Source organism: Loxodonta africana, chromosome 3 (assembly GCF_030014295.1).
Source record: "Loxodonta africana isolate mLoxAfr1 chromosome 3, mLoxAfr1.hap2, whole genome shotgun sequence".
Classification (NCBI taxonomy): Eukaryota; Metazoa; Chordata; class Mammalia; order Proboscidea; family Elephantidae; genus Loxodonta; species Loxodonta africana.
In genome coordinates this window covers 53,479,715-53,540,662 of record NC_087344.1, presented here as the reverse complement: position 1 = coordinate 53,540,662, position 60,948 = coordinate 53,479,715, and the positions used below count along the sequence as shown (strand labels likewise).

The window sequence follows — 60,948 nt, the reverse complement described above, 5'->3', positions numbered from 1 at the left end:
GCTGCTCAGGGGCTGCCCACCTCTCAGATCTTCCCTGGGGAGGCCCTGCCTGCTCCCTGACCCACCCCAGTTAGGCTTTCAGAGGCCCAATCATATCCTAGAGCAGGGAGTACTGGTAGGAAAGAGCCAGAGGGAGAAACAGAGATGGAGAAGCAAATGGAGACACTGGCATGTGGGCAGATAGAGAGGGACCGGAGGGTGGGGTGGAGGGAGAAGAGCTGGTGCAGCCCCTCTTCTACCTCCCCACCACCGTCCCTGGGGTCAGACCGCTCTTGGGGGCTCCCAAAGCAGAAGTGAGGAGGAAAAAAGCTCAGGGCTGCCCTCTCCCTCCTAAAGCAAGTGTGGCCAGTTCCTTCTCTCGAGCACCACATGAGGACCATGCACATGCACCGGGAAAGCAGATGCCAAGGCAAGCAGGTGACTCCTCCCCCGCCCGTCATTTCCATGGCATGCCCCTGTCTTTGCCTCGCCCACACACTTTGCGTAGGCCTGTCACGGCAATCTGTGGCCACACAGGTGTGAATGCGGGACCTGGGGCCCTGGGCCAGGCCTCAAGGGCAACAGCTGTGTTGGGTCTGAACCACCCTGGGGCACACGTTGTGTGCACAGCCCTGCTCTCGGCACTAAAGGGAGTCAATCACACAGTGTTCCTGGGCATTTGTCCTCAGGGGTTAGGGTTTCAACATGTGTTTTGGGAGGACACAATTGAATACATACCGCTCCTGGGAGATGTCAGGGCCTGAGGGGACTTTGGAGATGACCCAGCCCAGGGGCTGGGGACGAGCCTCCAGGGCTTGTGACCCCCCTGGGTTTGGGTGCGCACCTGCATTTTTTGAGGTGGGGTTAGTGTCCAGGGCTTTCACCAGAATCTCAGAAGGAGCCTTGCCCCTACCCAGAAATGTTAGAAAATGCGACGTCCAACCCTGTTATTTCATAGATGGAAAGGCTGAGCCCCAGAACAAGGGAAGGAAGTGATTTGCTCTGCAAGCTGGGGCCAAGCTGGGTGAGAAGCCAGGACTTCGGACTCCCCATTCAGTGCTCCTGCAGCTCCTGAACTTCAGACATCACGTTTCCCATCCTGACACCCACACTGAGAGGCTCCCGTGTCACCCAGGACCCCACTATTCCCTCCTCGTCAGAGCCCCTTGGTCACCACCATCCCCATGAGCTCCCGTCAGGGCCTCAGGTTGCTCCCATCCACATCCTGGTTAGGTGGCTTTGAATAAGTCACTGCCTTCACTGAACCTCAGTCTCTTCATCTGCAAAATGGGAAAATAATACTGCTACCTCAAAAGATTGTGAGCGTAACATAGATGCCAGCAAGGTGTGAGTTTGGCACAGTGCCTGGCAGGTAGTAAGCGCTCACAACGAGAATAGCATGTGCTGGTTCTTACCAGTATTCTCTCCATGGGAACTCTTGGCTGCAGGGCCTTACCCCTTAACCCATCTCAGCACCCAGCACCGCAAGGGCATTGGAGAAGTCCCAACATGCTTTTGGTTGACTTCATTGGAGCCAAGGGGAAATCAACCTGCTTTTCTGGACTTTGAATGACTGCTCCTCTCTGGGCTTCAGTTTGCCTGTCTGTGTAATGGATGGGTTTGTGGATCTCTGGTGCCCCCTCACGATATGCCACACTATGAATGGCTCCTGGCATCTTCCAGCATATGCTGCCTTCACTAGGGCCTTGCCTCCAGACAGTAAATTGCATCCCTTGGGTAGCCCCGGCTGTGTCTCTTGAGCCACAGCCAGCTTTGCCATGTGGTAGGTGCTCAGTCACCACCCAATGGATTAATAGCTTTCTTAGTTACTCTTGCTCTCCACCCCCCTGCACCTGGGGTTGGGACCACACCTTGGGGCTTCTGATTAATTAAATGCTCTATCTCTGCCATTGTTCGGCTGCTAACCGAGAGGTTGGCAGTTTGAACCCACCAGCCGCTCCATGGGAGAAAGATGTGGCAGCCTGCTTCTGTAAAGATTTCAGCCTTGGAAACCCTGTGGGGCAGTTCTCTGTCTTATAGGGCCGCTATGAGTGGGAATCAACTCGACGGCAACAGTTCAGTTTTGGTTTATCTCTGCCATGCCTTTACTCCACCAGTTGCCATCAAGTCAGTTCTGACTCATGGCAACCCCATGTATGTCAGAGTAAAACTGTGCTCCATAGGGTTTTCAATGGCTCATTTTTCAGAAGTAGTCCCCAGGCCTTCTTTCTGAGGTGCCTCAGGGTGATTTCGAACTGCTAATCTTTCAGTTAGTAGCTGAATACTTAACTGTTAGCATGATCCAGGGACTCCTCCCTCAAACTTTGCTAAATGACCTAGGTTTGCCAGAAGTCTCCAGAACATCCCAGGGTCTCTGAGCTCCCAGCATCTGGATCTTCTTCAGGACGGACATATGCGGTCATGTACCCCCTTGTTTCTCTGCCCAGGAACTGATCCTTCCCCAGCACCTTGCCTTGAGGTGGAAGCTGTATCAAGCAGCAGGCAGCACCACCCCACCCCCAATCATGGGACTAACAGCGACAACTCCTGTAAGCAAAGCACAGCAAAGACATACAGAACAGGCATTAAGAGCTTGGGCACCTGGGCCTAAATGCTGGCTTCACTACCTGTTAGCTGTGTGACTTCCAGCAAGTTGCTTAATCTATCTAAGCGCAGTTTCTTCCTCTGTAAAATGGGAATAAAAATGGCTACTTTGCGGAATTTTGTTGTTCTTAGGTGCTGTCAAGTTTGTTCTGACTCATAGTGACCCCATATACCACAGAATGAAATACTGCCCAGTCCTGTGCCATGCTCCCAATCGTCGTTATGCTTGAGCCCATTGTTGCAGCCACTGTGTCAACCTACCTTGTTGAGGGTCTTTCTCTTTTCTACTAACCCTCTATTTTACCAAGCATGATGTTCTTTTCCAGGGATTCATCCCTCCTGACAACATGTCCAAAGTATGTAAGATGCGGTCTCGCCTCCTTGCTTCTAAGGAGCATTCTGGTTGTACTTCTTCCAGGACAGATTTGTTTGTTCTTTTGGCAGTCCATGGTATATTCAGGATTCTTCACCAACACCACAATTCAAAGGTGTTCATTCTTCTTCGGTCTTCCTTATTCATTGTCCAGCTTTCACAGGCATATGATACAAATGAAAATACCACGGCTTAGGTCAGGCACAGCTTAGCCTTCAACGTGACATCTTTGCTTTTCAGCACTTTAAAGAGGTTTTTTGCAGCAGATTTGTCCAATGGATCCATCTTTTGATTTCTTGACTGCTGCTATCCATGGGTGTTGAATGTGGATCCAAGTAAAACGAAATCCTTGACAACCTCAGTGTTTTCTCTGTTTATCATGAGGTGGCTTACTGGTCCACTTGCGAGGACTTTTGTTTTATGTTGACCTGTAATCCATACTGAAGGCTGTGGTCTTTGATCTTCATCAGTAAGTGCTTCCAGTCCTCTTGACTTTCAGCAATCAAGGTTGTGTTATCTGCATAATGCAGGTTGTTGATGAGTCTTCCTCCTATCCTGATGCCCTGTTCTTCTTCATATAGTCCAGCTTCTCCAATTGTTTGCTCAGCATACAGATTGAATAGGTACGGTGAAAGGATACAACTCTGACACACACCTTTCCTGACTTTAAAACATGCAGTACCCCCTTGTTCTGCCTGAACAATTGCCTCTTGATCTATATACATGGTTCCTCGTGAGCATAATTAAGTGTTCCAGAATTCCCATTCCTTGCAATATTATCCATAATTCGTTATGAGCCACACAGCCGAATGCCTTTGCATAGTCAATAAAACACAGGTAAACATCCTTCTGGTATTCTCTGCTTTCAGCCAGGATCCATCTGACATCGGCAATGATATCCCTGGTTACACGTCCTCTTCTGAATCTGGCCTGAATTCCTGGCAGTTCCCTGTCGATATACTGCTGCAGCCGTTTTTGAATGATCTTCAGCAAAATTTTGCTTGCGTGTGATATTAATGATATTGTTCTATAATTTCCACGTTAGGTTGGACCACCTTTCTTGGGAATAGGCATAAATATGTATCTCTTTCAGTCGGTTGGCCAAGTAACTATCTTTCAAATTTCTTGGCATAGATGAGTGAGCACTTCCAGTGCTACATCCCTTTGTTGAAACATCTCAGTTGATATTCCATCAATTCTTGGAGCCCTGTTATTCACCAATGCCTTCAGTGCAGGTTGGACATCTTCCCTCAGTACCATCAGTTCCTGATCATATGCCACCTCTTGAAATGGTTGAACAGTTGACCAATTCTTTTTGGTATAATAACTCTGTGTATTCCTTCCATCTTCTTTTGATGCGTCCTGTTTCATTGAACATTTTGCCTATGAAATCCTTCACTATTGCACCTCGAGGCTTGAATTTTTTCTTCATTTCTTTCAGCTTGAGAAATGCTGAGTGTGTTCTTCTCTTTTGGTTTTCTATCTCCAGCTCTTTGCACATATCATTGTAATACTTAGTCCACCCTTGAAATCTTCTGTTTAGTTCTTTTACTTCATCATTTCTTCCTTTTGCTTTAGCTGCTTGATGTTCTAGAGCAAGTTTCAGAGTCTCTTCTGACATCCATTTTGGTCTTTTCTTTCTTTCTGTCTTTTTAATGACCTCTTGTTTTCTTCATGGATGATGTCCTTGATGTCATCCCACAACTCATCTGGTCTTCGATCATTAGTGTTCAAAGTGTCACATCTATTCTTGAGATGGTCTCTAAATCCAGGTGGGATATACACAAGGTCATACTTTTGTTCTCGTCGACTTGTTCTAATTTTCTTCAGTTTCAACTTGAACTTGCATATGAGAAATTGATGGTCTGTTCCACAGTTGGCCCCTGGCCATGTTCTGACTGATGATATTGAGCTTTTCCATCATCTCTTTCCACAGGTATAGTCGATTTGATTCCTGTGTGTTCCATCTGGTGAGGACCACGTGTATAGTCGCCGTTTCTGTTGGTGAAAAAAGGTATTTGCAATGAAGAAGTTTTTGGTCTTGTAAAATTCTATCATGCAATCTCCAGCATCGTTTCTATCACCAAAGGCATATTTTCCAACTACCAATCCTTCTTCTTTGTTTCCAACTTTCACATCCCAATCACCGGTAATTATCAATGCATCCTGATTGCATGTTCGATCAATTTCAGACAGCAGAAGCTGGTAAAAATCTTCAATTTCTTCATTTTTGGCCTTAGTGGTTGGTGTGTAAATTTGAATAATAGTCATATTAACTGGTCTTCCTCATAGGTATATAGATATTATCCTATCACTGACAGCGTTGTACTTCAGGATAGATCTTGAAATGTTCTTTTTGACAATGAATGCAACACCATTCCTCTGCAAGTTGTCATTCCTGGCATAGTAGACCATGTGATTGTCTGATTCAGAATGGCCAATACCAGTCCACTTCAGCTCACTAATGTCTGAGATATCGATGTTTCTGAGTTCCATTTCATTTTTGATGATTTCCATTTTTCATGGATTCATACATCGTACATTCCAGGTTCCAATTATTAATGGATGTTTGCAGCTGTTTCTTCTCATTTTGAGTTGTGTGGAATTAGCTGTGAGAATTAGACCACATAATGCATATAAAGTGCCTGACACAGGGCCTGGCATATAATATGCTCGGGAAAAGCTGCTTTTCTGTTACTATTCACACAGCCCTCTAAGTGTCTGGGAGGAAAGGTGGTTATGGCCTTGGAGGCTCCTGAAGTGACAGCCAGGAGGAGCCTCCATGGAGCCTATTCCAAGAAGGTCGGGGTGGCTGTAGTTCGGGGTGGGTGATACAGGAGAGAGCAGACTGGAAAGGCAGGGAAGAGAGGATGGGAGAGCTGAGTCCAGGCTGGGGAGGCCTGGAACGCTGGGGCAAGGAGCTCAGACTTGATTCTGCAGGCAAGGTGGGGACAGGTGGCCTGGAGGTGTTATAACAGAGGGTTGACGGACCCAGAGCTGTGCTTCTGGGATGTAAACCATCAGCATGAGGCAGATGGAGAGGTCCAAAAAGGAAGTGGTGATGGTCTGAGGTTGGAACACGGCATGGGAAGGGGAGGGGGCTGGAAAGAACCCACAGGCAGAGGGTGAATGTTATGAATTAAATTGTTTCCCCCCAAAATATATGTTATAAATCCTAACCTCTATGCCTGTGGTTATAATCCCATTTGGGAATGGGTTGTCTGTGTTATGATAATGAGGCAGGATTAGTATAGGGTGTGTCTTGAGTCTATTTCTTTTGAGATATAAAAGAGATTAAACAATCAAGGAAGAGAAGTAGAGATGGGGGAAGAGAGATACCAAACTACATGAAGATTGCCCAGGAGCAGAAGCTCAGAAGAGACAAGGACCTTCCCCCAGAGCCAACAGAGAGAGAGCTTTCCCTTAGAGCTAGCACCCTGAATTCAGACTTCTAGCCTCCTAAACTGTGAGAAAATAAATTTCTGTTTGTTAAAGCCACCCACTTGTGGTATTTCTGTGTAGCAACATTAGGTAACTAAAACAGTGGGTTAGAGAGGGCCCTGGGGCTTTGGGCTGGCTGACAAGGAGGGTGGATAAGGGCAGTCCAAAGAAGTCCTCCCCATTGTACAGATGAGGAAACCGACGCCCAGAAAGAGGAGAGCCAGTATCGGAATCCACACCTCTAGGTTCCCCACGCAGGGATCTTTCTTTCTTCTTCTTTTTTTTTTTTAATAATTTATTTTATTTTTTTGCTGAGAATATACACAGCATAACATACACCAATTCAACCATTTCTACATGTACAATTCAGTGACATTGATTACATTCTTCTAGTTGTGCAACCATTCTCACCCTCGTTTTCTGAGCTATTCCTCCCCCGTTGACATAAACTCACTGCCCCCTAAATTTCCTATCTAATCTTTCGAGTTGCTGTTGTCTATTTGATCCCATACAGATAGATCTTAAAAGAGCATAATACTCAAGGCAAACATTTTTTGCTAGTTCAGCTAAACTATGGTTTTAAGAAGGCTTCAGGGGATATTCTTGATTTAAGGTTTAGAGATTATCTCAGTGTAGTATTTTCGGGGGTTCATCCAGCCTTCATGGCTCCAGAAAGCCTGGAGTCTATGAGAATTTGAATTTCTGTTCTACATTTTCCCCATTTTGATCAGGATTCTTCTATTGAAACTTTAATCAAAATGTTCGGTAATGGAAGCCAGGCACCGTCTAGTTTTTCTGGTCTCATGGCAGAGGAAGCAGCTGTTTATGGAGGCAATTAGCCACACATCCATTAGGACTCTTTCTTTTGCTTTATGGATTGGATTACATCCTTCCCCTCTTCCTAGTTTACATAGGCTCAGAGAGAGGCAGAGACAGGCCCCAGATCACACAGCAAATCTTGATTCTTTCCGCAGCATCAGGAGATCTCTCCCTGTTGTTTAAATGACTGTGGGGTGACACTACTCCAGGAGAGGTCAGGGGTAAGGGGAGGGGCTGCTCCCCCAACTCCGGAGCTACTAACTAATATATCAACATCCTTCAGGTATCTTGGAGAAGCTTTGTGCTCTTTCAGAAGGGCGGGCATGGAGCTGGTGATGCCCCATCTACCACCCCATGGTAGTTCATTTTATTATAAGAAGGGAAAATCTCGCACTTTGCAAACCCACCTTCCCCCAGGGCCTGCTCCATCCCCTGCGTTTACACATGCCATTTTATTTGACCCCCATACCAATCCCATGAGGCGGGAATTATTATCTCTATTTCAGTGGGGAATAGTCGCAACAATGGACTCAAAGACACAAATGATGGTGAAGATGGTGCAGGACCAGGCAACATTTCTGTTACACATACGGTTGCCATGAGTCAGAGCCAACTCCGTGGCAACTAAGAACAACTTCAGTGGGGAGGGAGCAGAGGCACAGAGAGGTTCAGTAACCTGCCCATACTCAGCGAACAGAGCTGATCTCAAATCTACGTTGACCAGAGTTGTGCTACCTCAAGGTCCTTTGTGTGTACACACACACACACACACACACACAGCCCAGCAGGAACTGGCGAGCCACATGAGGCTGTTAACAGGTGTCAAGTGAAGATACAGACAGAGGGTCCTTGCAGCTCAGAGCAGGGGAGGTTCCCATGAATTAGGGGCAGAGACCGTTTCTAGAAGGAAACAAGGTTCGGGCTGGGCCTTGAAGGCAGAGCAGGGCTTGGCTGGGTGGGGAGGAGAGCACGGGGTTTTCAATCACCTTTTTGTACCTTACAGCTTACTCTCACTACAACCCCAGAGCCCAGCAGCTGTTGGCGCCTGTGACAGACCCATCTGAGCCTGCATTGTTGCAGGTCCCGTAAGACTCCTGCTAGGCCACACTTCATTAGGGCAGGAAAGGAACTAAACAGCATTACGTGGAAAACCATTGCCGTCGAGTCGATTCCAACTCATAGCGACCCTATAGGACACAGTAGAACTGCCCCATAGGGTTTCTAAGGCTATGATCTTTACAGAAGGAGACTGCCACATCTTTCTCCCACAGAGCGACTGGTGGGTTTGAACCAGTGACCTTTCAGTTAGCAGCTGAAGCCCTTAACCACTGCGCCACTAGGGCTCCTGCATTACATGGAAAAGGGCCTCTAATTCACATGGGTCCCTAATTCATGGAAGCCATCTCCTCTCCTCCCTCAAGCTCCTTGGGGGTGGTCACTTTTGACTGCAGGCATTTTAAACTCCCTTATCTGTCGCCATCCCTGCCTCTCAGCAGGGCACCCAGAGGAAGCTCATTCTGCAGACCTGGCTGTGCTTTGTGGGACTGACAGAGGGTAGGCTTCAGAGGGAGCAAGACCACCCCTCCTCCACTCTTGCCCCCCATTCTCTTTGCTGCTGCCCCTTCTTATCTAAAGCAGTAACCTCACGGTGTAATGTGGCCTGGGGATTAAAAGCCAAGCTCTGGAGTCAGTGTGCTTCAAGTCCCAACTCTGCCCCTTCTCTGCCTCAATTTCCTCATCTGTGAAATGGAATGAATAGTTGTCCCAGCTATGGTGAGCTTTAAACGAGATGATAGGTGACAAGCACTCCGTCGGCATGGTGCCAAGTTCATTGCAAGCACTCACCAGAGGTTCTTAGTGGCAGTGGCCACTACCTTTTTGAGCTCCTACTATATATATATGGCAGTGGCGGTTCAGTGGTAGAAGTCTTGTCTTCCATGCAGGAGACTTAGGTTTGATGCCCAGCCGATGCACTTCATACACAGTCCCTGACCTGACCATCTGCCAGTGGAGGGTTGACGCCAAACTGGTTTCAGTGGAGCTTCCAGACAAAGAAAGAGTAGGAAGAAAGGCCTGGTGATCTAGTCTGGAAATCAGATGATGAAAACCCTGTGGATCACACAGCCTGATCCTCAGCTGAGCATGTGGATGGCGCCGGACCAGGCAGCATTTTGTTCTGTTGTGCACTGGGACTCCATGGGTTGTAGACCAACTCAAAGGCAGCCAACACCAACAGCTATGGGTTAGGTCCCATAAGTACGCTACCACATACCAAGTCCAGCTTGGTCAAGCTCTAAAGCGTGGGTTCTATTTGCTACACTGTGCTGTCTCCTGATGTGACACTTTCTGATGTCTCTCCTCCCAAATGTTCAAAACATCAGGGAGCTAAGACCTGCCCTCAACCAAGGGCAGAAAGCTAGAGCCTGGCTCAGTTAGCTAGACACACTCTTTCCCTTTCAATGAGGTTCTCCTGGACCACCCGAGCTCCACCGTGCCCTGAGAAAGGATCAGTCTCATCCCAGCCGCCCTCACTACAAGAGCCCTCAAACTCTCCCACCTGCCCCAGGTGCTTCCCCCGCCCCTCAGTCAGTGACAGGGCCATCTCTATGTAAATGTCTGTGCAAATTCCTGGTGTCGGAGCCACCAGCTCTCCAGTGAGGCAGGGCCACCTCCTCAGACCCCCACTTTGCAGCCATGAGGCCCCAGGACAGAGCAGTCTGTTCCCTGTTTCTCCTGCTGCTGGCCCTGACTAAGCCCACTAAGAACTCTGACTTCCACCTGGCTGGGGACTACCTCCTGGGTGGCCTCTTCACCCTCCATGCCAACGTGAAGGGCATCGTCCACCTCAACTACCTGCAGGTGCCCAAGTGCAAGGAGTGAGTCTCTAGTGTGATGCTGGACAGGGTGGCTGGGTGGGGGCTGGCCCAGTGGTCGTCAGAAGCCCAGGCCAGGGCCAAGGGCTTAGAACACTCCTCCTACTCATTACCAAACCCCCCATCCTGGGATCTAGCCCAATGGTCCCCAGGGAGGCTTGACAGAGTTACCGAAATCTTTGGTGATCATGTTCTAAAACAGTGAGACCTGGGTCATCCTGATGTCATGCTTCTTTTTAAAGAGTCACCGAATGTTTGAGTCTAGAGTCTAGAGGGTCTTAGAGACCATCAAAACTACTCTCACCTCCTTTGGCAACTAGGTACCCCAGTGAGTCCTTGTCAAGATCCAGTAGAGAAATCAGGTCTTAGACCTTTAAAACTCGTTGCCATCAAGTTGATTCCAACTCACAGTGACCCTATAGGGCAGAGTAGAACTGCCCCATAGGATTTCCAAGGAGCGGCTGGTGGATGCAAACTGCTGACCTTTTGGTTAGCCGCTGAACTCTTAACTACTGCGCCACGAGGAGGCAGAATGTAGTTTTTTTTTTTTTGTCACAGATTTCCTTCCTCCATTCTGCTTGGTTTCAGACTGAAGAGGAAGGTTTTCATTTTTTGAGGACTGTGGTAGGTGGGTAGGGGTGCTTCCAGGATCAGAGAGGATCTTCTCCGCTCCCCTCCCACACCCCGTGAGATTTTTAGGACGGCAGACATCTGAAGGCTAGGTGGGGCCATCTTCATGCAAGCATGAAGATCAGGCCTGGGATTATAAAATAGTGACCTTCTATAGAAGGGATAAAGGCATTCTGGGGGACAGGGAGAAAAGAACTTATTACCCACTGCTGTTGAGTTGATTCTGACTCACAGTGACCCTATAGGGCAGAATAGAACTGTCCCATAGGGTTTCCAAGGCTGCAAATCTTTACAGAAGCAGATTGGCATATCTTTCTCCTGTGGAGTGGCTGGTGGGTTCAAACTGCCGACCTTTTGGCTAGCGGCCAAGTGCTTAACCTTTGTACCACCAAAGCTCCTGGAAGAAAAGAAGGGGGCACAAGAGGTGATTAAGGGTTGACTAGAGGAGTGCATCATTTACATGATGTTGGTGGAAGACTGCTGCTGCCTGAGAATGGTGAGGATGGTGGTGGCGCTGGTGATGGCATGAAACATGATGTTGGAGTGAGGAGTCTAATGAAGGTGATAGTGGTGATGAAAGGGATGATGGTGATGTTGGTACTGTTGATAACAGTAGTACTGGTGATAATGTAAAGGGTGAAGAGTGTGATGGGGATGCTGATGGTAGTGGTGAAGATAGTGGTGGAGGTGATGGTGGTCGTGGTGGTGGTGGTGATGGTGAGGTATTAATAGTAGTAGTACTAATGGTGGTTTGATGGTGGTGGTGGTGGTGATTGTAATGATGGTGGTGGTGATGATGGTGGTAGTGGTGGTGATAATGATGGTGATGGTGGTGGTGATGGTGATGGTGGTGATGATGGTGGTAGTGATGGTGGTGATGGTGATGGTGGTGGTGGTGATTGTAATGATGGTGGTGGTGATGATGGTGGTGGTGGTGGTGATAATGATGGTGATGGTGGTGGTGATGATGGTGGTGGTGATGATGGTGGTAGTGGTGGTGGTGATGGTGATGGTGGTGGTGGTGGTGATGGTGGTGGTGATGATGGTGGTGGTGGTGGTGATTGTAATGATGGTGGTGGTGATGATGGTGGTAGTGGTGGTGATAATGATGGTGATGGTGGTGGTGATGATGGTGGTGGTGATGATGGTGGTAATGGTGGTGGTGATGGTGATGGTGATGGTGGTGATGGTGGTGGTGATGATGGTGGTGGTGGTGGTGGTGGTGATGGTGGTGGTGTTGGTGATGGTGGTAAAGGTGGTGATAGTGTTAGTGGTAATTGTGTGTACTTGTAGTCACAGAAAAACCTGGTGGCACAGTGGTTAAGAGTTCAGCTGCTAACCAAAAGGTCAGCAATTCAAATTCACCAGGTGTTCCTTGGAAACCCTATGAGGCAGTTCTACTCTGTCCTATAGGGTCGCTGTGAGTTGGAATCAACTCGATCGGAATGGATTTAACAGGTAGTCACAGGGATATGGTGTCAGTGATGACAGTGGTAGTATTATTGGTAATAGGAATAGTGGATGATGGTGGAGATGGTGATGATGGAGGTAATGGTAATGGTTATAGTGGGCAATGGTGGTCACAGAGATATGGTGACATTGGTAGAGTGGTGATGGAGGTCACAGGGGTGGTGGTGATGGTAACAGTCATAGTAGTGATGGTGGCCATAGGTGTCAATGGTGGCCGTAGTGACGATGGTGATCCTAGGGATGGGATGCTGTACCAATGATCTGGTAAAAATGCCATACGTTCTGGAGCAGCTTCTTCTTCAGCAATGCCTTGGTTTTTCCATGGCAGGCAGGAGGAATAAGTTGTCTACCCCACCTCTTCCCCTCCTCATTCTGCATCTGCTTCCTACCCGACCCTGTTGTGGCCCCTCCAGGTATGAGATGAAGGTGCTGGGCTACAACCTCATGCAGGCCATGCGCTTTGCGGTGGAGGAGATCAACAACCACAGCAGCCTGCTGCCAGGTGTGCTGCTGGGCTATGAGATGGTGGACATCTGCTACATCTCCAACAGCATCCAGCCTGTGCTATACTTCCTGGCTAGAGAGGACTCCTTCCTTCCTATACAGGATGACTACAGCAACTATGTGCCCCGTGTGGTGGCTGTCATTGGCCCTGACAACACCGAGTCCACTGGCATGGCAGCCCACCTCCTCTCCCTTCTTCTCCTTCCACAGGTGAGGTCCTGAGCCCTGGGAAAGGGGCCGGGGGGAGAGGGAAGAGGGGTAGTTGTCTGGAGGGCTCATTTCCTTCCACCAATCGTGAGAGGTGGTGATAGTAGAAACAGAGACAAGGTCAGGACATCAACCCCAACCCCTGGTCTCCTTCCCCTACCCTGGGAAGGCAGCTGGGCCTACTGGTTAAGAGCTAAGGCTTTGGAGGCAGGCAGACCTGGGTGTGTATCTTGGCTCTGAGTCTTGGCCACCGAGAGGCCTTGGCCAAGCCTCTCACCTTTGAGCCTCAGTCATCCCCCTCTCCACACTGCCCCCAGTAGAGTAAGATAAGAGTGCCACCCCAGGACTGTCTGAAGATGAAAGTGTTCCAACTGCATAAGAGTTCCTAGCACACAGTAGGTGATTAACAATGCTATTGTTGTTACTATGTAAAGCATCTTGCACAGGTTTGAAAATTCAGCATGTGCTCAGTATTACCATGTGAAGTTGTCTAGCACAGGGGTCCGCAGAATAGGTCCGCAAAATTTCTGTTAGTATTACTGTTATTATTACAGCTATTATCATCATTATGATTAAAAGTGTCTAGGCCAGAACTAGCAGAGTATATTTTTAATAAAGAGCAGTTAGCACAAGGCTTGATACACAGTTGTTGTTGCTGTGTGCCATCGAGTCGATTCCGACTCATAGCAACCCTATAGAACAGAGTAGAACTGTCCCATAAGGTTTCCTGGGCTGTAATCTTTTTTTTTTTAATTGTGTTTCAGGTGAAAGTTTACAATGCAAATTAGTTTTTCATTCAAAAATTTATATGCAAATAGTTTGGTGATATTGTTTGTAACCGCCACAATATGTCAGAACCTTCCCCTTTCCCTTCCCACGCTGGGTTCCCAGTGTTCATATTCCAGTTTTTCTGTCCCTTCCTGCCCTCGAGTCTTAGCTTTTGGGCAGGTGTTGTCCATTTGGTCTCATATACTTGTTTGAACTAAGAAGCATGTTCCTGATGTGTGTTATTGTTTGTTTTATAGTCCTGTCTAGTCTTTGGCTGGAAGGTAGACTTCCGGGGTGGCTTTAGTTCTGAATTAGCAGAATGTCGAGGGGCCATAGTTTGGGGGATTCATCTAGTTTCTGTCAGACCAGTAAGTCTGGTCTTTATTTTTGTGTGAATTTGTATTTCTTTCTACATTTTTCTCCCACTCTGTCCAGGACCCTCTACTGTGATCCCTTTCAGAGTGGTCAGTGGTGGTGACTGGGCACCATCTAGTTCTTCTGGGCTCAGGCTGATGGAGGCTGTGGTTCATGTGCTCCATTAGTCCTTTGGACTAATATTTTCCTTTTTTTTTTTTTTTTTTTGTTTTCTTCATTCTCCTTTGCTCCAAATGTGATGGACCAATAGATGTATCTTAGATGGCTACTTGCACGCTTTTAAGATCCCAGATGCTACTCACCAAGTAGGATGTAGAGCATTTTCTTTATGAAATATGTTATACCAATTGACCTAGATGTTTCCTGAGACCATAGTCCTCAGCCCTCAGCCCCAGTAACTCAGTCCCTCAAGATGTTTGGATGTGTCTAGGAAGCTTCTATGACTTTGCCTTGGTCTAGGCTCTAATCTTTATGGGAACAGATCACGAAGTCTTTTCTCCAGCAGACCTGCTGGTGGGTTTGAACCACCAACCTATTGGTTAGCAGCTGAGTCCTTAGCCATTGTCCCACCAGGGCTCCTTTGGCACACAGTAAGCAATTACAAATACTGCAGTAGTTGCATAGTTTTTATTATGCTAATTGCGTAGCACAGGGCCTGACACATAGTAGGTGTTCAATAAATGATAATGTTTTCAAATGAGGGATCTAGTCCAGGACTGAATTCATGCCTTCCTTTATGTAACAAATATTTATGGAGTTCCTACTGGAGCCCCTGGGTGGTGCAGATGGTTAGCACACTTGGCTACTAACTGAAAGGTTTGAAGGTTCAAGTCCACCCTGAGGCACTTCTGAAGAAAGGCCTAGCAATCTGCTTCCAAACAATCAGCCATTGAAAACCCAATGGAGCATGGTTCTACTCTGACACACATGGGGTCACTATGAGTCAGGGTTGACTTGATGGCAACTGGCTTTGGGGCAACAGGTACTGTTGTAGAAACTGGGGATACAGCAGGGAAGAAAACAAGTGAAAATCACTTATCTTCTGGTGGGGGGAGCCAGACAATAAACATAGCTGAAGAAGTGATCTAGGATGTTAGAAGGTGAGACGTGCAATGGAAAAAAGAAAAATTAGAGCAGGTAACATGGACTGGGAGTGTTGGTGGATGGGGCAGAGTGGGTAGAGGGAGTTTGGAGTTTTAAACAGGTGGTTCAGGTGGATATCATTGAGAATTGGGGAAAGACTTGAGGAGGTGGAGGAGTGAGGGAGCTATGTGGGTATCTAGAAGAGCACTCCAGGAGGAGAGGTCAGCTAGTGCAAAGATTGGAGTGTGTCTGGTGTGTTCACAGACCTAGGTAAGCAGAACTAGGACCAGGGGGATAGTAGGAAGAGATGAAGTTAAAAAGGTGAGGGTTAGAGCAAATATGGAGCCCCTCAGGGACCATTGAAAGGACGTTGGCTTCTCCTATGTGACATTAGGAGCTGTTGGAGAGCTTTGAGAAGAGGAGTAACGTGACTTGATGTGTGTGTTAACAGAGTCACCATGACTGCCATGTTAAGAGTAGTCTGTAGAGCATAAGCGAAGGGAGGATGATGCCGTAACCTGGGCCAGGGATGCTGGTGACTTGGACTAGTATAGAGAAAGGAGGGTGGGCACTGGGTGGACACATTTCAAAGGCAGAGCCAATGGGACCTGCTGATGGATTGAATGTGGCATGTGTGAGAGAGACGAGTCAAGAATGACTCCAAAATTTTGTCTTGAGTAACAGCATTTTCCATCAACTGAGATGGGAAGGTTGTACTGAAACAGGTTCAGCAGAGACTAAGAGTTCAGTTTTGAATGTGTCAGATTTGAGATGTCAGGTAGGCAGCTGAAAATACGAGTCTGAAGTTTAGGAGAAAGGTTCAGGTCAGACCTATACGTTGGGTGTTGTCAGCACAGGAATGGTATTTCAAGCCAGGAGACTGGATGAGACCACCAAGGGAAGGAGGGTAGATGGGGAAGAGACAGGGCCAAAGCAAAGCCCGAGCCCTGGGATCCTCCAAGCTTAACAGGTCACAGAGAAGAGAAGGAACCAACAAAGGAGGTGGAGCACCTAGTGAGTTTGGGAGAAAACAAAAAGAGCATGGAATCCTGACGCCCATGGAGGAAATACGACTAGATGATGAGCCTGATAAAGAGGATCGTGAGGATGAAAGTTCTATGCTCAGAGACACACAGTAGGTGCTTAATAAATAGCAACACCATCACGATGCAAAGCACTTAGTCTGAGGCCTGGCACACAGTAGGTCATTATCATCACTACATTATCATGTGAAGTACCTAGCGCAGGGCCTTGCACCCAGTAGGTGCTCAATAAATGTTACTGCAATGATGATCTTGATGAAAAAAAAATTTTTTTTTTCTTTATGACGGTGGTGTAAATCACCTAGGTCTAGCACATAATTTGAAAAAACCAAACCCGTTGCCATCAAGTTGATTCCGACTCATAGCGACCCTAGAGGACAAGGTAGAAGTGCCCCATAGAGTTTCCAAGGAGCAGCTGATGGATTCAAACTGCTGACCCTTTGGTTAGCAGCTGTAGCACTTAACCACTATGCCACCAGGGTTTCCTAGCACATAATGGTGCTCAATAAATATCATTATTATCATCGTGGTTATCATTATTATCGTTATCATTTATAGAGCTCTAGCCAAGGGTCTGCCACACAGGCGCTCAATAAGCGTTGCTAGATGGTGCTCTTGTTGTAAAAGCTGCTAAGCCAGGGCTTGGCACAAAGGGGGTACTCACCACATGTTAGTAGTCTTGCTATTTTATTGCTATTCTTTTTGTGTGTGTGGTAAATATATAGACAACAAAACATTTGCCATTTCTACAGTCTTCAAATGTACAGTTCAGTTGTTGTTATTCTTTAAATCACCAGCCCAGGGCATGGCACACAATAGGTGCTCAGTAAGTATTGCTGGGTGATGAGTATGAGACTGATGTTGACGCAAAGCACCTAGCTCAGGGCCTGGCACACACTAGATTTCCACTAAATGTTACTATAAGGACAACCGTGATGACAGTGGTGTAAATACTTAGTTCAGGGCCTGGCACACAAGTAGGTGCCCAACAAATGTTACTAGATGGTGGTAATGATAATGGTATAAAACACCTAGCCCAGGGCATGGCACGCAGTAGGTGTGCTGTGTTATTACAACCATAATCAAGATGATGCTGATGCAAAAGCACTTAGCCTATGGCCTAGCACACAGTAGGTTCTCACTAAATGTCACTATAATGATGGCCATGATGATAGTGGTGTAAACCACCTGGTTCACGGCCTGGCACATAGCAGCTGTTCGATAAATACTTCTAGGTGATTGTGAAGATGCAAAGCACTTAGCCCAGGGTGTAGCACACAGTAGGTTCTCACTAAACCCTGTTATGATGGTGACCATGACAATGAGGGTGAACATCACCTAGCCCAAAGTGTGGCACATAGTGAGTTCTCACTAAACCCTGTTATGATGGTGACGATGACGATGAGGGTGAATATCCCCTAGCCCAGGCTCTGACACAGTGGGTTCTCAGTAAATGCTGTTATGATGGTGACCATGACGATGAGGGTGAACATAACCTAGCCCAGGGTGTGGCACACAGTAGGTGCTCGCTAAGTGTTATTACAAAGGTAATCATGTTGATGCTTGTGTGAAGCACCTAACCTAGGGCCTGGCACACAGTAGCTTCTTATTAAATGTTACTACAGTGATGACCAGGATGATAACGGTGTAAATCATCTAACTCAGGGTTCAGCACATAGTAGGTTCTCACTAAATGTTGCTATAGGGAGGACCATGATGACAGTGGAGTAAACCACCTAGCTCTAGGGGCCCTCAGTATGTGTTCCCTAAGTATCACCAGGATGGCAAGGGTGGATGGGGTCCCCCAGGCAGGGCACTTGGTGGGGCCCTCTCTAATGCACCTGGCCCCTCTCCTCCGGCAGATCACCTACAGTGCCATCAGCGACGAGCTGCGCGACAAGCAGCGGTTCCCCTCGTTGCTGCGCACGGTGCTAGGCGCCGAGCACCACATCAAGGCCATGGTATTGCTGATGCTGCAGTATGGCTGGAACTGGGTCATCGTGCTGGTGAGCAGTGACGAGTACGGCCGCGAGAACGGCTACCTGCTCAGCGAGCAGCTGGCAGGCGAAGGCATCTGTATCGCCTTCCAGGAGACTCTCCCCATGCCGCAGCCCAACCTGGCCTTGACGGAGTTCGAGCGTGAGCGCCTGGTGGCCATTGTGGACAAACTGCAGCAGAGCTCAGCTCGCATCGTGGTCCTGTTGTCGCCCGACCTGGCCCTGCACAACTTCTTCCGCGAGGTGCTGCGCCAGAACCTCACCGGCATCGTGTGGATCGCTTCTGAGTCCTGGTCCATCGACCCAGTCCTGCACAACCTCACTGAGCTGCGCCACACGGGCACCTTCCTGGGCATCACCACTGAGAACGTTCCCATCCCACACTTCAGCAAGTTCCGCGTGCGCCGTGCCCAGGCCGGGCCGCCCACACCCAACAAGACCAGCCCACCAGCCACCTGCAACCAGGAGTGCGACACCTGCCTGGACACCACCAAGTCCTTCAGCACCATCCTCACGCTGTCCGGCGAGCGCGTGGTCTACAACGTGTATTCCGCAGTTTACGCCGTGGCGCACGCCTTGCACAGCCTCCTGGGATGCAACGAGACCAGCTGCTCCAAGGAGGTCGTGTACCCTTGGAAGGTGAGAGTCGGACTGACCTCCAGTAAGCCAGGCCCCATGCTCAGGTGCAAACTCTGTGTTGCTATGGAGACCGCAGAGAGCCCCTGCCACCCCCCCCCCCGTGGTTTCTGGGTAAATTATGTGAGAAGCCAGGAGACCATCCCCCTGCCTCTATTCCTTGCCTTTAGAACCAGAAGCCCTTCTTGGTGTCAAAGCAAAATTACTTTTATTAACTTAATCCTCACAGTCCAAAATAGTCTATCCTTAGAGACTCAGGTGAAATTGGCTTAAAGGATACCAGGCAGGCACTGGAAGCCCCAGTCTCTCCAGGGTTTAGGGTCTAGGAATGGACTCGTGGTTTCCCACCCATCTCTTTGAGGTCCTGCTTCAGGCTTTATGGGTCTTCTCATTGCCCCATGCGCACTGGCCTAATTCTACACCACCTTGATTCAGACCTGAGACTCTACACCACCTTGATTCAGACCTAAGTTCTTGGATGGTGCAAATGGCTAGCGCTCTACAGCTAACTGAAAGGTCGGAGGTTTGAGTCCACTCAGAGGCACCTTGCAAAAAGGCCTGTTGATCTACTTCTGAAAAAGCAGCCATTGAAAACCCTATGGAGCACAGTTCTACTCTGACACACGTGCGATCGCCAGGAGTCAGACTTGACTCAAAGGCAACTGGCTGCTTTTGATTCAGAGTTGGAATTTAGTCTGTGTTTTTCTGATTCACACACACACACACACACCCACACCCTACTCACATGAAGACTTCAGGGGTGTAGAAGAGTTTACAGCCCACTGTAGAAGTGGAGGGGATTTACGTCAGAGACATACAGTTTACACTTTGATATTTAGACATGTCTGTTCTTAAACAGTTCCTTGCCTTTTTTAGTTTGAGGCCAGCCTCCCATTCTATTCCTCAGCCATACCCCAACCCCTGCCCATGCCAGCTCTTTAGTTTCCCCTTCCTCCCTTTTTCTAGATCCCCCATCCCCATATACCGGGCCACTTCTTTCATAGAGCAATTTCGTTAGCTCTTTAAAAAATTCAATTTTTGTATACCTCACCATCCCGTAAATCTTGTAACCCTGGTAGCACAGTGGTTAAGAGCTTGGCTACTAATTAAAAAGTCAGCAGTTTGAATCCACCAGCCACTCCTTGGAAACCCTATGGGGCAGTTCTACTCTGTCCTATAGGGTTGCTATTAGTTGGAATCGACTCGACGGCAGCGGTTTTGGTTTGGTTCCCATAATCTTGGGGCCTAACCTTGCAACCTTAAGCACTTATCTTTAAAAAAAAAAAAAGCAATTGTTTTTTAAAGGGAATTCTGGTGCCAGCTGCTAAACCCTCTCCATGAATTATCATTCATCCCCAAACACCCTGTGAGTAGACACTGTTGCTTTCCACACACAGATGAAACTGTGGTTCAAAGAGGTGATGTCACCCAGCTATAGAGCAGCCAGGCTGAGACTCAACCCCGCACCATCTGAGTCCTCCCTGGAGCTGTTACAATGATCCTGGGGTAGGGGAGGGGGTAGTGATGAAATAGGGCAGGGGCAGTGGGGACAGAGAGGAGGGTACCGCTGAGGGGGAGGCGGAGAGGACCTCGAGGTTTTTTGGTTCCCCATTCTCACGTACTTTTCACCGCGCCTTTCTCTCCACTTCTGTCCACTCCTTGGACATCTCAGGCACGACCCATTGGTCCATATGTTGGGAGGCAGGTGATACCGAACTGAGCGGAGCTTTGGAATGAGACAGACTTGGGTCCAAATCCTGTTTCCGCCACCACTAGCTGTGTGACCTCGGGCAAGTGATTTACTATCTCTGAGCCTGTTTTCTCATCTGTTAAGCAGAAGAAATGATATCCATGCTGCAGTCATTGAGAGGATTAACAACAGTGTATGCAGATTACGTGGTGCAGAAGAGAGGCCCAGTGGGCTCCTCCTCCCCTTCTCCTCCCCCTCTTCCTACATTTCCCCCTCCCCTCTCCTGCTTCCTCTCCCCCCTCCCCCGCCCTCTCCCCCTTGGCTCTCCTGCTCCCCCCTCCTCCTTCCCCTCCCCTCCTCCTCTTCCCTCCCCCTTTCTCCTCCCTCTTCTGCCCTTCCCCTTTTCCTCCTCATTCATTTCTGACACCAGTGTCTGGTCTCAGCAGAGTGTGGGGCTGGAGAGGTGGATTCAGGTCTGCTTTGGAGGCAGATCCTCTGCTGGGGTAAAGGTAGGGCTAGGTGAGGAAGGGGAAGTTGGGCTCAGACCTGATGAGACTCTCTAAGATGCCCAACCGCTGCCAATAGTCCAGGTCCCCACCTACTTAGGGAAATTTCAGGAACAATGCTCTCTGACTCCATATCTTGGAACCCTTGAATCTCAGGTTGCTCAACCCAGTTTGGCGAGGTCACCACAGGGTTGTGACATGGAAACCTGGACCTGGCTCCCCAGGGGCTTCCAGCTCTTCTCTGCCAACCTGACCCCACCCTCAGGTCGACTGCCTGGTTGAGCCCCCCTCACCTTAGGCTGAGCTCCTAGGACCATTGCCCTGGGGTCCAGCAACCTGCAAATTCCAAAGAGACTTCTAGAGCCTGCACTGCTCCCTTGGCTGTCTGGCTGTCTGTCATTCTCCAAGGTGTGCCCCTAAGATAAAAAAAAAATTCTCCCATTTATGGAGGAAAAATCTGGAGCAGCCTGATGGGATATCTGAGCTGGAAGCCCTGTAGGGGTCATCTGGGAAGTCTTGGCCCAGGGAGGTTCAGTGGCTTGTCCAAAGTCACACAGCAAATTGAGGACAGAACTAGGGCTGGAATTCAGGCCAGAAGATACAGATAAGACAGACAGTGGACTCTGGACTATAAGCAATGGGTCCCAAAGAAATGGCTGGGGAAACTTCCAGGGAAAATAAATCATAGCAACACCTTCTACTGATTGAGTACTTACTATTTTCAGCTACTGTTCTAAGCCCCTGACATAGATAAGCTCATTTATTTCCCAGAGCCCAGAAGATTTTTATTGCACCCACATTGCAGAGAGAAAACTGGGGCTCAGAGAGGTTAAGTGACAGGCCCAAGACCTCACAGCTAAGAAATGGCAAAACCAGGGCCCAAACCCAGATGTGTCTGATTCCAGAGCCAGAGCTCTCAGCCACTGCCTCTCAAACTGCAACATTTTTTTTTTAAGACTTCTTGTCCCCATTTTACAGATGTGGAAACTGAGGCTCATGGAATGGTAGAATCTTTCTCAGGTCTGACCAGCCTGTGATGCCAGTCCATTTTCCTTCCCTTCGGCCCTTCCAGCTACTTCAGGAGTTGTGGAAGGTCAATTTTTCCCTCCTGGGCCGCCAAATCTTCTTCAACAAGCAGGGAGACCTGGCCATAGGCCTGGAGATCGTCCAGTGGCGATGGGACACGAGCCAGAGCCCTTTCCAGAGCATCGCCTTCTACCACCCCACGCAGAGGCAACTGTCCAACATCTCCCCCGTCTCCTGGAACAACCCCAACAACACGGTCAGCCCTTAGAGGGACTGGTGGGTGGGTGGGGCTGGGGCTGGGCATCAGGGCCCATGCTAGGTTGCAAGGACAGTTTTTACCCAGAAGGGCACCCCGAGGCTCACTGTTGATAGCTGGTGGGGTCTCTATGTGTGGGTGTATAGCCTGGAGTTTTGCCCTACCTCCATTGATTGAAGACTGTGGAAGCTCAAGACTTTCTTGCCCCCCAGGACAAAGAGGCTCGGGGGCCTCTGGTAAGTAAATTTACTGAATACATGCATGTCCGGCTCCCTGCTTAGGAGCTCAATACTCGTAGCAACCCTTTGGGATGGATGCTTAACCTTTCTCCCCATTGTATGGATTAGGAAACCGATGGCACAGAGAAGTTGTGTAACCTGCCTAAGGTCACACAGCTTAACCATGGTGGATCTAGGAGTCAAACCCAGGCAGCCTGACTCCAGCACCTGGGGTCTCAGCTACTGTCACAGGATGGAGAGTCTGTTGTGGGGTTACAGGGAAAAATGAACAGCTAAGAGCTAATGTGTACTGTGCTCTTACTCTGTGCCAAGTCCTGTTCTCAGTGCTTTACGCATATTCTCTCATTTGAGCCTCATGGCAACCCTGTGAGTTGGGGACCATTATTACACTCATTTTGCAGACAGTGGCACCAAGGCACAGAGATGACGTTACTCCCAAAGGTCATGGAGCTAGGACATGGCAGAGCAGGAGCGTGAGCCCCTAGCTTCTCACCCCCTGACTAAACCCAAACCCACTGCTGTCGAGTCGATTCCGACTCATAGCAACCCTACAGGACAGAGTAGAACTGCCCCATAGAGTTTCCACGGAGCGCCTGGCGGATTCTAACTGCCAACTTCTTGGTTAGCAGCTGTAGTACTTAACCACTATGCCACCAGGTTTCCCACCCCCTGACACACGTCACTTTTTTTTTTTTTCACTGCTTCAGGCCAAGAGGCGTGAGGTGAGAAGGGCATGCTCCTGTCTTGAATTAAGTAAAAAAGATTGTGCTCTTGTGGAACGATGACCCAGGGTACCCCACAGGCACACTGCAGGTGCTTAATAAGTGTGTGTGGGATGCAGAATGCGCCCTTACAGCAAAACCTCACAAAAACCGTATTCACTTTCCTCTCCTCTTCTCCTTCCAGGATTTCTCTTTCAAGAAAAAAAATTTTAAGTTGCTAATTGTTGTTGTTAGGTGCCATTGAGTCAATTCTGACTCATAGCAACCCCAGGTACCACAGAACGGAACACTACCTGGCCCTTCGCCATGCTAACAATCATTGTTATGCTTAAGCCCATTGTTGCAGCCACTGTGTCAATCTATCTCGTTGAGGGTCTCCTCTTTTTCACTGGCCCTGTACTCTACCAAGCATGGTGTCCTTCCCTAGGGACTTATCCCTTCTGATAACATGTCCAAAGTTTGTAAGATACAGTCTCACCATCCTTCCTTCTAAGGAGCATTCTGATTGTACTTCTTCCAAGACAGGTTTGTTCGTTCTTTTGGCAGTCCATGGTATATTCTTCACCAACACCAAATTCAAAGGTGTCAATTCTCCTTCTGTCTTCCTTATTCATTGTCCAGTTTTTGCATGTGTAAGATGCCATTGAAAATATCATGGCTTGGGTCAGGTGCACCTTAGTCTTCAAGGTGACAGCTTTGCTTTTCAACACTTGAAAGAGGTTCTTTGCAGCAGATTTGCCCAGTGCAAGTTGCCTTTTGATTTCTTGACTGCTGCTTCCATGGGCGTTGATTGTGGATCCAAGTAAAATGAAATCCTTGACAACTTCAATCTTTTCCCCATTTATCATGATGTTGCTTATTGGGCCAGTTGTGAGAATTTTTGTTCTCTTTATGTTGAGCAGCAATCCATACTGAAGCCTGTGGTCTTCATCAGTAAGCGCTTCAAGTCCTCTTCACTTTCAGCAAGAATTGTTGTGTCATCTGCATAATGCAGGTTGTCAATAAATCTTCCTCCAATCCTGATGCCCTGTTCTTCTTAATACAGTCCAGCCTCTCGGATTATCTGCTTGGCATACGGATTGAACAGGCAGGGCGAAAGGATACAACCCTGATGCACACCTTTCCTGACTTAAACCATGAAGTATTTCCTTGTTCTGTTCGAACAACTGTCTCTTGATCTATGTACAGGTTCCTCATGAGCACAATTAAGCATTCCGGAATTCCCATTCTTCACAATGTTATCCATAATTTTTTATGAACCACACAGTCGAATGCCTTTGGATCGTCAACAAAACACAGGTAAACATCTTTCTGGTATTCTCTGCTTTCAGGCAGGAGCCATCTGATGTCAGCAATGATATCCCTGGTTTCACGTCCTCTTCTGAATCTGGCCTAAATTTCTGCCAGTTCCTGTTGATATACTGCTATAGTCACTTTTGAATGATCTTCAGCAAAATTTTACTTGTGTGTGATATTAATTTCCGCATTTGTTTGGATCATCTTTCTTCAGAACAGGCATAAATACGGATCTCTTCCAGTCAGTTGGCTGGGAAGCTGTCTTCCAAATCTCCTGACATAGACAAATGAGTGCTTCCAGAGGTGCATCTGTGTGTTGAAATGTCTTAATTGGTATTCCGTCAATTCCTGGAGCTTGTTTTTTGCCAATGCCTTCAGAGCAGCTTGGACTTCCTCCTTCAGTACCATTGGTTCCTGACCATATGCTACCTCTTGAAATGGCTGAATGTTGACCAATTCTTTTTGGTATAATGACTCTGTGTATTCCTTCCATCTTCTTTTGATGCTTCCTGTGTCATTTACTGCTTTCCCCATGGAATCCTTCAGTATTGCAACTCGAGCCTTGAGTTTTTTCTTCAGTTCTTTCAGCTTGAGAAATGCTGAGTGTGTTCTTCCCTTTTGCTTTTCTATTTCCAGCTCTTTGCACATGTCATTATAATACTTTGTTTGCTAAAGCTGCCCTTTGAAATCTTCTGTTCAGTTCTTTTACTTCATCATTTCTTCCTTTTGCTTTAGCTGCTCGATGTTCAAGGGCAAGTTTCACAGTCTCTTCTGACATCCATTTTGTTCTTTTCTTTCTTTCTTGTCTTTTTAATGACCTTTTACTTTCTTCATGGATAATGTCCTTGATGTCATTCCACAACTCATCTGGTCTTCTGTCATCAGTGTTCATTGCCTCAATTCTATTCTTGAGATGGTCTCTAAATTCAGGTGGGGTATAGTCAAGGTCGTACTTTGACTCTCATGGACTTGTCCTAATTTTCTTCAGTTTCAACTTGAATTTGCATGTGAGCAATCAATGGTCTATTTGGTGGTCGGCTCCTGGCCTTGTTCTGACTAATGATTTTGAGCATTTCTATCATCTCTTTCCACAGATGTAGTCTACATGATTCCTGTGTATTCCATCTGACAAGGTCCATGTGTATAGCCGCCGTTTATGTTGGTGAAAAAAGGTTTCTGCAATGAAGTTGTTGGTCTTGCAAAATTCAATCATTCAATCTCTGGCATCATTTCTAACACAAGGCCATATTTTTCAACTACCAATCCTTCTTCTTTGTTTCCAACTTTCACATTCCAATCACCAGTAATTATCAACACATCCTGATTGCATGTTTGATTAATTTCAGACTGCAGAAGCTGGTAAAAATCTTCAGTTTCTTCATCTTTGGCCTTAGTGGTTGGTGCATAAATTTGAGTAATAGTCGTATTAACTGATCTTCCTTGTAGGTGTCTGGATATTAACCTATCACTGACAGTGTTGTACTTCAGGATAGATCTTGAAATGTTCTTTTTGACGATGAAAGCAATGCCATTCCTCTTCAGGTTGTCATTCCCAGAATAGTAGACCATATGATTGCCTGATTCAAAATGACCAATACCAGTCCATTTCAGCTCACTAATGCCTAGGATATCGATGTTTATGTGTTCCATTTCATTTTTTATTTCTAATTTTCCTAGATTCACACTTCGTACGTTCCACGTTCCGATTGTTCATGGAAGTTTGCAACTGTTTCTTCTCATTTTGAGTTGTGCCACATCAGCAAACGAAGTTCCATAAAGCTTGACTCTACCCACGTCTTTAAGGTGGACTCCACTTAGAGGAGGCAGCTCTTCCCCAGTTGTCTTTTGAGTGCCTTCCAACTGGGGGGCTCATTTTCCAGCACTGTATTAGACAATGCTCTGCTGCTGTCATAAGGCTTTCACTGGCTAATTCTTTTCAGAAGTAGACTGCCGGGTCCTTTTTCCTAGTCTGACTTAGTCTGGAAGCTCAGCTGAAACCTGTCCACCATGGATGACCCTGTTTGTATCTGAATACTGGTGGCATGGCCTCTAGCATCACAGCAACACAGAAGCCCCCACAGTATGACAAACTGATAGACGTGAGGGAATAGTGATTAGATGTATACAACATCTATGTACAGTGACAATGACAAAACAAATACCTGCGTATCCACCAATTAGGCTAAAAAGTTTGTTTCTATAGCAATGGGTGGAGCAAAATATGGGCCATGAAGATGTAAAGTGAAACATAAGAAGTATCTAGAACAGTCGAGTTGATTCTTGACTTTTCCAACTGAATGCTTAGGGTTTGGCTTTCTCAGGTACGCCAAGTGAAAAATTCCAAAATTTTGTTGCTGTTGACTTATCTTTTGTTGCCTCTGTTTCTGTGGATTCAATCTTTAAAAATATCCCCTTCTGTTATAATTTTAGTGGGATTTCAGAAGGAAGCAAAGAAGATGAGCGTTCAGTCTGCCACCTTAAGGTGCAAGTCCCCAATCTCTCTTGAACCCACTCCAATGTTGGTTTTCATCAACACCATTCTTCTGAAGTTGATTTAGTCAGGTTCACCAAGGTCTCTGTGTTGCCAATCCAATGGTCCTCATCATAGTCAACCTGCGAACAGCATTTGACACAGCTGATCACTTCCTCTTTTGAGAAACAATATCTTTACTTGGATTCTGGGCCCTTCCCTCTCTTGGACCATGGCTACTCCTGGGTCTCCTTTCCTGGTTCCTCCTCATCTCCCTGACCTTTAAACGCTGGAGGGTGCTAAGGCTCAGTCATTGAACTTTCTCTCCTCTGTCTGTATGGCTTTAAATATCATCTGTATGCTTACAATTCCACATTTGTTTCTTCAGACTGGACTTCTCCTTTGAACTTTAATTCAGATATCCACCTGCCTACTTAAACCTGCTCCACTGAGGAGGTATCCCCCATCTCAGTAAAAGGCAGTGCCATCCTTCAAGTTGCTCAAGCCAAAAACACTGGTGTTATCCTTGACTCCTTTCTTTCTCAGACCCCTCATCCAATCCAGTAGCAAACCCTGTCCATTCTACCTCCAAAATACATCCAGAATCTGACTACTTCTCACCTCCTCCACTGCCACCTCTTTTCTCACCTGGACTATTGCAGTAACATTTGGTATCCTGCTTCTGTCCTTGACCCTCACAGTCTGTACTCAACACAGAAAACAGGGCAAGTTTTCTTGCATTAAAACAAAGTCAGATCGTGTCAGTTCTCTGCTCAGAACCCTCCAGTACCTTCTCATTTTGCTCAAGTATTTTGACTCCACCTCTATGAACTCCTCTCCCACTCTTCCTCTTGCTCATTCTGGTTGAGCCACAATGGACGCTTTGCTCTTGCTCAATTATACCAAGTCTCCCCCACTTGAGGCCTTTGCACTTGCTGTTCCCTCTGCCTAGCACAGATAGCTTCACAGCTTGCTCCCTCACATCCTTCAGGTCTTTGCTCCAATGCTACCTGCTCAGTGCGGCCTTCCCAGCCCACCCCATCTGGAATTGCAATCTACTCCTCCTTTATTCTCCATGCCTCTTATACTGCTCTATTTTTCTTCAATGGCATTTATTACCATCTGTCATATTACATGTTAACATGCTTTTTGTCTCTCTCCATGAAAATATTAATTCCGAGAGAGCAGGGACTTTGCCTCATTTAGGTCACTGTGATAGTCCCTGGGCCTGACATCAGTGTGCTCAATGACTTTTTGAGTGAATGAGTGAATGTCAGGATGAGAGTCCAAGGGTAAGAGGTAGGCATAACTTGGTTACTTAGGGGACAGTGAAGAGATGAATTTGGATGGGGGGAGAATACATGGCAAGGGAGGGTGGGATATAAGTCTGGATAAGGGGTGTGTGTGTGTGTGTGCGTGTGTGTGGTGTATACATTGCCTGCACATGTATACATTGCCTGCACATTCACTGCACATGGGAGGCGGTGAAGACCACGGAGGGTCTGGGAAGCCTGGCAGGGGATCAGAATTTTATTTTTTTCTGGCAGAGAGTCACTAAGTTTCTTCCATGAAGAAGTTTCAGGGAGGAGAGCAAGACTTCTGGAAACACCATCTGACGGCCTATTATACAGGAGAGATTAGAGGTGTGGAACATGAAGGCAGACCTCCCAGAGATAAGAAGAGTGGGGTTCTGGGGTCAAGTGGTCCTACTGTGGATACCCTTGTCCTGGCTTTGGCCCTTCTTCTTTTTTTTTTTTAATTTCATTGTGCTTTAGGTGAAAGTTTACAGCTCAAGTTAATTTCTCATTCAAAAATTTATACACACATTGTTTTGTGACATAGGTTGCAATCCCTACAATGTGACAGCATGCTCCTCCCTTCCACCCCAGGTTGTCTGCATCCATTCATCCAGTTCCTGTCCCTTTCTGCCTTCTCATTTTGCTTTTGGACAGGAACTGCTCATTTGGTCTTGTATACTTGATTGAACTAAGAAGCACGTTACTCACATGTGTTATTTTTTTTTTTATAGGCCTGTCTAATCTTTGCTGAAAAATGGGCTTCGGGAGTGGTTTCAGTTTTGAGTTAGTAGAGTATCTGGGGGCTTCTTGGCAGTACTGTCCTAATTGGTCATCAGAATTATTTTTCTCCAACCGAAATCTAATCAGGCTGCTCCCTCACTGAAGAGCCACGATTGCCTCCCACTGCCCCCATGCTTTCAGGGTGCCCTAGACGGGCCTCTGGCATGTGGCCTTTGCCTCCCTCTGCCTCCTGTTTCCTGGGCATCCTGACTCCAGTCAGGCTCAGATACTCCCCACACTTCTACCCCATTGTTTGTACTGTTTCCTTTACTGTAATTCATTCATTCATTCATTGAGCAAACAGATATCAATGCCTCCTCTGTGCTGAGTACTTTCCAAGCTCTGGAAATAGAACATAAAGACGATAGATATGGTCACTGCCTACCCACTCTTGTTCACCCAGAAAACCCTGCCCCCTGCCAAGATGCTGTATTCATTAGGACTCTTGGGTACAAGTGACGGAAAGTGATATAAGCAAGAGTTAGCTTATTTCCTCATGTCATGGAAACCTCTAGGGGTAGGCCAGGAAGCTTCAGGCAACGATGGATCCAGGGTCTCACTCTCTCCATCTCTCCGCTCCTTCCTTGGGCATGTTCTCCTGTCTAGAGACAAGCAGTCTGCCAGCAGCCTCAGGGTTGCCCCCTATGAGCTCAGTAACCTCAGAACGTCTCCTTCTCAACAGTCGGGTGCTGTTACCAGAGGAAGGTGGGTTAGGTCTTGGCAGGCAAAACCACAAGGGTCCTACAGAAATCTTCTTTTATTGGTGACTCCTTCAAGTGAGCATCCTGCTAAATGGGGAGACTGGGGGATGGGGGTCACCTGAGTGTAGGAGAAGAGAGCTCAGGGATTCTTGCCCTACTGCCCGCAGATCCCTTTGTCTATGTGCTCCAGGAGCTGCCAGGCTGGGCAGAGGAAGAAGCCCATAGGCCTCCATCCCTGCTGCTTCGAGTGCCTCGACTGCCCCCCTGGCACCTTCCTCAACCAATCAGGTACCACTTCAGCACCCTGCCCCCATGCTTGCCCTACCCCTGGTGTCTCCAGGGCCCCTCTCCTTTGACAGGGTCTCTGGTGTCTCCCCCAGGGAATGTAAGTGTCCAAGGGCTGGAGATCATGCCTGCTTCCTCTTATGTCTCCCCAGCACCTGGTGTAGAGGAAACTCGTCACTACAGGGAGGGAGGGAGGGAGAGAGGACAACACTCTGCAAAGGCAGAGACTATAACTGAGCCCCACTCCACACACACATAGCCCGGGGATGTCAGGTCAGGAAACGGCCACTGGATGATGAATGAATGGGTGGCTGTCTCAACAGGAGGAATGTTTCAGGCAAGCAGGGATAGTACCCTATGTATCTCTCTGGCCTCCCAAGTACCTAGTGTAGTTCAGAGCATGTAATAGTTGCATAGTGAAGGTTTGTTGAATGACTTCCTTGGTTAGAAGAATGAACATCCCTCCCTTTAGAATATTAACTCCAGGAAAGTGGGAGCAATGTCAGCTCTCTGTCCACATTAGTGTTTAGCATAATTCTGAATCACGGCCCAGAATTATTATTATTATTTTTCATGGCTTCACTGATTCATAAAGGAAGTACATGAATATCTCTACCAGTAAAAGCACTTACTGGCAGAGTACAGGGAACAGAGTAGGTACTCAACCAAAGGGTGTTGAATGATTTTACTGGCCTTCCTCTCCCAATGGCTTGAAACCAGGGGCTGGGTTTTATCTGTCTCTCTGTCGCCTCCCACCCCAGTGCCAACCACAGTGGATGGTGTCAAAAAGTTTGTTAAATGGATTCTTTGAATAAATGGCTGAATGTCTCTCCCACCAGAGCGTAATGTCTTGGAAGAGAGGGATTGTAGTTGTTAGGCTCTAAGCCAAAGAGACTTCAGTTTAAATCCTGCCCCATCAGTTACTGGCTTTGTGACTTTGGGCAAATTACCTAACCTGGCAGAACCTCAGTTTCCTCATCTGTGAAAGGGGTTGCTCTAGGGATTTGAGAAGCCATTCCATTCCATGAAAGGGACTCAGAGAGTGTTGGTGATGACTGCAGAGTTACCCTTAGGCCTGGCTCCACCCCTGGGACCTGGCCCAGTACAGGGCAAGAAGAATGTAGGTGCTTGGAAGTTGACTTTGGCTAATGGGAGTTGCTGTGGGCTTTTGCAGATGAATTTGACTGCCAGCCCTGCCCAAATTTCGAGTGGTCCCATAAGAGTAGCACCTTCTGCTACAAGAGACGGACGGTCTTCCTTGAATGGGATGAGGCACCCACCATCGTTGTGGCTGTGCTGGCCGCCCTGGGCTTTCTCAGCACCCTGGCCATCCTGGTTATCTTCTGGAGATACTTTCAGACTCCCATGGTCCGCTCGGCTGGGGGCCCTATGTGCTTCCTGATGCTGACACCGCTGCTGGTGGCGTACCTGGCAGTGCCCGTGTATGTGGGGCGACCCACGGTCCTCACCTGCCTCTGCCGCCAGTCCCTCTTCACTCTCTGCTTCACCGTCTGCATCTCCTGCATCACCGTGCGCTCTTTCCAGATTGTCTGTGTCTTCAAGATGGCCCTCCGCCTCCCACAGGCCTACAGCTACTGGGTCCGCTACCATGGGCCCTATGTCTTTGTGGCATTCTTCACTGCACTGAAGGTGGTCATTGTGGTGGGCAATGTGCTGACCACGACCACCATCCCCACCATCCTCAGTGACCCCGGTAACCCCAAGATCATGATTCTGTCCTGCAACCCCAATTACCGCCAGGGGCTGCTGCTCACTACCAGCCTGGACGTGGTCCTCTCAGTGGTAGGCTTCAGCTTCGCCTACATGGGCAAGGAGCTGCCTACCAACTACAACGAGGCCAAGTTCATCACCCTGAGCATGACCTTCTACTTCATCTCCTCCATCTCCCTCTGCACCTTCATGTCTGTCTACCAGGGAGTGCTGGTCACCATCCTGGACCTCTTGGTCACTGTGTTCAACCTCCTGGGCATCAGCTTGGGCTACTTTGGCCCCAAGTGCTACATGATTCTCTTCTACCCGGAGCGCAACACGCCAGCCTACTTCAACAGCATGATTCAGGGCTACACCATGAGGAAGGACTAGTGGTGCCCATTGCGTCTGGGACAAAGGGCCTCAGTTTTGGGGGATGGAGGCCGGGGGCATGCTTGTTCAACCCCAAATGAAGCTCTGACCATTACCACCTCACCCTGGTCTCTAATTGGGAGATTTTTTGCATCCTGCTTTCTTCTGCTTAGTGATGAATATCTAAAAACACTCACACCCTTTTTTTTCCTTCTGTTGAGCTGTTTCGCTTGCCAGGCACTGCCACCCCATTTCATGAAATATCCAAGGTGACCTATTGGTCTTCAAGGACAAAGTCCAATTTAGCAGCCTACATCCGCCATCTGGTGGTCACAGTGGGTATCTGCGAGTTCCAGCTCATTTAAGAGAATTTGTACTGGTTGTGTGGGCTGGGGCTGGGCTGGACCGGTGAGTTTGTATACTGCCTGTCCTTATCCACTAGCTGTCTCATGTGTCTGCATCTCATTTCCCTGATTCCCACAGAGCTCCGACCCAAGCTTCTATGTTCTCTCTAAGTAATGGCTGGGCACAGTGGCACTTGGTAATGCTTGTGAATAAACCTCCCTTGGGTGAAATGAATGGGCTTCCTTCTTGTTTTCCAAGGTCCCCTGAGCAAGGACATGGGCTGTGGAGTCAGAAAGACCTCAGCTTCAATACAAGCATTGCCACTTCTGAGCTGTGTTGTGTTCCTGAGACTAAATTTCCCTATCTCTAAAATGGGAACAGAGTCTCTGGGTGGTGCAAATGGTTAATGTGCTCAGCTGCTAACCAAAAGGTTGGCAGTTCAAGTACACCCAGAGGTGCCTGGGCAGAAAGGCCTGATGACCTACTACTGAAAAATCAGCCACTGAAAACTCTATGGACGGCCCCAGATAAGCAAAGCATTACTGAAAAAGAAGAACAAAGTGGGAGGCCTCACTCTACCTGATTTCAGAACCTATTATACCGACACAGCAGTAAAAACAGCCCGGTACTGGTACAACAATAGATACATAGACCAGTGGAACAGAATTGAGAACCCATACAAAAATCCATCCACATATGAGCAGTTAATATTTGACAAAGGCCCCAAAACAGTTAAATGGGGAAAAGACAGTCTTTTTAACAAATGGTGCTGGCATAACTGGATATCTATCTGCAAAAAAATGAAACAAGACCCATACCTCACTCTATGCACAAAAAGAGTTCAAAATGGATCAAAGACCTAAATATAAAATCTAAAATGATAAAGATCATGGAAGAAAAAATAGGGACAACGTTAGAAGCCCTAATACATGGCATAAACAGTATACAAAACATTACTAACAATGCAGAAGAAAAACTAGATAACTGGGAGCTCCTAAAAATCAAACACCTATGCTCATCCAAAGACTTCTGCAAAAGAGTAAAAAGATTACCTACAGACTGGGAAAAAGTTTTTAGCTATGACATTTCTGATCAGCGCCTGATCTCTAAAATCTACATGATACTGCAAAAACTCAACTCAAAAAGACAAATAACCCAATTAAAAAATGGGCAAAAGATATGAACAGGCACTTCACTAAGGAAGACATTCAGGTGGCTAATAGATATATGAGGAAATGCTCACGATCATTAGCCATTAGAGAAATGCAAATCAAAACTACAATGAGATTTCATCTCACTCCAACGAGGTTGGCACTAATCCAAAAAACACAAAATAATAAATGTTGGAGAGGCTGTGGAGAGATTGGAGGACTTCTACACTGCTGGTGGGAATGTCAAATGGTACAACCACTTTGGAAATCGATTTGGCGCTTCCTTAAAAAGCTAGAAATAGAACTACCATACGATCCAGCAATCCCACTCCCTGGAGTATATCCTAGAGAAATAAGAGCCTTTACATGAACAGATATATGCACACCCATGTTCACTGCAGCACTGGTTACAATAGCGAAAAGATGGAAGCAACCAAGGAGCCCATCAATGGATGAATGAATAAATGAATTATGGTATATTCACACAATGGAATACTACACATCGATAAAGAACAGTGAGGAATCTGTGAAACATTTCTTAACATGGAGGAACCTGGAAGGCATTATGCTGAGTGAGATTAGTCAGTTGCAAAAGGAGAAATATTGTATAAGACCACTATTATAAGAACTGAAGAAATAGTTTAAACAGAGAAGAAAATATTCTTTGATGGTTACGAGAGGGGGGAGGGAGGGAGGGTGGGAGACAGGTATTCACTAATTAGATAGTAGATGAGCACTACTTTAGGTGAAGGGAAAGACAACACACAATACAGGCAAGGTCAGCACAACTGGGCTAAACCAAAAACAAAGAAGTTTCCTGAATAAACTGAATGCTTTGAAGCCGAGCGTAGCAGGGGTGGGGGTCTGGGGAACATGGTTTCAGGGGACATCTAAGTCAATTGGCATAATCAACTCTATTAAGAAAACATTCTGTATCCCACTTTGGAGAGTGGCGTCTTGGTCTTCAATGCTAGCAAGCGGCCATTTAAGATGCATCAATTGGTCTCAACCCACCTGGATCAAAGGAGAATGAAGAACACCAAGGACACAAGGTAATTAATTATGAGCCCAAGAGACAGAAAGGGCCACATAAACTAGAGACTACATCAGCCTGAGATGAGAAGAACTAGATGGTGCCTGGCTACAACCGATGACTGCCCTGGCAGGGAACATAACAGAGAAACCCTGAGGGAGCGGGAGATCAATGGGATGCAGACCCCAAATTCTCATAAAGGGACTAGACTTAATGGTCTGACTGAGACTAGAAGGACCCCTGTGGTCATGGCCCCCAGACCCTCTGTTAGCCCAGGACAGGAACCATTCCTGAAGCCAACTCTTCAGACATGGATTGGACTGGACAACGGGTTGGAGAGGGATGCTGGTGAGGAGTGAGCTTCTTGGTTCAGGTGGACACTTGAGACTATGTTGGCATCTCCTGCCTGGAGGGGAGATGAGAGGGTAGAGGGGGTTAGAGGCTGGCAAAATGGGCACAAAAGAGAGAGATTGGAGGGAGGGAGTGGGCTGTCTCGTTTTGGGAAGAGCAATTGGGAGTATGTAGCAAGGTGTATGTAAATTTTTGTGTGAGAGACTGACTTGATTTGTAAACTTTCACTTAAAGCGCAATAAAAATTAAAAAAGAAAACCCTGTGGAGCACATTTCTACTCTGATACACATGGATCGCCATGAGTCAGAGTCGACTCGACAGCAACTGTTTTTTTCTTTTCTTTTTTTTTAAATTATGGTCCTTATTTCATAGGTGGGAAAGAAAGGGGGAGGCTCCAAGAGGTTACAGAACTTGCCAGGGTCATACGGCTGGTCTGAGCCCCACAGCTCAGAACCAACACCATCCATCGAGTAAGAGCCAGATGGCCCTGCCTGGACAGCTGGCACAGAGGAACCACAGTGCACCACGGGGAGATTCTGTCCCCCCAGACTAGCGACTGTGGTGTAGTAGGGGCTTCAGATTGTAGAGAGATGACCAGGTGACCAGGAAAGACTTTGGAGGAAGCTGGCATTTGAAAAGAGCCTTAAAGGATAGAGAAGCTTCTGGAAGGCAGAGAGTTTGAGTATGTGGGGATGGTGTTCAGCGAACAGCTGGTGTGAAGTTGTGGTGGGAGGGACACCCAGGGTGTTCAAAGACAGGCACGTGGCTGGGTGTGGCTGAGTGTGAGAACGATACGTGGACAGACACCTGGGCTTAAATGTGGAGTCTCTGACTTGGGTGTCTGGATTTTGTCATTCCTGTGTGGCCACTGCCAGCTGAGTGGGGCAGGGTCTCATGCACATGCTGACTTGCCCCTCCCTCACCTCTGGGACCAGCCTCCTCTTTGGCTTGGTCTTCCCACAGCGCTCAGGGTTAACCTGGCCTCCTGGGCTGGAGATTGCCAGGAGGAAGCCTTGCAGGCGGCCTTTCTCAACATCTCTCAGAGGTCCTCCACTCCTCTATCCTCTGCACTTGCTACCAGAGTTGCCCAGAGCCTTGGCTGAGGCCCTGCCCAGTGCTGCACTTTCGGGGGACAGCACTGCTTGATCTGTTCCTAAATGTAGCTGTGTCCTATCCCCCGCACCGTTGGGACCAGATTGGCAGAGGCTTAGGGAGTTTTAAGCTCCTAATTCTCTTTTCATGCATGCTTCTGACGCCTTGGTTTAATTTTTTTTTTTTTTTTTTAAGACATAATGACCTCATTTCCCTGATCTGGCCTCATGGACCACCATTAGAGAGGAGATGGTGGAATCTCGCTGACCTCAGAGAACACCTCCTCCACTCCTCCTTCTATGTTGTTAACTGTTGTTGAGTTGACACCGACCCATGGCGACCTTATGTACAACAGAACAAAATGTTGTTCTGTCCTGTGTCATGATCACTGGCATGTTCAAGCCCATTGTTGCAGCTACTGTGCCGATCCATCTCTCTTGCCCATGCTGACCCTCTACTTCACCATACTCCATGTTCCCCTCTGGCAATTGCTCCTTCCTGATAATGCATCTAAAGCAAGCAAGTTGGACAATGTTCTGTCGTGATCCACAGGGTTTTCGTTGGCTGGTTTTTGGAAGTAGATTGCCAGGCCTTTCTTCCTAGCCTGTCTTATGCTGGAAGCTCAGCTGAAACCTGTCCACCATGGGTAACCCTGCTGGTATTTGAAATATCACTGGCATAGCTTCCAGGATCATAGCCACACGCAAGCCACTGTGGTACAACAAACTGACAGATGGGTGGTGGGTGTCTTCTCCACACCTCCTACTATAGCAGCTTCTAGTCTCTCTGATTGTTCCCCTCCAGTGATGGGAGCTCACTGAGGACAGCTCCAGTTATTAGAAAATTCTTTAGATTGAATCAAAACCTGACTCCCTAAAATCTCTACTTATGGACCCTAAATTTTATCCTTTGGGGTCACAAATTAAACCTTATTCCTCTTTTCCGTGATGGTCTCTACTCAACAAGATGAGTAATTGCCTTTCAAGGAGGAACTGCTATGTGCTAGTCGCTGTACATACATTATGTCTAATCCTCACAATGACCTTACCCCATGGGCACCACTGACCCTGGGTGAACCTGCAGTGGTGCCTCCCAGCATCCACTTTCCTCCCACCCTACCTAGCAGCCTCTTCTCTCCAAAGGGGCATCTGTGTGGTCCTAGGGAAGCTGACTCTATCTTCTGGCTCCAGGGGTGGAGCAAATGACCTAGGCCAAGCCAATCAGCACATGCCTTTCCTTTGACTGCAGTGATTGGCTCGGGGGTGGGCACGTGACCTTCATTGGTCCAATCAGAGGGAATCTTGGGACTTTGCTTGGGACAAAGACTCTTTGGAAATTAGCAAGGCTGTAGACCCAGAGTTGGGGGCCACTACTGTGGGATCACAAGGCAAGTCAGCCTCAGGGGAAGCTGGGCCTTGCAGATAGTAGAGTGGAAAGATGGAAAAACTAGGTCTTTGGACTTCCTTCTGAGTTAATGAACCGTTCCAGAAAACAACCCTACCTCTCTACACTTCAATTTCACTAGTCATTATCGTGCATTATTGCTTAAGATAGTTTGAGTTGGGTTTCTGCTACTTGTAACCCAAAGCATTCTTATACTACCGAGGAAGAATCTGATAATGATTAACTCGCCCAAGGTCACCCAACCCTTCCATGGATAAGCCAGGATCTGAGCTCAAGGGGGATTCTGGAGAAGTACAGCTGTTATGTTCTCTTAGGTCATCTCTTCTGCAGTCTAAAGGTTCCTAGTGGCTTTTGGGACCTGATTTTGACTGTCATCCTAGTCCTCTCCTTTGGACACATTTTGATTTGCTAACTTCTCTCTTCAAGCACCTCTCAGACTTTCCTTGGTCCCATCCTTCCTAGGTCCACATTGTCTCTGGGTAGCTGAGTAACGCCTTCTAGACCCAGTCACAGTCGTGGGCCTTTCCAGCTCTGAAATCCTCTATGGCTCCCCAGTGCCTGCATGATAATGCCTGAATCCCTTTGTGTGTCATCCAAAACCCTTCAAGAGCTCACCCTGCTCACTTCTCCAGCCTCACCCTCCGGTGGCCCCAGTGGACCCCTAGCTGTCCCCCAAACATACGGTCCACTTTCACACCTTTGTTCCAGCTGTTCTTTCTCTTGTCTCCTGGTGGCCTTAGCTTCATCTAGTTCAAGTTCAAGTGCCTCCACCCCTGGGAAGACTTGCCTGCCTAAGACACAGGGAACCTTTTGAACTCCCATAGCTGCTTGGGCTTAACCCCGCAGAACCTACTGTTTGTGACATGGCTGCTGCCTTGCTGGTCTGGGACCTCCTGCCACAGAGGCAGCATCTGTTCTTCTTTGAACAGCCTTTTTCTGACTAGAGTGTGTTTGTTGCTTGAGGCACTGAGTGCTTGTTGGATGGGCAGGGAAATGTCTGGGGTCTTTTGCAGGCTGGCCTGGACATGGTGGGTGCAAGCCTTGTGGGGAGCTGGCTGTGATCTGGGGTCCTGGGGCCGGGCCAGGCTAAATGTGCTGTTTCCCAGAGTAGCTGGGGCAGCAGACAGGGTAGAGAGAACAAAGTGAAGTCAGAAAGCTGGAGCTGAGCCTCATGGGCAAAAACTGAGCCCATAGCAGGGGCTCGTTGATAGCCTCTGCATCACTCAAGCCGGGAACCTTGGAGCTGCACTGACTTCTCTTTGTCACATCCTATCTGTCAGCAAAACTGTTGTCTCTACCTTCAAAATCTATCCAAATCTGGCCATGTCTCACCACTCCACTGCCACTCCCCGGTTCCAGCCTCCAAATTGGTCTCCCTGCCTCCACCCTTTGCCCCCTCAGTGTCCGGAGTGGTCCTTTTAAAGCCAGTTTTTGTTGTTAGGTGCCGTGAAGCCAATTTCAATTTATAGTGACCCGATGTGACAGAGTAGAACTGCCCCATAGGGTTTTCCAGGCTGTAATCTCCATGGATGCAGATCCCCAGGTCTTTCTCCTGTGGAGCAGCTGGGTGGGTTTGAACTGCCAAACTTTCAGTTAGCAGCCGAGCACTTAACTGCTGCAGCACCTGAAAAAAATTGCTGTTGAGTTTATTCCTACTCTTAGAGACCTCATAGGACAGAGTAGAATTGCCTCCTACGGTCTCTAAGGCTGTAATCTTTACAGAAGCAGACTGCCGCATCTTTTTCCAACTGCCAAGTGCTTAACACTGTGCCACCAGGGCTCCTTGTTACACCACCAGGCCTCCTTTAAAACCTAAGTTAGTTCATAACCCCTTCTTCTCAACACCCTCCAGGGCTTCCCATCTGCCTCAGAGGAAGGGCCAAAGTCCTTACGTGTGCGGCAGACCCCCAAGGCCCCCGCTGCTTGCCACTTCTTGGATACTTCTCTCCCTCCACACTTCCCTGCAACCACACTGGCCTCTTGGCCATCCGTTGAACATGCCATGTTTCTGCCTTAGGGCCTTTGCATGAGTCGGGATCGACTCGATGGCACTGGGTTTTACTGGGCTCCCTCTGCTTTCTTTTTTTTTTTTTTTTTAATTTATTGTACTTTTTTAGATGAAGGTTTATAGAACAAACTAGTTTCTTATTAAACAGTTAGTACCCATATTATTTTAAGACTTTGGTTAACAGCCCCGAGACATGTCAACACTCTCCTTTCTCAACCTTAGGTTTCCTATTACCAGCTTTCCTGTTCCCTCCTGCATTCTAGTCCTTGCCCCTGAGTTAATGTGCCCCTTTAGTCTCATTTTGTTTCATGGGCCTGTCTAATCTTTGGCTGAAGGGTGAACCTCGGGAGTTACTTCATTACTGAGCTAAAAGGGTGTCCAGGGGCCATACTCTCGGGGTTTCTCAAGTCTCTGTCAGGCCAGCAAGTCTGGCCCAGAACCCTGTATTTCAGTCCCTGCCAGAGCAGTCAGTGATGGTAGCCGGGCACCATCTAGCTGTACTGGACTCAGTCTGATGGAGGCCGTGGTAGATGTGGTCCATTGGTCCTTTGGACTAACCTTTCCTGTGTATGTTTAGTTTTCTGCATTCTTCCTTGCTCTTGAAGGGATGAGACCAGTGGAGTATCCTAAATGGCCGCTCATAGGCTTTTAAGACCCCAGACGCTCCTCACCACAGCAGAATGTAGAACATTTTCTTTATAAACTGTGTTATGCAAGTTGAGCTAGATGTTCCCCAAGACCATTGTCCACACCTGGCTGTTTCCTCTTCTTAAAGTACCCTTCCCTAGATAGTCACATGTCCTGCTCCCTCATTTATTTTCTCTTCCTACTTAATTTTTTCCCTTACCACCTATCACTGTCTAACACACTATATATTTTACTTCTTTGTCTTGTTTCTTGTGTATTTCCTCCAAAAGACTGTAAACTCCTCCAATAGACTGAGATAAATATATCTCAAGAACCTAGAAAAGTGCCTGGCACACAGTAGGTGTTCAATAAGTGTCAGTTGAATGAATGAGTGAATGAATGATGCAGAACCATAGTGGATCATGAGGCGAGAAGACAGGAGAACTGGGAGCAGGTCAGAGTATGGAAAGTAATGGTCAGGGTGAGTAGCTCAGGTGGGAGTCTGTGAGCAGGGAGAGGGTGTTGGAGGCCAGCATGCTCTCATTCATTTGTTTGCTCACTCACTTATTCATTCGTTTCCTAATTTATGCATGTTCACTCGACTCATACTTATTAAGCAAAACTAAGGGCCAGGCCCTGTGGGCCACTGTCTTTGTTTCCTGTGGCTGATGTAGAAAAAAGATACCACAAGTGGGTACCTTTAAAGAACAGAGTTATTTCCTCACAGTTCTGGAGGCTAGGAGCCTGGATTCAGGGCGTCGGCAGGGGAAGGCTCTCTCTCTCGCTCATTATGGGCTCTAGGGGAAGATCCTTGTCTCTTTCTTCTCTTGTAGTCCTGGGCGTTCCTTGGCTGCTTATAGAAGTGTCTTCACATGGTGTCTGTCTCTCTTGTGTGACTCTGTGTCTATTCTGCTCTTTGCATAAGACACCGCTCAGAAGGGATAAGGTTTAGGATCCACCCTACTCCAGTATGATCTCACTAAGGTAACAAAAGAAAACCCCTGTATCCAAGCAGGGTCATATTTGCAGGTGTGGGGTTTAGGACTCCAGCATCACTTTCTGGAGTACACAATTCAATTCACAACAGGCATCAAGGTTACAATGCCACCAGAAGACTGTTCCTGCGTGTAAGAAGCTCATGTTCTCATGGAGGACTCAGGACCCCAAATAGACCATCAGGACTCTGTGTGATCAGTGCTATGAGGAGGTACCTTCCAGGTGCTATACACCTCACCTCGCCTTGGGAGGTTGAGGAGGGTTTCCCTGAGAAATGATGCCAAGCCAAGACCTGAAGATTGAGTAGCTTTTAGCCAGACAGGAGAGGGAGTCATTCCAAGGAGTGTGCCCCAGAAGGAGGGACAGAAGGGCAAAGGCCTAGTGGTGAAGAAACCTGGCTGGTCCAGAAAACAGAGAGAGGTTCAGTAGAGACGGAGCTTAAGAGAGTTTAAGAGTGGAGGTGTTGGGGGGGGGAGAGGGAGAGAGGGAGGGAGGAGAAGGAGGAGAAGGAGGGAGAAGAAAGGAGAGGGAGAGGGAGAGAGGGAGGAAGGGACAAAGAGGGTGAGAGAGAGAAAAGGAAGGACAAAAGGAGGGAGGGAAGGAGGGAGGAAGACAGAGAGGGGGATGGAGAGCCTGAGTGGGTAGGAGAGAGGGAGGGAAGGAGGGAGGGAGAGAATAAGACTGTGTGACTCCGGGCAGGTTATTGCCTTTTCTGTGCTGTGGTCTCCTCTTCTGGAAGAAGGGACAATGACAACAGTCCCCCCTCACAGGGTTGTTGTTCCACCTGAAGCACTAGCGTGGGGGCCTGGCACAGAGGGCAAGCTTGGTAAGTACTAGCCACGATTTGTGTCAGGCATCTGAACTTTATTCTAAGATAGAACTTTGAGGGATTTTTGAAGAGAAGAGAAGAGACAGGCAATGTGGGGACTACGTTTGAGGGGTGTGAGAGAGGAGGTAGGGAGACCCTCGGGAGTCTGCCACCAGGCCCAGGTGCGAGGCTGTGGCTGGACCAAGTGACGGCCGTGGAGATGGGCAGTGTTTGGATAAGGTGGCGGGGCAGCATCGACGCTCTTTGGTGATTGGTTGGCCCTGGGGTCATTCATAGCATCTCCCTGCCTCTGGGCAGGCCTGGGCCCAAACCTTGTGGCCTGCGCTGATCTGATTTATAAAGGTCCCCCAGGGCCCAGGAGCACTAGATACGGGGACTTGGCAGAAACTTCTAGACATTCTGGGAACTTGGGGCCATTTGGGCGAATTCCCATGCAGGTCCAGTTTCCTTCGACTCTCTGGGAATAAAAGATGAGGCCACTTCTCCCTGGACCACCAAACCTCCCACCCGAGGAGGAGGCTCCCAGGCCTGCGCCCATCTGGGGGTGTCAGGGTGGGCAGGGGGAGGGGCAGGGGACTGGTGCAGCCCTTCCCCTTGTGCAGGGAGGAGGGAAGGGCAGGGTTTTCCATACGATAATGTATAGGCCCATCTGCTTCCAGTTAGCGGCTCCGGGGAAGCCTAATTGGCAGATCAAACCATTTGATATTCCATGTTAGATAAGTAGTTAGCGAGCCCCAGCGGAGTATGACACTTTTTGGATGGAGCCCAAGCACTGCGCCTGACCACCGGGGGCCTGGAGTGCTAATGCGAGCCAGACCTCCACACAGAAGCGGAAGGATATTAACAAGTGTCAAAAAGCTTTGAAGCGCCTGGGCAGATGGGCTCTGCCTTCTTCCCCTGCAACGAGGGGAGCACAGGGGCTCCTGAAACTTAAGCTTGAACGTTCAGGAGGAGGGAATTGCTCACAGAGGGCGGTTTCCTGACACCAGCTGGGCCTGGGGGCAGCCGAGAGCCGGGGGATTGTGCCATGGCAAATAGGCACGGTGGTAAGCTGCTGGGCTCAAAGTCGTGAGACCTCAGGTCTCACTGTCTGTGTGACCTGCTGCAGGTCCAGGACATGAAGGACCCAAGACTAATGTGTGACTTTGAGAAAGTGGCTTTACCACTCACAGCCTCAGCTTCCCCATCTGTAAAATGGGCCAAAATGAACCCTGCCTCACTCAAGGTGAGCAGACTGGGTTCAGATCCTGGCTTTACTTCTTACTACCTTGAAGCACCCACTGATGACGGTAAAGGCCACAGCCTTCAGTATGGATTACACCTGAACATGAAGACAACAAAAATCCTTGCAACTGGACCAATAAACACCGTGATAAACGGTGAAGAAACTGAGGTTGTCAACGATTTCATTCTTCTTGGTTCAACAATCAACACCCATGAAACCAGCAGTCAAGAAATCAAATCATGTATTGCGTTTGACAAATCTGCTGCAAAAGAACCCTTTAAAGTGTTAAAAAGCAAAGCTATCACTTTGATGACTAAGGTGCACCGGATCTAAACCATGGTATTTTCAGTTACCTCATATGCATGCAAAAGCTGGACAATGAAAAATGTAGACTGAAAAAGAATTGATGTCTTTGAGTTATGGTGTTGGTGAACAATATATTGAACGTACTATGGACTGCAAGAAGAATGAACAAATCTGCTTGAAGGAAGTACAGCCAGAATGCTCCTTAGAAGCAAGGATGGCAAGACTTTTTCTCACTTACTTAGACATGTCATAAGGAGGGACTAATCACTGGAGAAGGACTTCGTGCTTGGTAAAGTAGAGGAAGACCCTTAATGAGATTGACTGGCCCAGTGGCTGCAACAATGGGCTTGAACATAGCAATGATGGTGAGGATGGTGCAGGACTGGGTGACATTTCGTTCTATTATACATGAGGTCACTGTGAGTCAGAGCTGACTTGACAGCACCTAACAACAACACCTTGAATACGATATTTGACCTATCCTCATCTCCAAAACAGGGATGATAATGTTAGCTGCTGTCAAGTTGACTCTGGCTTATGGCGACCCCATATGTTACAGAGTAGAACTGAGGTCCTTAAGGTTTTCTTGGCTGTGGTCTTTATTGAAGCAGATTGCCAGGCTTTTCCTTCAAGGTACCCCTAGCAGCCAAGTGGGTGGGGGTGAGGGGGATAATAATAGGGGCCATCTTGTCACGGTTGCTGTGAGGATTCAATGAGATAATACATGTAAAGGACTCCGAACCGTGCCCGCCCCATAGTAAACGCTGTGTCAACGCTAGTCAGCATCTGATATGTTATGCTAGTGTAACAAACACTCCCCACATCTCAATGGCTTATATAAAGATTTATTTCTCTCTGTATTACAAGAGGGCTGCTACTCTTCTCTGTGTGTCTGTAGTCTGGATCCAGGCTGAAAGACCAGGCCCTATTTGAAACCTGCTGTTTTCACAGCAGAGAAGCCCTGGTGACACAGTGGTTACGTGCTCAGCTGCTAATCAAAAAGTTAGCGGTTCAAACCCACTAGCTGCTCCGTGGGTGAAAGATGTGGCAGCCTGCTTTGGTAAAGCTTACAGCCTTGGAAACCCTATGGGGCAGTTTTACTTTGTTCTATAGGGTTGCCGTGAGTTGGAATCGACTCAGTGGCAACGGGTTTGGTTTCTTTTCTTTTTTTGGATTCTCACAGCAGAGGGAAAAGAGCAGTGACAACACCACATGATGGCTCTCAAAGCTTCTGCCTGGGCTGGCATATGTCACTTGTGCTCACGTTTCATTGGCTGAAGCAAGTCACATGGCCAAGTCTGATGTCGTTGGGGCAGGAAAGTAGATCCCCTCCCAGGGAGGGGCAGCAAATATTTGAAACGACAATGGGATCATCCACAGTCACGGTGATGACTAATGCAGGGGCCATAGAGATGTAGGAGTTACTATGCAGATGTTTGGTCATCAGTTTGGATTATAGCTAAATGGTGAGTTTATTAACCTTTTGTGTTAAAGCTCCTCCCTCTCTTTTTTCTACTCTTTCTCCCTTCAATCTCTGACCTTCCAGAGGTTCAAGGCCCTTACCCAGCCTGTCCCAATCCCTCCCGCTGTAGGGAAAAGACCTCAGAGAATAATTCACGAAAGGTCAAAGTCACTGTTCCTTCCCAGAGGAACTCTGAGGGCAATGCCTACCATACTGTGAATGGTGGAATTGCAGGTGCCAGAACAGAAGGAAAACATTGTTGCCAAGGAGGCTTTCCCGGCACCCAGGGGAGCCTGGTCTTGTATCACCCATGAGGAAGCTCATCCCTAAGGAGGATTACTTAGACCTGGTGACACAGCACCTGGCCTCCAAAGCTGAGCCATCAGGAACGGCCAGGGCCTCTTGAAAGGGCCACCCCTTGACTTCGCTCTGAACTGTGTTAAACGACAGATTGTGGAGTCGAGTTATAAACATTTTAACAGAGATTTTATTTGGGAGCAAACCAAATTGCCTCAGCAAGGAAGCCTGGCACTCAAGAGGGGGTACTAAAGACTTCAACTTGAGAAAGATAGTGAACTCTTTTTTTATAGAACCTTGGAGGAAGTTATCTGCAAAAAAAGGACTATGTCCTGGAAAGTTGTCATTTAAGCAGTGGCGGGTTGTTTCAAAGTGGAAACAAAGTTGTGATTGGGTCACATGTCCCTTCTTTTGTTTGTAATAGGTGCCAGGGGTCTTGGCTGTACTATGATGAAGTCTCAAGAGAATGTGGGCTTGGAAAATACCAGTTAAGTAAGGTTTATAAGTGGAAGCACCTGGGGCTGGTCTCAACCGATGATAGTTATTTTTGGTTAACAATCGTGAGACCTTCAGGAGCTGCCTCAAGACCAGCCTCTGGGGGTGCCTTCAAGTGGACCTGTGCGTTCCGGGCCTCCTTTCCCAAACCTGTTGCTGTCTAGTCTATTCTGACTCATAGTAGCCCTGTAGGATGGAGTAGAACTGCCCTACAGGTTTTCCAAGGCTGTAATCTTTATGGAAGCAGACTGCCACATCTTTCTACTACAGAATAGCTGGTGGGTTCAAACTGCTGACCTTTTGGTTAGTAACTGAGTGCTTAACCACTATGCCACCAGAGTTCCTTTTTTCTTTCTCAGTGACCTGGAAACAGGCTCCTGGGAGGGGCCAGGTTTGCCTACATTGTGGGTTCTGGACTGTACTAGTCTCAATGTCTTCTCCTAGCCCCTGGGGGTTCCTGCCCAGCCATGGTGTTGCGGGGTGGGAGCAGGTGCCTGGGCACAAGTCAGGAGCCCCTGAAGAGTTGGGTGTGTCTTCTACCTCTCTCAGCACGTTTCTAGGCCCAGGGAGGAGCTCGTTTACAGCTTTCTCAGGATGGTAACGGAAGGTGTTGTATGAAGCTGATAACAGCATAATAGCACCCCCTACAATGATGAATGAAGAACAAGTCTGTCTTGGAAGAAATACAACTGAATGCTCCTTAGAAGCAAGGATGTAAGACTATGTCTCACATTGGACATGTTATCAGGAGGGACCAGTCCCTGGAGATGGACATCATGCTGGGTAAAGTAGAGGGTCAGCAAAAAAGAGCAAGACCCTCAACGATATGGATTGACACAGTGGCTGCAACAATGGCCTCAAGCATAACAACGATTGTGAGGTTGGCCTAGAACTGGGCAGTGTTTTGTTCTGTTGTACTTAAGGTTGCTCTGAGTTGGAACTGACTTGATGGCACCTAACAACAACAATGACGAGGGTGCCATTTTTGAGGAGCCAGGCACTGTGTTTAGCACCTCACACACATCATCTCATTTAATCCTTATGGCCACCCCTTGGCTATTATTATCCCTATTTTACAGATGAGAGAATTGAGGCTCAGGGACATTAAGTAACTTACCCTGGGTTGTTCCTTTCATTAATGGATGGAGTCGGAATTGAAATCCAGGTGTAGCTCTAAAGTAAACGTGGGAGTGACACTCCTGGTTGTTAAGGTGGTGATGATGTTGTAGTGACTTTGTAGGCATGCTATAATAACTTACAACATCATAACAGTAACAATAACAATAGCCACCATTGAGGAGACAGCCTGCTTGGTGGCTGAGCATTCAGGCTCTGCGTTTAGACCATGGGGTAGCGAGATGGGAAATACATTTGTTCCTGTGTCAATGTATCTGTTCCAGTCATACACACATCATATTGTTTAATCCTTAAACAACCTCTCAAAGTATGCAAGATTATATATTATGAACTTATATACTGTCTGAAGAGCAAACCGAGGCCCAAAACGTGTAGTGACTTGTCCAAGGTCATAGAGCAAAAGGGTAGAAGAACCAGGATTGGATCCTGGAGTGGTCATTTGGTATTGGTGATGGCGGCCATGGTGGTCATACTATTGGCAGGGTAATGACGTAGGTGGTGGCTGGGAATTAGAGTGAAGGGTAGTATGTTATGACAAAGAGTCTCCCCCAAATCTTAAACCTGGCAGAAGTTACTTCTTTGCTATCTAACAGTAGAGGTGTGCATTTGAGAATTGGTGGGCAACTCTGCCATCCTCCACACAGAGCATCCATCTCTGGGCCCAAGATGGCTGCTCAAGCTCCCACCATCACATCTGTATCCCAGCCAGCAGGAAGAGGGCAGTGGGAAGGGGAGTACATGTCCATTCTTTTTCAGGTGTGATCTGGAAGTGGCATACATCATTTCCTCTCACATGTCATTGGCCAGAAGTTAGCCACCTGGCAGAGGTCATTGTGGGGTTGGCAGAGTCTTTTGTTGAGACAGCATGGCAGCCCCACTTCTCCCTCTTCCCAATCCCACTTCTTTGCCTCTCCTTCTGTAGCTGTTGACCCAAGGGCACTCCCCCAGTAAGCCTCTCCCCCATCTCAGTATCTGGTTCTGGGGAACCTGCAACACACCTATATGCCCAAATAAACTGGGGGAATTCTGTTCTTAAAGGAAGACGGGGGGATGCTTCTTGATGGAGAACGCAATCTCTGGCCCATTAGTAGCTGGTAATCATGGGGATGTGACAGTGTCTATAGTTATGGTGAATGTGATCATGAGGCTGGTTGTCATGGTGAGGAAGGTCATGGTAATGGCAGTAGAAAGGGGGATACCATGATGGTGCAATGTTGATGTTCCTTCTCCTGGGGTAGGCTTGCCTGCCTGCTGGACCCCAACTCTGGAAAGGCCCTCCCTCATGGCCTGCCCTTCACCTCGGCTCCCATAGGGGCTGCTCTGTCCCCCTCTTTGACATCCCATCTGGACCACTACAAGCCTACTTTCTTGCTCCTCAGACTCCCTAATCCCTTTTTCCCCAGGTCAGCCTGGTGCCCATCCTGGATGGGTCCTGGCTACTGCTTCTAACCTCCAGTCCCGACTGTAGGCCAGTCTCCTGCCCTTCCAACTCTATTTCCCTGCTGACCAACTGATGCCCAGCCCACTCTCACTCCCTCCAGATAGCTTTCTGGGTTCCGTGCCAGTCTCAGGAGTTACTCTACTCTCTGGTCCAACGCAACCTAAATCTGTATCAGCAATGATGGTGAGGTGGTGATGGTAACGATGGTGATGATGATGAAGATGATGCTGGTGGTATTGGTGAGGGTGATGTTGGTGGAGATGCTGGTGATGACGACTGTGATAGTGTTTATGTGGGGGGTGATGGTGGTGGTGATGACAGTGGTGGCAGTGTTTATCTTGGTGATGGTGTTTTTAGTGGTGATGGCGGTGGTGATGGTGGTGATGATATTGGTGGTCATGGTAATGGTGGTGATAGTGGAGGTGGGGGTGGCAATGGTGTTGGTTGTGATGGTGACAGTGGTGGTGGTGTTGGTGATGATGTTTGTTTTGGTGGTAATAAGGATGATGGTAATGATGTTGGTGGTGGAATGGTGGTGATGGTGTTGGTGAGCACGGTGGTGATGGTGGCGAAGTAGGATGGTGGTGAGGTGATGAGAATATTAGTGCCAATTCTTTCCTTTCTGGATGGATGCTTTCATTAAACCTCTGATTTAGGGTCCAAAGGCCAAGCTTGCTTCTCTTGTTCTTTTTTATTCCAGCAAGATGCAGGCCTTGCCCTTAGTCAGATCTCAGTCGTTAGGAGAATTCTTCCAGATCTCAGTGGGTAGAGCAGACCATGGAATGGGATGGAGCAGGAATGAAGTCTGGAGGCCAGAGCCATGTTCCTTTCTAGCCCCTCACCACCAACCCCCTTCGCTAGAAAGGAGTAGGCAGGCCTGATCAAACTCCTAACCCTCTGTCACCACAGTCTTAGGGGTAGGCCTTGGGCTTAAAGGCAGGAGGCCGTGCCCTAGTTCTGACTACCTGAGTGACTCTGACAGGTCCCTTTGCCTCCATGGGCCTCAGTTTCCCCACTTGCACTAGAACTGAGGGTCAAAGCTGTTTCTCTCAGTGGCACAAGACAGCTTCTGGTGCAACAGTGAAGTAGACCATCCATGCTGGGCTCCCACACAACCTGGCCTAGGATTGCCATTGGCTTGCCCGACTGGCCTTCTGACCCATGTGTACAGTTGATAACCTCGGGGCTGTGTGAGAGAGAGTGAATGGTTTGGTGTAGCTGGCCCTTTTAGAGCTGTGGGAAGGTCACAGCTTCATGCGAGAGTGTGCGTGCCTATATTCAAAACAGATCAGAATTCCAGAATCCAACCACTCTGCACTTTGACCACCCAACAGCATAGTTTGAACCACCATCACCTCACATCTGGGTTGCTGGGTGGCCTCCTCGTGGGTCTCCCTGCTTCTGCCCTTGCCTCTCTACAGTCTATTAACAGCACAGTGTTCAGAGTGAGCCCTTCAAAACCTAAATCAGATCTCGCCACTTCTCTGCTCAAAATGTCTCCCTGTCTCTTCAGAGTAAAAGCCAAAGTCCTTGCAGAGGTCTGCACATGATCTCCCTCCAACCCCTGCTACCTCTCTGGCCTCACCTCCTACTAGCCCACCCTCTGCTGGCTCTGCTACAGCCACACTGGCCTCCTTGTGGCTTCTCAAACACATCAGGTACCCTCCTGCCTCAGGGCCTTTGCACAGGCTGTTTCCTCTGCCTGGAGGGTGCATCCACATGGCCGGCTCCCTCACCTCCTTCAGGCATTGAGTCTGGTGTCCCCTCTTCAATGATACCTTCCTGAGCCTTTCTATTTATAATTAACCCCCACCCCGCCATGCACACACACTTTCTGCCCCCTCCCTGCTTTATATTTCTCCACAGCCCTATCACAATCTGACAAGATGTGCATTTTGCTAACTCATCTTGTCTGTCTCCTCCAGTAGAGGGGAGTTTTGTCTGTTTTACTGTCTGCTGTAATCCCAGCATTTAGGACAGTGCTTGGTATATAGTCGGTGCTCAATAAATACTTGTTGAATGAACTTCTGTGTGGTTTTGTGCCTATGTTGCAGCGATGCCAACACTGCTGAATGGAGTCAAGCACATAGACAACTGCCCTGTCTTGTATTTGGCAATGGGGGGCAGTGGAGAAGGGTTTGGGCTTGGTCTTGGAGCCAGTGCCCCAAGGATGAGTGCAGGCACAGCAACTGAGGACCAGGTGAGGTCAGGCAAAGTACTGCACCTCCCTGAGCCTCACTTTCTCATCTCCCACAGGGAGATGGCTTATCCTGGGATCAGGGCTAGCAGTAGGTTTTCAATAAACAGTAGCTTTTATGATTATGACCACTACCAGCAGCAGTTGCTGTCACGTCGACCCTGACTCATAGCGACCCCATGTGTGTCAGAGTAGAACTGTGCTCCATAGGGTTTTCATTGGCTGATTTTTCAGAATCGCATTGCCTCCAAGGCACGTCTGGATAGGCTCGAACCTCCAACCTTTTGCTTAGTAGCCAAGCATGTTAACTATTTGTACCACCCAGGGACTCCTTATGATCACTCTTATGACTATTGTTATGAATCCCTCAATCCCTAAGAGTCTATGACATCTATGAGATCAAAAAAGGGAGGCAAGGAGAGGGGTTGGCCTATGGTTGGACCCAGGGACCTGGTGGAAGCCACCCTGTCTCCAGGCCTCCTGTGCCTCCAGGCTCCTTGGGGCCCTCTGGTTTAGAAAGAGACCTCCCAGGTCCTTTTAGGGCCTAACTCAGCCCCTTCCTCCAGGGATGTGGAAAGGGTACCACTGGCAGATGGAAAGGGCTATTTTGACCCAAGGGAACGAACTTGCCCACGGGACTGAAGGAGGGCCAGCCATGTGGAAGGACAAGAGCTCTGGGCTGGGAATCCAAAGACCTGGACAGATTCCTAGCTGGGCCATTGGCTTATGCGAATCTTGGATCCATCATTCTTTGTCTCTGGGTCTCAGTCTCTCCATCTGTAAAATGAGTGCATTGGACCAGGCCATCTCTGAGGCTGCTTCCTTTCTGTGTTCAGGGTGGTTCAGCGTGGTGGGACTTTAGCATGGTGCCAGCACCAGCCAGGGAGCCCTCCCACCAGCCTGGCTCCACTCATTTCCTCCCCCTTCTGCAGTTTCTCCCTGGACCTCCCAACCTCTGCAGCCTCTCTCGCAGGGGTGTCAGGTGCATGCAAGCACCCGTGTGAGTGAGGGCGTGATTCCCACGGTGGGCTTTGGTGGGTCTGTCTGAGGTAGGGCCCAGCATGTGGGCAGGGGGCCACATCTCCCATCTCCCACCCCAGGCTGCCTACATCACTCCCCCAGGTGCGTCTCCACCTGCCAAAATAGCTGAAAAGTATCAAGGTATGAAAGGGAATAGGAATTTGAGAGAAAGACTTCATGCATGACATTGCCATGCCCGTGCACCTAGGGCAACCAGTGGCTCTCTGCTGTCACACCCTGACTCTGGGCCTCAGTTTCCCCATCTGTGAAAGGAGAGTGGTCCCCAAACCGGAGTATGAATCTTTCCAGGTGGTTCTGATGACCAGCCTTATTCTAGAATCTGGTACTGAGTGTCCTTGTGACCCCAGCCTGTTCTTAGGGTCGTGGCCATGGCCTCTGTTCTTCCGGAAAGCCAACTGGAGGGCCAAGTGTGTGCTCTCGGAAGGGCAGTTCCAGAAGTCGACAGCAGATGGTGCTGTTGACCCCATTCCTGGGCAAGGAGAAGGCAGGCTGGGCAGCTGGCACCACAGCCTCCCAGACTCTCAGCTCCAGGGCACTGGAAGGGCTTTGGCAGGGCTTAGGGTCCCCTCTTCTCAAATCTGAGTCCGGATGCTTGGTCACACCTTCCTGGCCCTTCACTTGCCCTAAGGAAAGATCCTGGGTGGGGAAGCATAGCAAAGAGGGGAGCAAGGCTGTACAGACCGGCACAGACACACACACACATACGCACACACAGAGGTGCACACAAGCTGTTCAAGTCTATCTAAATTTAATTTGCTTCTGCGTGGTGCCAAATACCCAGCCCGACTATTTCCACTCATCACACGTGTGCTTACATGAGACCTGCACAGCCCGGGAGCCTCCCAGGTTTGGGGTGCGCTAGAGAGGGGGGCTGAGGAGGGATGTATTTGTGTGAATATGGTGTTTGTGCAGGGTCCTGTGGGTACGTGTGGGCACGTGAACATTTGTGCCTGTCACCTGTGTGTCTCTGTGTGTACACGCATGAGAGAACAAGTATGTCTTTGTGTGCACATGTGAAAAAGTGGCCTGTGTGTGTGAGTGGGCGTTCGTGTGGGTGTGAGCGCACGAGCGCTCATGGCCCTCTGGGCATAGACTATTTGTCTGCGTGTGCATGGGGAGGGGGAGATGTGTATGTCTGCGTCTGCTCATACGTGTATCTGTGTGTGTGTGTGTACACACGAGGATGTGTGGATGAGTGGACATGTACATGTGCTTGTGTGGTCATTACGAACTCCTGGCACCCTCTGGGCTGGGCTGATGAAATGGCAGAAGGAATAATAAATGATTGGCTGGACAGGCTGTGGAGACAAACTAACCGCTGTGTTAGGAGAGTGGAAACTGAGGCAGGCTCCCCTGTGCCCAGAACAGGGAGGTTCCCAACGCTTCTTCAGAGCTGGGAGGAGGCAGAGCTGATACTAGCATTGTGAATTAAATGGCTGCACACCATGTGCGCTGCCTGTGCTGGGCCCTTTACACACAACATCCTCCTAACATTCCCGTTTTATAGATGAGGAAACTGAGGCTCATTCCCGTTTTATAGATGAGGAAACTTGTCCCTGGTTGGACAGTGAGGAGATGGTGGAGGTGGGACTTGAACAAAAGTCTAACCCCCAGTCATGCCACTAGATTGCCTCCCCCTCTAGCAAGCTATTCAGGAAGAGCAGTAGTGGTGGTGAGAATCAGGGCTCCAGGGGCCTTGTGGGGGGAGCAGGGGTGAGGGGCCAGTGTGGGGCCAGAGAAAGGAGCTGGTGACTCATGGAAGCGACTGGAGGCAGTGGAAAAACCCTGGCTTGGGCAGCAGAGCTGCCTGCAAGCATCTGACTCTGCCCTCAGTTCCTGGATCAGCTTCTTGGAGCCTCAGTTTCCTTATCTGTCAGACCAGGGGACCCTGAACAAGGGTGACAACTGTCCAACCAAGGGCACAAGCAAGACAGCTTGTTGGGAACTGCCCACCTCCCAGGGTTTCAACAAATATTTACTGAGCGCCTACCATATTCCAGAGTCCCCGCGTGGTGCAAATGGTTAACGTGCTCAGCTGCTAACCAAAAGTTTGGAGATTTGAGTTCACCCAAGGTTGCGTTGGAAGAAAGACCCAGTGATCTACTTCTGAGAAATCAGCCATCAAAAATCCTATGGTACACAGTTCTACTTTGACGCATGTGGGGTCTCCGTGAGTCAGAGATGTCTCCACGGCCACTGGAGCTATGTGCCAGGCAGTGTTTTAGATGCTGGGGATACAGAAGGCAAGTGGACAGGCAAGCTCCCTGCTCTCATGAAGTCTAACTCCAGTGCTCTAGAGAGACAATAAAGACAGAGAAAGTACAAACAGGATGGTCTCAGATGGAGATAAATGCTGTGAAGAAATGGAGTCAGGGCAACGTGACAGAGTGGCTGGGGCCACGTCGCACAGTGTGCTTGGGGAAAGTATCTCAGAGGAGGGGCCATGGAGCTGAGGCCTGGAGGATAAGTCCAGCCAGAGGGAACAGCAAGGGCTTGAGGAGGGACAGGGGAGGGTGGTAGGAGGCAAATGGAACAAGGCCTCATTGAGGACTTGGCATTGTATTTTCAGGGCAACCCGAAGTCACGGGAGGGTTTAAGCAGGCAAGCTAAGCAACCTCATCTGATTTGCCCTTTAAAAGATCACCTGGATGCAATGGGGGAGAGTGGGGAGGGGCAACAATTCTGCAGAACGGGTCCCTTTGCAGCAGATTGTTGTTGTGGTTGTTAGCTGCCGTTGAGTCAGCCCCCGACACAGTGATCCCATGCACAACGGAATGACATGTTGCCTGGCCAGTCCTGCGCCATCCCCGTGATCATTGTGGATGGGACCACTGTGATCCACAGGGTTTTCATTGGCTGATTTTCTCTTCCACTAAAAACCCTTCCCAAGTGTCAGTGGGTTTAGGGACACAGTGGGGCAGGAGGAGCTGTGGTTTAAACTCTGGATCCCTGAGCAAGCTCCCCTCTTGGTTACTTCCTTCCCCTCGGCCCCTGTGTCCTGTGACATCAAACTCTCCCCTGGGCTCATTTTATTCTGCCTGGAGTGTTTTCTTCACCACTGTGGTCCTTACGAGTGAAGTCTCCAGGCACAGACCCGTATCTTAGCATAGGGCTCAAATCCCAGCCCTGTCTCTTATTGGTAGCATGACTTTGGCCAAGCACCTTCTCTGAGAACCTCAGGTTCCCTATCTGCAGAATGAACATAGTGATGCCTCCTTGAACATCAGACAGGGTAAGGATTGAACGCGATGGTCCACGCAGAGGGCTTGGAGCAGTGCCTAGTACGTGCTCAGCGCTCCGCAAATCTTCCCTGTTGCTATCTTGTCCATTACTTAGTTACCTGCACGGCCTGGCATGAGTCACTTAACCATCTGAACTTCAGTTTCTCCTCCTGTAGAATCATATCCACTGTGGAGGTATATCTAGAAATTCAAATGAGGTGTGTGGGAAAGCCTGTGGCACACAGTAGGTGCTCAGAAAATGTGGTGTGGCATGGCCTTCTCTGGGAGACAGGTACCATATCAGCTCTGCAGAGAAGTGACTTCTGGGGGCAGAAGCAAGGCCAAGAGGGCATGGGGGTAGCAGAAGGCTTCAAGAGCCCTCCTCTGCTCCCCCTTGGGCTCTCCCTCCCTCTGCCCTTCCTCTAGACCCGTTCTGCGCCCTCCCACTGGGCCCCAGGGAATGGCTTTGGTAGTCTCCCAGGGCCCTTCCCTCCTCCTGATTCGCATACTTAAAAGGTATCTGCTGATGCATCTCAGGCCAGCCTCCCTCCCTCCTCTGCCTGCATCTCTCCGAGCAGAGCTATCTGCACGTCCAAGAGCCCAGAACAGCACATCCACGGCCACCTCCTGCCAGCCCCTTCTGGACATGTCCTACCCATATCCCCACTGCCTCAGCCTACCTGGTCAACCACTCTGTTTGGGGCATTGGGTTATCTTTTCATTTCTGCCGTCTTTGCCTGCACCTGCATGGCCGTGCTTCCTCAGTGTCTGCTGCCGGGTGATTCTCTCAGATCACAGGCCTGACATTTCAGCTTTTGTGTCTCTGTGCCAGCCTGGCACCGGCCTGAGCAATTGATTCTCCCTGCATAATTGCTAAGCACCGTCCATAGCATTTCATCAGCCCCATCGGCCCTTCCGGCTGCTTCCTCTGGGCCTCACACTGGGGGCCCATGCCTTGTCATCTGGGACTGGGTACTATGTTTCCAAATTCCAGGAAGGACTGACTCCCTCTAGACCCCCTGACCTCAACATACACACCAGCACCCTTTCACTCCCACAAGGGTGGTAGGGCTGCCTCGGTTCCTGGTCACTGCTACCTTCTTCTGCATCATCTTGCACCCGCCACATGTTCCCTTCACTTCCTCGAAGAAGCCATGCCCTTTCCCACCTTTGCACCCTTTGTACCTGCTGTGCCCTCCACTATAACTCCTTCCCAGTTGCCTCAGCACATCTTCCTTTTGGCCTAGCTTATTCCCACTTGGCATTCAGGTGCCACTTAACTGTGACTTCCTCCAAGAAGTCTTCCAGGATTTTCCAGACTAGGTTAGGTTGCTACATTCCACTCCTTTGCATGATCAGCCTCTCTCTTAGGTAGTCTGTTCCTCCTGTAATGATTTATCTAACATCCATCTTCCCCTACTCCATACGGGTAGAGTTTGTCTGTATTCTGTTTACTTCAGTATCCCAGTGGTTGGCACACAGTGGTGCTCAATAAATGTTTATTGAATGAATGAGTCTGCCCTAGCCTTCTGCAGCCACTCAAACAAAGGTCTGACATTTTGGCCATGAAAACTTTCTTCTCCACAATTGTGAGGACAGTGATTGCCCTCTCCAGGTCACCCCTTTGTATAATGGGAGATGGCAAGGCTCAGAGAAGGAGTGGGCCTGATGCTGGGAGTGAGTGTGGCTCCCTGAGGCCAAGGGCCAGGTCTTATTCACCTGTCTTTCTTCTCTCAGTTAATGTTGGCTGAGTTGCTTCTAAGGAATGATGACGTGGCTGGTGCTGATGGTGGAGGTGAGGACGGTGAGACTAACGGTGACAGGTCTTGGCAGTGCTGACAGTGTGGACGTTGGCAATAATGATAATACTGATGCTGATGATGTCTGTTACTTATTCGGTAGTGAAAACAATGGCGATTTAGCTATGGTTTGGGGGTAATGGCATAAAGCGTGGTTAAGAAGAAGGACTTCGGAGTCAAGCAAATGTGGGTTCCTCTCCTGGCCCTGTCACTTTGGGGATTCAAGAAACTGTCAGTGTCTCAGTTTCCTCATCTGTAAGGTGGGAATAATAAGAACACCTTCTCATAGGGGCCTGGCAGGAACTAGGCTTGTCGCAATAGTTAAATGAGAGAATCCCTGGGAGACACTTTGCTCAGAGCTCAGCACATGTGAGGTTTTGAGTGGGTGGAATGAAGTTATTATGACAGCTTGTCTGTGTTGCCCTCAGGACGGTTGTCGCTGCTGCTGCTGCTGCTGTTGCTGGTAGCCCTTGCGATGAAGGTGCTGGAGATGGCAGTTTGGGTGCCTTTCCTGCTGACAGTGTGGTTGATGGTGGCAAAGTGATGGTGGTGATGTTGATGATGGTGATGGCTACAGAGGGGATTGTCATCAGATGCCATCGAGTCAGTTTCAACACCTAGTGACCCCATGTGACAGAGTAGAACCTCCCCGTAGGGTTTTCTAGGCTGTAATCTTTGCAGGAGCAGATTGCCAGGTCTTTCTCGTGCAGAGCCTCTGGGTGGGTTTGAACCCCACTCGGTTAGCAGCTGTGTGCTTAACCATTGCACCACCAGGACTACTCCTTACGGAGGGGATTATAAACTAATTAAATCTATTAGTTAAACAACCAACACTTATTTTGTGCCAGCTTCTGGCTGGGAACATATAAACACAACCCTTGATTTTCAGGAGTCATCAATGCAATAGCAACTTCACACACACACACACACACACACACACACGGCTATAAAACAAGGCGGCACATGACCAGATGCCAAATGGATGTTTTACATCAGAGAAGTGGTGGGAGTGGATAATCACGGAAGGTGCCAAGGGGAAGGTGGTTCCAGGGCTAGGACTCTAGGGTTGGCATCCCAGAAGGCAGGAAAGGTGTGGGCGCAAAGGTGTGGGTGCAGGTATGGTGCTCACAGGCTCAGGGATGGGTGAGAGCTGGTGGTAGCAGTCGGATGGAGCTGCTGGAGAGGAGGAAAGAGAAGGCCAGAGAGGCAGGAGCTGTGGTCAAGGTGCGAAGGGAGACAGTGCCTTGTGCCCCCGTAAGCTACCTGGTGCCACACAAGGAACACTGGCCTCGAGTCTGAGCCCTGGCTCTAGTCCTAGCTCTACCACTGACCCTCTGTGTGACCTTGGGCTGGCTCCTTCCCTAGAAATGTGCTCTGGATTCCCCACACCACCAAGGCTCTTGGTTTTAACTCCCATTCTACAGATGGACACACTGAGCTCATTTGGACTCTGACTTTAGAAAGTGGTGGTCACCTTGCAGAAGGCGCCCCAGGAGGTATCAAGCCGGCTCGTGACAAGGCAGGATGAGATCCATTTCTGAGGCATTGCACCGGGGTCGTCTGAGCAACCTTCCCATCTCCCAGTTTTTGCACGTTTAACCATATCTCAGGCCCATCTTTGTCCCCAACCTCCCTCCCTTCCCTGCCCGCATGTCCCGGAGGGGAGCGGAGCTACCTGCGTGCACTAGAGCCCAGAACACTCAGCCCTTCCCGCCAGCATCACCCATTCTGATGTTAGTGTCAAAGATGCAAGCCAAGACTAGAGAGGTCAGCACCTTGCCCAAGGCCACACAGCTAGAAGAGGCAGAACAGTGGCTCAAAGAGCACAGGTGAAAGACAATGAGTGATCCCCACTTTGCCCAGGGCTCTGTCCACACTGGATTGACCACAAGGGTGAGGAACAAATTGGGGCAGGGGAAATAGGGACAAAGGGAACTGACCCTTATAGAGCAGGCACTTTAGTTAAGCCTGTGGACATCGGAGCCAGATAGCCTGGGTTTGAATACCAGCTCTATCGTGTACTAGCTGTGTGACCTTAGGCAATTCACTCAGCCTCTCTGTGCCTCCGTTTCCTCATCTGTAAAATGGAGATGATAATAATAGAATCTACCCACTTTAGAGGATTCTTGTGGGGATTGAATGAGTTTACCTATAGCACCAAGGACGGAGTTGCCCCAAGGTGAGGGCTATGAAGTGTTGGCTATGCCTATGTGCTCTGCACTTGGTATACACAGCATTGTTTCATTTAAACCTCCTTGAGGTAGGAATTATGCCCATTTTTAGGTGAGGAGACTGAGACTCAGAGAAACGAGATAGGAGGCTTGTCTGATCAGAAATTGTGCCTAGGCCTGGCTGCTTTGGCCGGGGAAAGTGAGGGAAGGAGTCTGGGGAAATGGTGTAGGGGGGTGTGGGGGGCCAGGGAGGGGAGTGGGAAGCAGCTAGCCTGACATAAGGGCTTCAAGAATGTGATCTGCTTCCTCTTGGGCTCCTGGGAGCCTGGTAATCCTGGGGCAGCCGGGATGTGGGGAGACAGCTGTGCTGGGTGGGCGGGGGGCGGGCGGCCTGGAACCGGGATTCCCTGCTTCTGCTTTTCCTGCGGAGGAGGCGTGGGCTGCTGGCCAATTAACCCTGGCAGGGATGGAGCCAGGAGGGAGGTGGGGGCAGAGGACAGCAGGCAGGGGCAGCTCGGGGTGGCAGGGGATGGGAGAGGTCTGCAATGGGCTTATGGGTGAGCCTATCCAGGGTAGCCCATCTCCAGGTGTGGCCAGCTGGCCCTCCCTGGGAGGCACTGGGAGACTGGACTTCTGAGCTAGACAAAGGAGGAGGACAGAAACTGGCTTTTAATAGGGTCACAGCTGGAGAGTTCATGGGACATCATCTAACCCATTCCCTTGCTGTACAAAAAGGGAAACTGAGGCCCAGGGAGGGGTGTTCAAGGTCAGATAAGAGTCAGTGACTGAGTCAGAAACAGGCTCGAGGCCTTCTGGCTCCAAAGCCGGTAACTTCCCTGCTGCCTGAGCTTACCCCACCTCTCCATCCTGTCTTAGCTGTACCCACAGTGCCTCCTACAGTGCCAGGTGCCCCCCTGCCAACCAGCAGCCTCAACCTTGACATAGGGACCATGGTAACACTAACAATACTGTAGAGCTTTTGACTTTATAAATAGTTCACAACTTGTAGCACTTTATAGTTTACCAAGCCCTTCACTTCCTCCATCTCACAAGATCCTTCCCACACTTCGTGTGAGTAGATACTCTTACTTCTATTTTACGGATGTGGACGCGGAGCCTCAGAGAAGTGATTCACTTCATCACACAGTGAGTAATAATGGCAGCAAACCTTTATAGATGCTTACTGAATGCAGGTTTCAAACTGCCGCCTCTTCCGAAGACCAGGTGGCTCCCACCAGTCATATGGAAAAGAAATACCAGGTGCTGTGGAGCTGATTCCCACTCGTGTGTGTCCCAGTAGAACTGTGCTCTGTAGGGTTTTCAAAGGTTGATTTTTCAGAAGTAGATTGCCAGGCCTTTCTTCCAAGGTGCCTCTGGGTGAACTTGAACACCCAACCTTTGGGTTAGCAGCCCAGTGCCTTAACTGTTTGTACCACCCAGGCACTCTCAGCCACATAGCAGTCACCCTTAATACCTCCCTCTCCTGCACCCCCGCCTCCTATTCAGGAGCGCGTTGATGAAGCCACTGCATACTTTCCAAATCCGCTCACTTGGCTCCACCTCCGTTGCTGCCATTCTGGAACCGGCCACCATCATCTCCTTCCTGGACAACAGCTGGTCTCTGTTCCTGTTCCTGCCCCTCAGTCCCTTCTCCATGCAGCAGCCAGGGTCAACTTCCCAAGGTCCCAGTTGGGTCAGGTCACTCACCTCCTTACAGCCCGTCAGTGACTCTCCCCACTCTTAGAAGAAACCTCAGGCTTTCCGACCAGTCCTCAAGGTGCTCCCCGCCCCCGACACGGCCCTGCCCCCCCACTGTGCTGACCTCATCTCCTCAGCTCTCCCCCACATTCTGTTTGTTCTCATCACTTCGGACACAAGCTTGTTCCCACCTCAGGGCCTTTGCACGTGCTCCTCTGGCTTCTGCTTAAAGTGCTTCGCTCCACTTCTAGGCACAGTGGTCCCCTTGTCAGCTCAGTCAGGCCTTCGCTGATGGTCATCTCCAGTGGCGTCACTTGGCTTAGTTGTTTTCAGAGCACTTTCCAGCATCTGAAACCATCTTGCTTGTTTCTTTTGTTTTGGTTTAAGATCTGTCTCCCCCAGCCAGATATAAATGCCCTGAGAGCAGTGAGTTCATCTCATCTGTTCACTGCCATAACCCCGGTTCCC

General features: G+C 48.8%; 1 protein-coding gene across 1 annotated transcript; it reads left to right on the top strand.

The window, feature by feature from the left end:
• Nucleotides 1-9,903: 9,903 nt before the first annotated feature.
• Nucleotides 9,904-32,174, top strand: TAS1R2 (taste 1 receptor member 2). The gene is made up of 6 exons (XM_064281370.1): nt 9,904-10,092; nt 12,603-12,903; nt 18,032-18,805; nt 22,071-22,280; nt 29,954-30,074; nt 31,246-32,174. Exons 1-6 carry the CDS (start codon nt 9,911-9,913, stop codon nt 32,172-32,174), a joined length of 2,517 nt encoding a protein of 838 aa, XP_064137440.1. The 5' UTR covers nt 9,904-9,910.
• The last annotated feature ends 28,774 nt before the right edge of the window (nt 32,175-60,948 follow it).

Excerpts from the sequence above, each read along its gene's own strand:
- TAS1R2 (XM_064281370.1), top strand. The coding sequence starts at position 9,911 with ATGAGGCCCCAGGACAGAGCAGTCTGTTCCCTGTTTCTCCTGCTGCTG. Across the intron at positions 22,281-29,953 it reads GGAACAACCCCAACAACACG|ATCCCTTTGTCTATGTGCTC; the intron begins GTCAGCCCTTAG and ends TACTGCCCGCAG. Across the intron at positions 30,075-31,245 it reads CACCTTCCTCAACCAATCAG|ATGAATTTGACTGCCAGCCC; the intron begins GTACCACTTCAG and ends GGGCTTTTGCAG.